This window comes from Amia ocellicauda, chromosome 4, assembly GCF_036373705.1.
Source record: "Amia ocellicauda isolate fAmiCal2 chromosome 4, fAmiCal2.hap1, whole genome shotgun sequence".
Lineage (NCBI taxonomy): Eukaryota > Metazoa > Chordata > Actinopteri > Amiiformes > Amiidae > Amia > Amia ocellicauda.
The window spans coordinates 17,482,699-17,554,787 of record NC_089853.1 but is presented as its reverse complement, the minus strand read 5'-3'; the positions used below and the strand labels follow the sequence as shown (position 1 = coordinate 17,554,787).

General features: G+C 39.6%; 1 protein-coding gene across 2 annotated transcripts; it reads left to right on the top strand.

Moving 5' to 3' along the window:
• The first annotated feature begins 13,526 nt into the window (after nt 1–13,526).
• On the top strand, nt 13,527–68,174 carry tspan18b (tetraspanin 18b). 2 transcript variants are annotated; one of them, XM_066701142.1, is made up of 9 exons: nt 13,527–13,796; nt 42,717–42,800; nt 58,523–58,620; nt 60,757–60,951; nt 61,885–61,959; nt 62,346–62,444; nt 62,972–63,148; nt 64,445–64,528; nt 67,500–68,174. In XM_066701142.1, exons 3-9 carry the CDS (start codon nt 58,558–58,560, stop codon nt 67,545–67,547), a joined length of 741 nt encoding a protein of 246 aa, XP_066557239.1. In that variant the 5' UTR covers nt 13,527–13,796; nt 42,717–42,800; nt 58,523–58,557; the 3' UTR covers nt 67,548–68,174. The 2 variants fall into 2 exon arrangements, with proteins under 2 accessions (XP_066557239.1, XP_066557240.1); XM_066701143.1 differs by having other exon boundaries at nt 13,527–13,800.
• The last annotated feature ends 3,915 nt before the right edge of the window (nt 68,175–72,089 follow it).

The following is a 72,089-nucleotide window of genomic DNA, read 5'->3' as shown; positions in this document are numbered from 1 at the left end:
TAAAGATGTTTATCTGCAAAAACGTGTCACATTTACTCAGCAGTCACTTGTAATGTAGATTGAATTGCTGGCAGTGATGCTACTACGTAAAAACGTAATTAACGAAGTGCTTGTTGATTTTTATTTTCATATAGTTACGCTGTAAAAAATAAATAAATATTGAATTACGTTTTTTTAAGTAGACCGTGGGTATGTGTCTTATAAAACCCAGTTGGCTGTACATTGGTAGTCAGAGTACAAGCAGCTGCAATCAGAACTGCTCGTTAGACCTGCTGTCACTGAAGCTGCTGCACGTCCTCACTTATCACAGCTGCGTCACTGACCGCAAAGAATAATAGATACATATTTAATAAATCTAAGATATTTTCAATAGGATAGCCTATTATTCCTGACTTCTAGAACATGGAGCTATAGTATGGCAACATATTCTACTTTGCTATATCCTAATATATCTGAATACCTTGTTAATACCTAGTATGTCATCATGATGGCGCTGTGTGTGCTGGCGTTATTATCTCGGTATGTTTTTGTTGACATACATGTGGGCCCGAACTTCCATTGCCAGTTTAGGGGCCCAGTCTGCTCCTGCATTCAAGCATCCAAATTAGTGACTCCAAGGTGGGTATTTCTGTACTCTGGAGTAGTTATGCGAGTGACATCAGCATGACGGGCTCCTAAATATTATGAAACAGAGAGTGACAGAAATACAATTTTATTGTTTAATAATTTAACAATGATGTAGTAACAGCAGCAGGGAATCCTACCCACCCCCCCATCAATTAGCTGTGAATTGCACAGTGTCAGTACATGGCTTCCTTTGTTTCTGGAAGGGGTGTTAAACAATAACATAGATTTAAGGGGCAAGAAATGGTATGATCAAACAAGGGCTTACAAAATGGTTTCAGTAGCTTCCTGCTTTCCTTTGCCATTATTCTACCAGGAAACCTGGAGATATGGAAAGAATGGTAGGAAACAGGGGTCTCTATCATATTAAAGAAAGGGAGAATGAAAGGAAGTCAACCTCCAGTATACAGACTGGAGAGCTATTTCTGTAGCTGCATATGCTCTTGTAGCAGACACTTGAGTTATCCCATGCCCTGCCACGGCCCTGACATCTCAGGAGATTCTTAACTAAATTCCTGGCTCTGTGCTGAATTTATGTCAATGATTGTAAACATGAAGCGACTGAGTGACCAAGGTTAGTCAACCCCCATAGTTCCCGCTGATGACTAGCATTTAGAAATGCCATGCTATTCAGAAACAGTGGCCTTCGCCTTTCTTCAGGAGGCCATTGTGGAAGAAGTTGATGAAACATCCACTCTTGTTTGTTGTACACATGGTGAAAAGATAACAGACACATCATCCATTACCTGACAGAATCAGTGTCTTTCTTAGAACATCAGACAGTTAGACATTTTGGGTTGAGCTCCTGAGAAAAAGGGATTATAACTTTGTAAAAATTTAACTTTACATGCATAGGTAACTTTTCTGCTGCAAGCAGCAACCCCCCCACCATCCACCTCCCCAGCCCCTGTAAGGAATGATGACAATTTGAAACTCTTATCTTTCCTTAAGTTCGTATCAGACTGTAAGTTGAAACTAACTTTTCAAACCACTTGCAGACAGAGATGTTCCCCAGCTGATTTCTTTGTAGCTGGAAAGCAATGTTAAATATTACCATGTTTGCGGTCCCAAAATAAAGACGTTTTCAGTTTGTCAAAAAGGAAAACTTTTGAAATAGGAAAAAAAGAATAGGAAGCAGCAGAGTGTTTTGAGAAGGAGACAGGTCTTCAAGGTAGGATTTAACAGCATATCACTACTACTAACACAAACACTGGCAGTAATATGCACAATTTAATTTATGGAAAAAATTTTAGAATGTGACTCACATACGCTGTGTATGGAAAAGAAACAAGAAAATGTATTCCCTCTTAGATTGGAAACTGAATAATTAAAAATGTATATGTATATAAAGACTTTCAGAACTGAAAAGAGTGTTTTTTCTAACATGCAGATTGCCCAATCCAAAATAAATGTATGTGTATATATATATATATAAACTAAGAAGGTGGAAAAGCCTGTACAATCTTTATACATACAGCCTATTTCTTAATACGGAGGGGAAGTAAATTGCAAACTGGCTGGTGTAAAAGAGATGAAGAAAGCATGAAATATCTAATAGGGAATGAGCATTTTCTCTCTTTGAACGCAGTTAAACAACCCCAGCATTAGAATAGGGTATTATCTCGGCTTGCAGTGCTCACAGTCAGCTGGTTGTGAGGTTATCCAAACAGCTCCAGAGCAGAGGCAGCAGTCATCTATATCTCACACTGATAAGGGAGTCGGGAAGGCCAGAGCTACAGCTGTTTTGAAGGCTCTAATGAATGTTTATATGATGGGTTCTTAGCTGTTGTGGTCGGCGCTGGGAGAACCAGGCTTCAACCTCTACCAGAAAATGATGACTACAGGAAAAGCTACTAGAGGTAGTGGCCATGATAGATGACTGTTTGGAAGTGATTTGAAGAAGGGAAAATGTGTCCCTTTCAAGATTTGATTTTAACACCTCATCCTTCACACAGTATAGAAGTCAACATATATGTTGAATGCTGCAAAATACAGTTGGATGCAACAGGATTTTGTGTCATCATCCCCCACCAGTAAATCATTTCCAGTAATTACTCGTAGTTTTGCATTCAGACCTTTGGCACAATTACACCATTTCGTGTGTAAAGAGCAAAGCAACTTTTTCTAAATTCTGTTGACTTTCAATGTGCTATTCTAGAGCTGTCTTGGGCTGTTTACAAACATCAGTGGAAATGCCAAAGCTGATAACATGGCCTTTTGAACATGGTCTTTAACATGGCAGCAACGTTTTAATCCTTGTGCTGATTTGCATAGCAGGGTCTGTGGGTATTATCCTGCCATTGTCTCTCTTATTGACAGACAATGGTAGCAGATTAGTAAACATAGAATTAAAAGCTTTTCATGTTGCTTGTTCATATTCAGTTTGTGTTTGGTTAACAACACACACGACTACACCAAGAAATCTGCGTCAATCGCCTTAGTCTGTACTACTTGGATACATACTTTCCATTTCTCAAGCACAGTGCTAAGTATTTTTATGACTCCATAGTTCTTGTATATTAAACTCCCTTATGTCAGGATTGTGTGTTGTAAAGATGTATTTTATTTGAACAGTATGTTAGCCTTTGGTATTTATACAATACAAATTAAATTAAAGGTTCTTTATTAATCTTAATTGCATTTTAGGATCGGAGGGAGAAATACAGAAACTGATCAAAGATATGCTCACGTTAATTAAATTGCAGGATGGTTATACCATTCAGATTGAAGCCGGATATGTGTATAGCCCTGTTTCTTCCATACATGCCGTATTCAAAAACCCTAATTGTACTGATCCTTCCCAGCTCACATTCGCAATCAATTTATGTAATCAGTATCACTGTAAGGCAAGATTAGGGCAGTGACTGTGTTCATTTATCCCGTACATCTTTGAAGAAAAAAAGTAATGAAAGTACACCAGAAGCAATGTTTGTCAGAGAAGATCTGTTGCAGCTTTTAATTGAGTTGTTGCACGTAATTTAATGCCTGTCAGTTCATGTCTTACTGATAATTTGTTTTCCACCATCCGCGCTGTCACTTATATTGAAAGAAGCCACGGTTAATCTTGACCTTCTGTTTACAGCACTTTTCAGCATTATTACCTGTCCCGATCCAAATGTGGTAGTGTCCAAACCCCTGAAAATCTGTCATTCTAGGAACTGTACATTGTGGTTGTGTTGGATATCAAATGCAACCCCACGTCCTGGAAAGATATGCACTATATGGCACCTCAGTTGAATACAAAAACAAGGCCTGTTGAGAACAATTACAACCTTCAAAGCTTTGTGTGCCCAAAGTTGTGTCAACGTTGCGTCCCATTCCGGCGTGGGGCGTTTCCCTTACTGTGAGATGTCAGTTTGACAGGAATTGACAGTCGCGTGTGAGCTACAGGGGTCTTGGGTTCACACGCCACATTTTGTCCGGCATTAAAGTGTTTTAGCTGTAACAAAAAGGGTTAGCATTGGAGCACAAGATGACAGAGACCAGGAAGCTACCAGGCTGGGTTTACAGGGGAGAGTAATTGTACTCCAACTCACTTTTCGTGTCTTCAGTGGTAGAGCTCTGTCCTCAGTTGAATGTCATTTTAATGAAGTGGAACGAAGCTTCCTGTTCTGTATTCCACTACAATTGAATAATTACAGTAACACATTTTACAATCTCTCTCTGCACCTTGTTAATGGAGAGCAATATGGTCCATTCTGGCATCCCTAGAGCACTGATAATGGGCTAACTACTCTCTCCTGTGATGCAATCTACCTGCACCTTACTGAGAATAGGAAAAGCATTTTGTTTCAACTCTCCAGGTCAGTTTGAGATAATGAGGTATAAACCAGGATGATAAGATTAATTTGGTAAATCATGCTGTCTGTCTCTCATTGTCTGTCAGTAACTGATGATCCTTGGAGGACTAGATATTTTTGTCAGGTTGAAGGCACGTGCTTTTACGGTGCCACCGAACAGACACGATTAATAATTTAACATCTTTTGTGGATTGTTGCTCTTAATTCGGAACCCAGACCCACATACTTGGAGTATGCTTCTTTTGCTGGCACAGACATTTAAAGAAAACAAAAAACAATGACATCTGAGCTGTGTTTGGAAGATCAGCCCCTGTGCCAGCTACCAGATGTTGCTTCTGTTAACCCCTGCTAGCACTGGTTGCTAAGGAAGTATTGGTATCCAGGCTACAGGTTGAGAGAAAAATGCTAACTTTGAGTGGAACGAGAAAATCTTGTTGGCTGTGTATTTATTTTCCAAAATGACAGTCTACAGTACAGGAGATTAGGCATTTGAAAGCCTTCCAGCGTACACTCTGTGAGTGCCATTATGCAAAGTCAACACAAAACAGACCCAAATCTGATGTGTGAAGACGGTGTAATGCAGGCTTGATGAGATCTGAGTATCACAGCATTGACAGTTTTTGAATTAAGTTCAGTATCACGCTGTCAGAGATTTGGCTGCAGCCTGCAATAATGTGGGAACAATACCCTCTGTGTGCAGTACTTTACTGGCATGCATGCACCGCCGCATTCCCCATCCATAACCACAAGCCTAAGAGAAGGGCTCCCTGAGCTTAACAACTTCGGCATGCTTTTAAGGTTTCTGAAGCTGGGCACAGTAACTGTGGGAGTGCAAGTCACTGTTTTATTTGTGTATCTCAAGGACTGTGTGAATAGCATGGTTGACCCTGCTCTATGGAACGATACTAGCGCCCTTAATAAAAGCTTTATAATTAAGCTTTTTAATTGTGAAAACCTGAACAGTACGGGTCATTTGAGATGACTGCATTATGGAAAATATAAATGCTATTTATTATTTTTATCTTGCATGCAGAAATACCATCAAACGCCATGTTCGACAGTATTAGAAAGAAGTTCTTGTTCTCAAATCCTTGTCAAAGTCAACTAATAACAGCTCAGATTCAAACCAGTGGACTAGAGGAATCAACTAGTACTCCTGACAGAAGCTTTTATTGGTTGAGCCTCTCTGCAATTCATTTTTATAGTTTCCAACTTCCAACTGGAATTTAAAGGTGGAAGTAAAAATATTTAGGAAGCTTGGTGAGTTTGCCATCAAATAATTACATTTTGAGACACTAGTTTTGTTTTACTTATATTTACAATCATTACACCAAAACATGCACCCTGTGATTCTCTTGAGTGAGTATATTAATGAGTGAGCATGTTGTAAGAAGAGCTGGCAATTTATTTAAAGAGGTTATTTCATTCATTTAAGTCATAAACAGAAAGGAAACCTGGACTCCTTTCTACACTAAATAGATCAATTTTTAGACATGATGTCAATGGAGATGTGCACCCAAAAGCTAAATGGATTCAAGGCCAAAGAAGTTTCCTGCCCTACTTACATCCCTTTACCCAGCTCACTCTCCTGGGAGATTGCTGCATGTTTGTAGGTACATAGTGAGTTCCTTACACGCTTGACTTATCAAAGTGAAAGTAAGCACAAGCCAGTCCCTAGGGATGGGGGTGGAGGAGTGGGGTGTAGCTAATTGATTCTCTGTGCACCGTGGACTCAGTGGCATGCTAATGCAAAGCCGGACTGCTGAGTGGTTTTGCTGAATGTTAATCCTCAAGCCCCCTGTCTCCTGACTGTGACAGCCCTCCTGTCAAACTAGGACACTGCTGGGATAGGGAGAGGGGGGCAGGGGCTTTATTACAATGCCTTGGTTTACATTGAGGTGATTTCATCTGGAGTGTATCTTCTTTCCCATGATACTGATGGCATCTGTGGGGAACCAGATTCTGTGCTCATACACATATACACACTAAAAGTAGTGATGTGAGTGTTTTCCATTTGGCATGTGTAATTTACTGTGCTTAAAATTGATATGATTAAAGTGGATGCCATTATGATATAAGACTTCTGAAAGTCTCTCTCTTGACCATCTTAGAATATTTGTCCATATATTTTGTCAACACTATGTGGCTTGCTTATATTACATGATAACTCCACTAGTTACCATTGAGAATACAAAAGCTATCCAGTGCCAGCAAATTATAACAATCCACACATAAACCTTGTCTGCCACATTGCAGTCAAAATATTGAATGAAACCTGGTAGTAAACATTTTAATAATTGGCAAATGAAAAAGATCATACTGTTTATATCCAATACAGTTCTCCAGGCCCTAATGTTCTTATTTGAAAGCGTTTTTGGTGTTTTTGCTCTACAGCTACTCTTTCCAAAAATGCTTTGAAAATCTTTATGCCACGTGTGACAATTAAAAAAAAAAAAAAAAGAATTTACAGCTGTGTATGATACAGTTCCAATTCCAAATTTCTCTTGTAAAAATGTTTTTGCAAGTTGTCAAAGGGGAGACTTTTTAAGCCAGATGAGCTCTGTGAACGTACACCTGTAAGAACTATAAATATCCGCCAAACAGAGCATGTGATAGAGTAGGGTAGGGTCACCTTGCCTGCAAACAGCATTGAAGTTCCTCCCGAAGGGCTTCAAAGAAACCCAGATCAGTCAATTAACTGGTGTGCCTGTGTGGTCGGGCTCACTGATTGTCATAGCAGATGTGTTTGCAGGGCTGTTTCATCTGGACGGGGCCGGATAGTGCAACGAGCGCAGTGCCCTAGAGTATTAAACACTGGCATCAATCATGAACATATTAGCATATCTTTTGGTCTTTGGGTCATCTTTCTAACTTTCCAAATAAACAGATTGCTATGGAATTAATATAGTGGACTGAGGTGTCACTAACACAGAGATTGGTTGTTTTATCCTTTTTTGGCTCTTTTCCCCATGGACATGAGGTACAATGGTGTATTACCTGTACAGTGAGATGAAATCATGTTTATTAAATAAATCTTCTGAGACAAAACTAGACATAAAAGTTTGTGTTTTAGCTGGTACACGACAGGTCAGGTAGATTGACCAAAGTGGATGAGCTTATCTGTTGCACGAAATTATCCTTGTTGTGTGGAACTGAATCGGTTGTAGCATTTGAAAGTATACCAGGAGTTTACAGTCAGAATCATATTGATGACACAATACATTATTTCTAACAGCCTCTTTTATCATAAGCTTCCACTATATACCCACCTTCTTCTCTCCAAAAACATAATTGTAGCAAAGAAATCAGGAAGTTATCAAAAGGGCTCTAATTATTTTCAGGCTCATTATTCCCTGATGAACCTTCACTATTTAAAACATCCTAAAAGCCAATTAACTAATTGAACAAATTAAAATGCTTAGAAAAACAGTTTCCTAATCCAGGAGAAATTCATTCACATATTCCAAATCTTTATTTCTGTACATACAAACTACTAAAATATGTTTACTGCTGGACATATATGTATGCTGAAATTATATATGTATATGGCTGAGTTTTTGCCAGGACCCTTCCTCCTCTGTTCTGCATGTCTTCTCCTTCAGTCCAGATCAGACAATAATGAGAGGCCTTGGTAGTTGCTAGGTTACAGCTAAACAAAAAGTGTATGTGTCTGAGAGCTCAGCCATCTGAGGAAAAGGAGATACAATATATGCTAAAAAAAGAATTTTAATTCAATGTGAAGGGACACTTGTGATATGAAAGGGGTATTTAATCCCAGGTAATTATTTTGGAAATGTATCCAATTGATTTTCTCACTGCCTGTCTGCCATACTCCATGTTTTTCACAGTGTGACACCTCTTATGAAATAAACATTCTTTGAATTCACCTAGGGATTCATATACTAGAGTTGACAACTGGCCCCATAATAACTGCAGACTTGGAGATAAATGCTGAATCTAATTTTGAAATAAAAGCAAGAATGGTGCATCATAAAACAATGTAGTTTGTTCACTTTTTGCTCACATCTGTAAAGGTTTCTGCCATAAAGTACACCATGTGACCATCTGATTCATGTTATTTTTGGGATGGAATTTAGGCAAATTAGGGTGATATATAAAATTAACAGTAAGGTATAGCAAATTAAATAACAAAAACCAAGATAAACTGCAAGAAGAATAAAACCATACATTTTTTTTAATAATACAAAATGAACAAGAATGTATATGTTCTCTTTTCTGTAAAAATACTCTAGCTTCCTTGGGAAAAATCTGCAACAATATTCATTCAATAATGTATTTATAATAAATATGCATGAATTTCTTAATATTTATATATGAATGGGCTATCTGGAAAAAAAGAGTCCTCAATCATTTAGGGGACCCCTATCCTATATTTACAGTACCCATTGCTCTTTGCATTCAAGAATAACTGCATTCTGAGCAATCAGAAAACTGGAAGTGAACAAATGAAAACCGCCTGTTTGCAATCTGTTGCAAGCAAAGCAGCTAACTAGGGCTTTGATCAAGGCATTGTTTAAGGACCACAGAGAACCAGTCTTCATAAAACAGTTTGTGAGTCTTGTTTGTACAAAATCCACACCACACTCTTGAGAGTTGTCAGTAGGATATGCGTACATTGTGAATCATAACATCTATCTAAATACAAACATGCCTATTAATAATATGCAGGGAACTCTTACTTGAAGTCCCATTATTCAAAATGAGTTTCTACTACATCTACTGGCAGAAAACAGTGGAAAAGGGAAGTGAATATTGTAGAATACGTGCACTTTCTCACCTGAAGCAATGATGTAGGCGTGTTTCATCAGCAGTTTGGATTAAATTATGCATTTCATAAACTGCCAGGTATGTGATTTGTCTGTTGTTTCTGCATTTTGAGGAGATGCTAAAGATGAATATGTAAAATAAACCATATCATCATCAGCTTTTATCAATACACTACTTGATGATTTGTTCCTGGTCATGTGAGCAAAGCTTATTTTTTCAACTTCCCATCTTTTATGCACTCTTCTTCTTTTTTTCATCTCTTGAGATCCATTCTGTATATCATTTTGTCCACCTTTGGTTTGCTTGTATTGCAAATCTGCCATTTTAAGATTTTCATGCTTTAATTGATGTCACATACTTTCCAAGTAGACATCTTTAAATTCTTCTTTATGTTGTTTGCAGTTTCCGTGTAATTTTTGTGATTAGTGACCAGGTTTCAGAGCCATAAGTAAGCACTGGTACTATCAAATATTTTCATATATATATATTTATATGAAGGATGTGAGACAATAACTTGAATAACTATACCCAAATTTAATATTCCTGTAATGACGTGTTTCTGGTTACCATTGCAACAGAACTCATAATTACCTATTGACTTTGTTATTTTATTTTCTTAATAAGATCTATTTTGTGCCCACAGTCAGTGGTTTTTTTCCAAGACATTCAGCAAACAGAGCTTTGTCCCCTCTTTCTTCTTTAAATAAATGTGTTGCTCCCCTGCAGCTGTCCAAGTAACTTTTTTAAAAGGTTACCAATTAAAGATGCACAGATACAGCTGGGTACAGCACTCTATCACGCTCTCCATTAATAAGTGTGCTTCCTTCTACATGGCCATAATTGTTAAAATTCCAGATTCCTGGTCTGAAACCAAATGTTTATGTACAACATATGTGGTCATTTCTATCCCTCAAAGAAGAAACATCTAAACAAGAAAACTGTTAGTTAAATAGGTTCAATTTGTGTAAGTTGTGAGGAGCTCTGTGGGAACAATGGGAACAGAAAATCCATTGGATCATTGGGATTGTGAAAGTCATCACTTCAGTTGGAAGGGTTCTTTAAGAAACTGGTCAAACAGATTGCATCACACACAATCTGAAGAAATACACCAACAGACAGTCAGGCAGAAAATTAGTCAGAAATTAAACTGAAAAAGGCAAATTGTCTGCTCCCATAATTATGTACTGTAGGCCTTAACCTCTTGATCTTATTAAACTAAGGCATGAGTGGAAATAACCAACCATGCTCTACAAACTTGTTCAGGAGACCCACCCAGCTTGATCTACAAGGGGGTATATTAAGCTGTACTGAGGGCCCTGGCTGGCAGATCCACTCAATAGTACCTGATTTCCTTTGACAGATTGAGGCTGATGGAGAACCCAGCAGAAATGGTCGATTGCAAACTGTGCTGTGGTGTGACAAATTGTCTTGCACACACACAGGGGGCAGTCCTGCTGACACACTGGGCTACACAGTGCCTACATCTGCCCTCACAGAGACACAGTTTGGCTTCACGTCAGGGCTTCCAGTGAAGTTGCAGACTTGGGGAAAAGGGGGTATTTATATTCTGACACTGATTTAATTGACCTTTAACATTAAAGCTTCCTGGAAAGGTCAAAAATAATAATTATCATCAACATCATCATTATGTACAATAAGAGGATTGGATACTTAATAACACCTTTAAAATAATATTTTTTCAATGTTTGTGAGCAGGAACGTATATGTCTTTTCCTTGCTAATGTAAGCTACTGTACCTTACAGTGGTATAATAACTAGTGGGTTCATAAGCTTAAACACACAAATTGCCTAAATAATGTTTCCAAAATGTTAATTTCCTTAATAGAAGACAGCGGTTACAAATGAAATACTTCCATTTGGAAATATTTTGGCATGAGACAGATTAAATATTAAATATTAAAATAATAACTATATAAAATGTAGGCTGTGTTACATTTTGGTCTTTGTTTTGTTTTTTGTTTCATCACGTGATTGTGTTTCTACATTTTAGTTTGGTGCTGGTCGTGTCTGTTGGAGAAGACCGATAGAGAATAAATTGTGGCGGAAGGGGCCTCCTGAAACATTAATGCACACAAAGCCAGTCTCTCATTACCAGATTTTCCATATCGCCTGTACTTAAGCCCATACGCTAACCATACCATGAATGTGTATTTTGGAAGCTTTCTTTCAAATCCATTTATTTGATTTTGTTTTTTATCCCTTTCTGGTTGCCATATTCTGATTAGCTTTTTTCTTTTGGTTTTAGCAATCAAAACGAACCACCAAGTATCATAACCATTAATTAGAAGAAGCAGGCAAGTACCCTTTGTCATTGTAGAAGAAAACTGACACGTGGAGTTCAAGTGTTCAAACCCAATCTGTTACTTTTATAAAGGATCTGTATATCATGAATACAATATTGCAAAACAGTTGGACCATTTACAGTTACCTGTAAACATTGGACTGGAGTTTTGAAAATCTTCCTGCAGACATTGGGTTAGTTTATATATTGATAGTAACTTGATGTGAACTAAAGATAAAATGTAAAGTCATAGAAAAAAAAAAGATTATAGTCCTTTGAATGATTGTGCGTTATCTGTGTGCCTTCTCTGCAAAAAGGTTCTTGTGCAACAAGGTACTGAGGACCTTTATTCCCATGATGTGCTAGTTTTGAGAAATAGCCATCTCTTTCTGAGGTTGATCGGAGAGCTGTCCAGATAACACTCCACAGTGTCTTAAATTCTACAGGTCAGTGTGTCCTTGCTGAAATGTGCTTGGGAACTTTTACACCTTTTGGTGAGTCTGGAGTCAATAGAGCCGACATCACAAATTAAGCGATCTGGCTTTCAGATAAGACTGCGTTAACACCTCCTGTCTTAAGAACTGTCTTAATGTGATGATCCTGGAGGAGAGCCAGCCTCCAATGTCTTCTCTGGAGTTGAAACAAAGGCCCTTGCTTCCCCACCCATTCCTGACACTGAGGCGTGCACTACACTACTATTAAATACACTGCAGGAGTTAGGGACGGAATACATAGCTTTACACAATCCAGTAGACAGCCTTAACTGAGGCCTGAGGGGGAGAGGCAGGGGGGAAGCTGTAAATGTCTGGATTGAAGTAAGAGATAAAGAGAGGACGCTTTTAAGATGCCTGCTGGTATTCTGCCGAACTGTAGCCATTGCTGTGGTCCTGAAGGCTTCAATGAACACTAACAGCAACAAAAGACAAAACAACAACAACAAAACACGTATCCATTGTTTTAGGAATGTTCTGGTGTGTAGCATCTGATTACATTCTGGTCTAATTACACAGCGGTATCATTATATACAAATTTGAAATTTTAGAAGACAGGATAACAAACAGCAGTGTTTAGTTTAATTTCTTTCATAATACTTCAAATGAAGGCTTAGCGCCTGACTGGGCTCAGCCCTGAGGGACAGACTTTGTGCTCCAGGGGCTGTCTGAGTGTCTTTTATTCAGACTGGCTACAGAGCCAATACTGAGTTAGATCATCTCATTTACAAAACTTTCCTTTGGGAGATTATCGTCGGCAACCGTGTCAGACAGGCAGAACACAAACAAGGAATGCACTAGACAAGAGAGGGAGAGCCAGCCACACACAACAATGGGAACTGATTTAGGATTAAGAGATATGGTCTACTGTGAAGTCTGACAGATTCATGATATATGTTTTTTCTTTCTGTGTAAGAACTGGAGAAACAGTATATGGATAATATTTCCTTTGAATTAAAACAAAATATATAGAGAGTAGTATTCCTTGCAATAATCACAGTATTATTGTTGTTGTTCATAATAATCATCATCATAATGTGAGTTTGCATATTGAATATGTTCATGAGGTGAAGCAGTCCCTACTGTAGTAACACAATTACACCACCTGGTTATCTATTTTTAACTTTCCCACTGTTTTTAATTATCGGGCCAAAAGATAAAGGTTGTGGTTCTGAGGTGGAGGTGTAGATGTTGCGTTGGGAACTTGCTTTCCTTATGAGACTCTCCCTCTGCAGCAGCAAAGCTGATTTCGTGACACAGGAGAGACGGTGAAAAACACAAAAGCCCTTTGGGGGGCGAGTTATGGGCGGAGTAAAGATTTATGAACGACTAGGGGGGCTGTCTTGCTGGTCCATCACGATCACATCCACCGTGCTGGTGTCGTGCCTCTCTCCGCCTAGCATCGCCCAGTACAGTATACAGAGTTTGTGTTGGGCAAGGGGAAAAGGGGTTAACAGTAGGCGGGGATGCAAGTGGTGTCCACGCCTCCGGGGGCTGAACCGCCTGGATGCTCGGTTCAAGCATGCAGTGAGTGCCTCCCCAAAGAAAGCTGTTTGCATACCAATCTCCCTCAGAGCAGGCATGACCAAATTGGGGGCTGTGGTGTTAGGGGCTCTGGAATGTATTAGCTGAAGGCAGACGCTTGTTTTGCCCTCCGGACATTACTCTCACTTTTATTGGGCTGGTTCGCTTGTTTGACTCCTGTACGCAGGGAAGAGTGTGTGACCATTGGCTGTGTGGAGTATAGCCTAGGACAGCAGCTGTTTCTGGACCAAGAGGAGCACGCTTGAGGTAGGTAGGACAGTCATCCTCATTATTCTTACTTAAAAATGAGTTTTATTCCAAATTGTATTATTGGCATGTGTTAGAAATGACGTGCCTACTTCGAGGCATTTGCGCAACGTTGTGAAGACGTTTAACACCACGGGAATAGATTTTATATATAGAAACTTGTTAGTTTTTTTTTTTTGATTCCACATGAACTGCAGATTTAATTATTTATTTACCTGGTGCTGCTTTAACATTTTGATGAGCTAAACTTCCTATTGTTTTTCTTCTTTTTAACTTTTGTTTTACTCGTTATGTAGTTACATGTAATCCATAATATAGACTTGTTCTCTTAAAGGATACATTTTACACAAATACTGTTATGTTGTTGTTGTTTTTTTTTTTTTTACTGAACGTATTTAACTTCACAGGTGTTTTGTACACGCATGCAAAGCTTACTGTTTACTACCAAACATCATTTGTCAATAGATGGATGTGTATTTTGATTGTCTCATTGTCTGAATGTAGTTATTTTCTATACAGCCAATGTAAATAGCTCACGATTGTCGAGGCAAACGGACTAATAGTAAATTGCAGTACTAACTATTGACCCAGAAATCAGTTTTCCCTATAGACTGACATTGGTTTGTAAAATCAAACAAGCCAGCCAGCCAGCGTGCCTTTTAATCCAACTGCATCCTCTCTGTGCATCTCATAATTTTCTGTGCAATTAACTGGAAAATAAGACTGTATACTAGGATTAATTCAGTAGGATTACAATGTAAAACTGTCCAACCCTTAAGAACACCTGATTTTAAAATGCTAAAATACTTTTTACAGTGGCTAATTCTAATTGAAGTTTTTTTATACACCTGTCATACCACAAAAATGCAAAGTGTGCTCTATAATATAATACTTTTTCTATTGAAAATACTTTATACACAATGAGTCTGCAAGTTTCAAAGCAACAATAACAAGATTTTTAGATTTCAAAAAGCATATGACCTGACATAATTTAAACTCCTGTCAGGATTGTATAATTCACATTCTGTGGAAATTAAGGGTTGGGACACTTGTCCTTTACTCTGTTCTGTAAATTAAGTAATGCTTTTGCTATAGAGGATTTGTACGTTTTAAATGTTGGATTTGTATTTATATATATATACAAATATCCGAGACGGCCTCTATATTGGAAAACTGGATAATTTCCTTTGAATAGCTGACAGATCTTGATGTCTGAGGGTACAGAGGAGGTCCTGTCATTGCCAGTTTAGTTCCTTCCCCCTCTACAGGGTCACCAGATGGCTCTCTCTGTTGGCAGCACCTTTGCCGTTAGCATAGAAATTCAACGCCACTTTGCATCCGTCAAAGCAGTGTCATCTGGTGCGTTTACTGCCATGTTAGGACTCCACACTCAATGCAGTACTACATTTGGTTTTCCTGAAAGTGAAAAATGCAGAGTCATTTATTTATTAATTTTTGTGAAAACATCCTTACTACCACATGAGCATTTAACTTCTCTTATGACTTAACTTCCCTTCTCTTCTCTTCTATATGTCGATTGGGAAGATGTAAAATTGCTGTAGGAACCCATTTATTATCAAATGGAAATATGGACCAATATGAGTGCACATTTTGGATATACATATGCTGTGCTAGCGAAAGCCATGCACTTTACTACATGGACTTGTAAATTGCATGCTCTGGTAGGAATGCTTTTCACCGGGACGAAGTTTTCTGCACCTGTTTCACAGAGTTTAATCAGTAAGCAAAGCAGGTTTCAATTACCACTTGGAAGTAAAGTCACTGGTACTGTGGGAGCTATTAAAAACGTTTGTGATCTGAATTTTGGTGCTCAGGACCTAATATTAATGTGTCAGGAGGTCTCTTTCTTGCTCTCTGTGGATTTATAATTGTAGTCGGTACTGAGAAGTACGGATTCAGAGCCGAGGGAAAACTGCAGTTGAAGAGCTTGTTTGAGTGACTGTGTGTTCTTCTTCTGTCAGCATGTACTTCATAATTACAATAACCTTGTAGGCACCAGGTTGGTAGATTGAAATTGACGTAGCTGTCATAGTAATCGAGGGAGTTTAAACATTCAGCTCAGCAAGCAAGTGCAACACAAAGAACCAAATCCTGTGGAGACCTTGGTGGGTTAAATGTGTTTGCAAATTTGCAATGTGCTGAGGAAAGAAGAACATTTCTCTTTCCTGGATTTAGCGTCTATGCAGTTAGCATCCAATGGTAAACTATTATTGTGCCGACCACTGACAACAAAAGTCACATAAGTCAAGCTTTAGTAGGCAAAGTTAATGGTTACTGAGCTACAAATGAACACTGCACCTGATTTATTGTTTTTTCTCCAGTACTTTTTCTTTGTCATGAAGAGGGGCTGCACTAGTTCAAAGCCTACCTTCCAGGATTTATTCAATAAACAATAAACAATAAATGTGTAGTTTCTCACAATTAGACCATATTTGGAACCCTGTCTTCCATAAATATACATATGTAGAATAGACTTTTGACATGAAGAATTCGGGTCAGTGTACAGATGAGCCACTTTATAGTTCTCTGCATATGGTACTGTTCTACCTGTGTTTTTCAGCAATTGGAAAGTCTCTATTTTTACCCTTCCTGAGCGTCAAGGTGTGCTTATTGTGCTGAAATGTGGGCATGTTTTATAACAAAGACAAGTGCTGCACTGTTACCTAAACTCACGTTGATTGGCTAAAAACATAACTCTTTACTCCCTGCAATTTTTGTTTTGTGGTCCATGGCCGTGTAACAGTTGATGTTCATCACTACTTTAAAGGAAAGAGTTGGCTAAATGGATCTTTATAGTACAACTCTTAGCCTAAATGTCTTGTTTTCATTTTACTTTTAATTAGAAATGTCTCTCTTATTGGTATAAATGCCCGACTTCAATTAAATGGTGAGGCTGTTTGAGTAAGCCCCTGTAGAGATTAATGAAAGGTTTTAGAAGTGTCAATCAGCATGCACCATTGGTCAGGTTTAATGGAGTTTCAGAAAAGGGCTTTTAAAAAGCTGTTACTGGGGAGTTAAGTATTATGTGCCAGTGGTCTAGAACATTTTCTCTGAGGAAATATTAGTGATGGAAGGGAATATGTGCCAAAGTTTAAAACTGAAGCTGAAATCCTGCCTTCACAAAGCAGACCATCAATTTAAAGGCTGTTAAGCGCACATTAGAAATGTCTGTAAGTGGCACAATACCCTTATTGATTAAAAACCTGCATAGGAACTCTGGCTCTTTCTCTTTGTGTGAATACAGCTCCCTGCCAGGCATTTAGCAAAGTTTAGTGGCTCTGCTTGTTTTAGTGGAGGAGCAGAAAGCACCCTGGGGTGGTCTACTCAATCCTCCAGTGTCCAGCAATGATCTGTTGTAGCTAAGACATTATGTTTACCAGTTTTAAAAGAGGTTAGAATATGAGAAAACGGGCATTTCACTTATTTTCAGGCCACAAACTGCATTAAATCATGTTCATATTTGTCCTTGTATGTGAAATGCTGAAGAGAAGAATGCCTTTGCTAGTGTATAAATCAGCTTTTTAAATACTATGCCCTGCAGTGTGGTTCACTTTGGCTCTTTAGCCAGTGCTACTAAGTAATCTTGGCCTTGCACTGTGGTAACGTCCTCACAGAGAATGAGCCTAAAGCATTAAACAGCTCGGGATTTGGCACTATATAGTCTTGGATGAAAAGGCATATATATATATTTTTTGTGTTTGTTAGACCATTCCCCTTGCAGGCTATCACCTAAAGCTGGAAATGTCCTTAGTTTCATGAAGGTGAATTGCAACGGAGTAGAAAGACAACAAAGAATAGAGAATATACCCTTCCACACTGCTGGGAATACACTGGTCCATAGAACTGGTAATAACATTTTGTTCTGCAAAGACACAAATATACACTCAGTGGCCATTTTATTAGGTAAACCTAGTAGCGAGTTGCTCCCCCTTTTGCACCCAGAACAGCCTGAATGTGTCGGGACATTGACTCGACAAGGTGTCGAAAGCCACAGGGAAGCTGGCCCATGTCGACTTCATTACTTCCTATAGTTGTTGCAAATTGGCTGGTAGTGGATCTCTACATTGAATAGCTCATTCCATCTCACGCTACAGATGGTCTATTGAATTGAGTTCTGGTGATTGGGCAGGCCACTGCAGAAAGCTGAATTCACTGTCCAGGAATGGTTCTGGGAACTGAACAATCCTGGCTTTGTGGCATGGAGCATTATCCTGCTGAAAGAACCCATTCCCAGATGGATACACTGCTGCCATGAAGGGATGCACCTGATTGGCAACGATGTTCAGATATTCTGTGGCATTCAAACGTTGCTCCACTTGTATTACGGGACCCAATAATGTGTGCCACGAAAACAGACCCCACACAATCATGCCGCCAACACCAGCCTGCAGTGTAGACACCTGACAGGATGGATCCATGAACTCCTGCTTTTTTTGCCATATTCTGATTAATCACACCAGGTGATGTTTTTCCAAATTTCCATTGTCCAGTGTTTGTGTTTCTTAGCTCCCTGCAACTGCAGTTTTTGCTGACGGGAGTGAAACTCAGTTAGGTCGTCAGCTGCCATACCCCATCCCTGACAAGGTACGAAAAGTTGTGCGTTTTGATATGCCTCTTTCGGCACCACTGTTTTACTCAGCTGTTATTTTATTATTATTATTATTATTATTATTATTTTTTTTTTTTTTTTTTGGCAGACGCCCTTATCCAGGGCGACTTACAACATAAGTGCAAAACAAAGTGTAAAAATACAGTTCAATAAAGGCATCAATCATTACAAATTCAATTTACATAAAACATAGCAATTCAAAATATAATACATTTTACAACTTCTAATCTACAATTTACACAGGCAAGTACAGTAAGTGAGGTCCTACATCCTGGACGGTAAAAGCTAAGTGCTGTCAAGATGTAGGGTCACAGTCAGGGGCTATGGGAAAGGGAGCAAGGAGGAAACAAATGAAAAACGCAAGAAGCATAATAACAATCTGTGAAGTGCTATCTGACGGGGGTTAAAAGGACTAATATTATAGGTACTGTCTGAAAAGATGTGTCTTGAGTAAGTGCCGGAATGAGGTCAAGGACTCTGCTGTTTTGACTTTGGTGGGAAGGTCGTTCCACCATTTGGGGGCCATGGATGAGAAGGAGCGGCTCTGGAGGAAGGGGAGTGGAGAGGAGGTAGAGTGAGTCTTCTGGCACTGGAAGAGCACAGTGGTCTGGAGGGGATGTATGGAGAGACGAGTGTCTGAAGGTAACTTGGTGCAGTGTGGTTGGTACAGCGGTAGGTGAGGGTCAATGTCTTGAACTGGATGCATGCCGGTATCGGGAGCCAGTGGAGGGAATGGAGCAGTGGAGTAGCGTGTGCGAATCGGCGCAGAGAGAATACCAGACGAGCCGCAGAGTTTTGGATGAGCTGGAGCAGGCGGGTAGTATTTGCAGGCAGGCCAGCCAGGAGGAAGTTGCAGTAGTCCAGACGGGAGAGGACCAGGGACTGGACAAGTAGCTGAGTCGAGTAGTCAGTGAGGAAGGGACGGATCTGGGGTATGTTGCTCAGGAAGAATCTGCAGGTGCGTGTCAGCGTGGTGATGTGCTGGGTGTAGGAGAGCGCAGGATCGAGGGTGACTCCGAGATTTTTAGCGGAAGAAGAAGGAGAGAGTGTGGTGGATTCCAAGGGGATGAGATGGGGAGGTCAGCAGAAGGTGAGGAAGAGTGGGGGAAAAACAGGAGATCCGATTTGGAGAGTTTGAGCTTGAGGTGGTGTGTGTGCATCCAGGCGGAGATAGCAGACAAGCAGGAAGAGATGCAAGAGGGGATGAGAGGGTCAGAAGAGGGAAAAGACAGGAAGATCTGGGCATCATCAGCATAGAAGTGGTAGGAGAAACCATGGGATGCAATGAGGGGGCCCAGGGAGCGAGTGTAGAGAGAGAACAGGAGCGGGCCCAGGACGGAGCCTTGGGGAACGCCTGTGAGGAGAGGTTGGGGGGTGGATGAGGAACCTCGCCATGTCACTTGGTAGGACCGGTCTCTGAGGTAGGAGGAGAACCAGGTGAGAGCAGTCCCAGAGATTCCAACTGACTGATTGTAGACTGTCTGTTACTCTGCATAAGTTGTATCAACCTCCGTTGGTGTTGGTCTCTTTATCAACAAGCTGTTTCCGACCACAGGACTGCCGTAATATGTTTGTTTTAAATTTGCAGTGGTGAATATATATTCAGGTAACTGAATACCGATGGGACATGCCTTTTTTAATGTGGTGCATCTCAGTAGTGATCATACTAAAAAGCAGCTGCATTTCCATACATCTCACATGCTCGCCTATACCACTGTTACCTCCAATAATCATGAGGGAAGAGGTGGCAGGGTCGGTAGCTGGAGCAATCATTAAGATATTGATCAACATCAAATTAATTGGTTACAGTATTGTGACACAGGCGCACATCTTTGCAGTACCCATAATATCAACGGATATTCAATGATGTTCAATGAGCCAGTCATCAGGGGAGGAAGGGGTGGGGGTCGATCCCTGTTCCAGTTTTCATACTCCTAATTGGCTCAGGTAATTCATTCCACCTCCCCTTCAATCATTTCAGCTCTCTGCGCTCTTCTTTATCGATGACTTGCCCAAGACGGGAGAAAATGAGACTAAGCCATTACTCAGCTCCCAGACGCATGTATTAAATCTGTGCGTGTTTGCTTGAATGCTCCATAAAGATTGAGAAACTTAATAGGATATCTATCGATCTTATAAGAGACCTGGTCCTTTTGATTGTTTCAAGATTTATTTGCTTTAAATCTAAAGTGATTTAGGAATATATCGTACACAGGGGTCACGTTCTTGGATTTTCTTTTGTCAATCAGATATTTAGTTTTGTGGAGGCTCTGTACAATTTACACACACTTTGTAAATCCCTTGTAAGTCTTCCTTCATTGGTAAGATCTATTGGTACTGGATGCAAGTTGATCTGTGGTATTTTTTGTCTACTTACTATCCCTTGCAATTTTTTTTTTTTTTATCTTACTGCAACAAGGAGTCCCATTGTGTCTCCATACTGTAGTTTTTCAAACTGCTGAAGACAGTGTCATCTTAAGAATAGCCGATCAATCATACGAATTAGCGCATACTCCACTTTCCCAAGTCCAGCAGTCCTGATGAGCCCTGAATGAATAGAGCTCACAGTTGTGTCATGGATTAAGAAAAGGCCTGGGAGCCTGCTTTTCAAATGCAGGGTTCTTCCACTCACTTGTCATGACCCCCAGGATCATTCCCTGAAGCACAAGTCAGTTCTTCTCCCCGTACACTGCCTTGGCCAGCTGTGTTGAACTGAAAGCAAGAAGGAGCTACAGTCAGATGTTTTGCAGCAGTCACAACCTGAGACATAAGTGGTGTATATAGTATTTAATGATAGGAAGTAGCCTATAGCGAATACAGTTATGTAAGTTTTATGCTCTTTGATTGACATGCTCTATGCTACTCTTCTCCAGTAAATGACAACCTAAAAAAATTAAATAAGAAAAACAGGATATGTATTCAGTGAACAGATGCTATTTGCCCTGGCATGATAAGTATAACTTTTCAAGGTGTCCTAATGGAAGCAGGCTGTATCTAAAGCTTCAGGTTTTTGGCCTATTAGAATGTACTCCTCAACCCAAAAGCTAAACCTCAATCCTGTTCTTAATCCTACTGGCAAGATATTCGTTAGAAGCACTAGTGTTCAATTAAAAAAACAAAGGTAAATCCCATCGGTGTCAGTGGAAAGCTCATCGCTGATCTATTACTATTCATCCTGGTGTCTTACAGTAAGACTCCGAAAGCTACTTTAAAGAGATGGCTAGAATGATTCTGTGCTGACTGATGGGTGAACAGATAGAGCTCGGTGCCATTGGATTACCTTATTATCTGTCAGAAAGAAGAAGGAGAAGAAGAGAGCGGCACTGAGCCTAATCCCCCCCTCCATGATTAACTAGATTAGCTGCATTTACTCTGTAAGGAAGGGTGAAGGAAGGTCTGTGCGCCCGAGTACAAAGCAGATCATGCTGACTTAGAACAACTCTTGGATTCCACTGCATCCTGGGAACGAGGGCAAGCATCTGGGCTTATCCACATGACCAGAACAAAAGCTGTTTTTTAAGTTCCCAGGCAATTAAATGATTTAAAGGCAATTAGACAGCGTGTCAGGGTATACCAAACATGGTCTAAAGGGGTGTAAACATAGAGTAGTAGGGAGTAGTAGGGGCACATGCTATTTAGTTGTTGTTGTTGTTTTCATATTTTTTTTCAGGCAGGGTTTGTTGGTTCTGACTGTCTGGTTGAACTTTCAGATGTGAGCTTTTTCAGTACTGTGGCCAGTGCTGTCAGTAAGGACAACACAACATTAATAACATTGTGAAACTGCAAGCAAACAAACATTTGGTAGAGATTTATCAAGGTATCATTTTATACCATACACCCCCCTCCCCCCATTGTTGAAGATAATGATTGTTTCCAGTTGTTGCCCACTTCCACCTTCAGGATAATCTCTTCACTAAAACACTATCAATGTATCATTGTTTAATCTGAAGAGCAGACTGTCTTAAGCAATGCTGATCGCATGGCTGGAAATCAGCCTTGCCTCAGTTTGATCACAGCTGCCAGCAGTACAGCACCACAGAGCTTTGTGCTTCTAAAGGTCAGTTTCTTTAACTTCCCTCCTCGATCGCTCATTGTGGGGGATTTATTCAATGCCCCAAGAGGATGCTAGAGCCTATGGATTAACCCTTGTTACTCAGCTCTCTTTGTCCCAGCGCTCTGCTGTGGTCAGTGTCTTTCCGCTTCATGTTTTCCTTTGCTCCGGAGTGGGGACCGTAGCAAAGTCTGCTGTTCTTTGTTTTCTTACTGGCAGCCTTGCAGCGAAGACAGACAAAGTTTAACATACTTGCATTGTTGCTCCTAGACTCAAGTTCAGCACACAGACACAGGCCCTCCTCTCATAGACACGGGCCAAATTCTGAAAAATAAATCTGAATTCTGCCAGCTGTTGGCCTGTTTCTTTCCTGTTGCTCCATAATTTTGTCCCAAGTCTCTCTCTCTCTTTATTTCCTTGTGTGTTAAACTTTTTTCTTTCCTCTCTGTGTACTTAGTTATTTTTAGTGTTGTCACCCCTTTTTGCTTTTCATCGCGTTTGTCCACCTCTGACTACTTTTCTCCCCATTTCTAGTGTCTCTTCCACAAAAATCATCACCTCATCAGTCTATTTCACTTCCAAACAAATACTCGCATGCATCCAGTGTCCTTTACAGTTACTACCTGCAACTGAGCCATGGAGAGTGATATATTTGAATCTGCTCCAAACGCCGACTCTTCACCATCCAGCAAGCCGTTAGGCAGTCAGCTAGAACTTTTGTCCCATACCTTTGCAATAGTACATCCATTTGTAAGAGAGAACTGGTAGTACTCATTTATATGCATTTGTATTGTGTTCTGTTTCAGCGTGTGTGCGCCAGTGCCACTCCCCCACCTCATAGTATTATCCTGGGTTTTGTAGCATCCACGCCTTGGGAATCGAGTTTAGTACATTACTTACTTGATTTACTTTAACCATACGCCCTGAAACAAGCCAACCTCCTGAAATTGAATTAACACAAGCACAAGTTTGTACTGTGTGAGCAGCAAATAAAATACAATCTGTGACTGGGTCCTGTTTGGATAAAAAGCATGGGCCGGAAGGGAGGTCCTCAAGATATGCTGAAGGGACATTGGGGTGCACCAGCGAGAGCTGCAGCAGACGTGCCTATGCCTTCTCCCCATAGGGATGATGTTGACCTGTTATGGCGTGTCATCACAATGACAGCCCCTTCCCCCATTGTCCCGATGCCAAGGAGGGAAGCGCAGGCCAATCTGCTGATGCGGCCGCCTGTCCTGTCCCATGTCCTGTTCTGCGCTGAGGCCAGTTTGTGTGGGGCTGTCCATATGACCTGAGAGGGCCACCCGAATGTGCTGACCTGTCTGCCTTTTCCTAATCCTCTCATTTTTATGGGATTACACAGAGCCCCTATTCCAAACAAACATTGCTATGCCCACCGGGGGCAAGCAGAGCGGCATTGAATGCCTGTGTGCCGGGTTAGAGTGTAAACAAAGAAGTGTGGAAAGACTGAGAATTGAGGCGTCCTCGCTGAAGCTTATGACAACCAAACGATGAGAACAACGTAGATGGAAATGGATAGTTGAAATTGTGATACTGTTAGAATAAAAGGAAAAAGACTGAAGATGTGTTGTTGTTGTTGTTGTTGTTGTTGTTGTAATAATAATAATTATTATCCTGAACTGTTTCCATTCTTGAATGGTCTCCAAAAAATAAAGAACAGAATCAGTATTAGTTTTCACCAGCTAAGCCAAGGTCATTTTCCCATAAACTCAAAGAAAATTTTGATCCCGACTTTATCCATCAGAAATGACTGGCTCAAGTCCATTCCATTAGAATTAGGTCTGGTTCTGCTAATCCAGCATTTTAGCATTTCCTTTGATGTGACTTTTTGCCTTTTTCCCATCATCTCGTCTTTCTCTATCCCAGGATGGCCCAGGGATAATGAGTTGAATGTCACAGTCGAGGGGCTTCTGCTTCTACAAAGCTGCATTGTGTGTCTCCTCTTTTTTTCGGAGATGTACATCGCAATCTAAATCACCTGATCAAGACAATCTGCCAGAACTGGAGGCAGTAGAAGGAGAGAATTATTTTCAGAGTTTAACCAGACAGAGTGAGAATTCCTCTCAGTCAAATTGAACGTCATTCTCTGGTGTTCAGTCTTATGTTTTGGGAAAACTAAAACACAAGCTTTTGAGTTGTCCAGGTAGACTTCTTGAAATCCTTGTGTGTGTGTGTGTGTGTGTGTGTGTGTGTGTGTGTGTGTGTAAAATGTTAGCTGGGATGGTGGTGAAATGTGGAAAAGTGAGTTTTGCCGAGAAAGAGGGTAGGGGGGTAATGAATTGATATTGAGAGGAAACCCCCCCCCCAACTGTAGTCTATTTTTGAATTCAATTTTAATTACAGAGCTCTCCTCTGAGCTTACACACAACAAAGTATAATTTCTCTCTTCTCATATTACTCCACTGCTCTGCCACATTATAGACCTTTGAAAACAGTAAAACACAAAGTCATTTTGTTCCACACAAAAGCCTTGGAAACTGTAATAATTTGTGGATAATTTGGTTGTTTTTATTCATTTAATTTTGGATTTGGTTTGTGAAACGAAACCCTGTTTTTACATTAAAACTGCTGAGATAAGCAGACATTTTAAGCTGTTTAAAATAATATGTATGTGTTAAACGTCCCAAGATGGTTGTAAGCATGCCTCATATAGTTCGCAGATGTCTATTACATTTCTGTGAAATTAGATTAAAAATATTTACATAATTGTTACAAATATATGTGGACTATTTTGCCACATGTTTTGAAATGGCCTTAATATACTAAAAACATTAATAGCGGTAATATTCTTTCAAAATATTTTTGTGCTGGGTATTAATTCTCTGGTTTGTTCCTGTTCCACATCTTAATGAATATTTTTCCTTAAAAGTAAATTCAATTCTGTACAATGTATGGGATTAAGTCTCGGGGATCTAGAGTATTATTTTACAGAGAGAAACCCCTCCACACTATTCATTCTTTCATTTCTCTTCTCTGATGCCGAACTTCAGTGGTTCATGCTGCTAGGGAAAACCTGAATGGTGCTTTTCAATCGGGCGATTGCAGTCAAGATGGCACACAGCCGATAATCTGATGTTATGTTGTATAGTTCTTGTAGCATTCTCAATGGTGGCCCGTTGATACACCTGGCTGTTTTGTAACGAACAGTATTCCATCCTTGTGCTGGTCACTGATAGGAATTTAATTAGCTCCATTCTCTGCCCAAGCACTTTTTACTTCCTTTTTTCTTAATACTCCCTCATTGAAGAAAGCAATGACCCTTCAGACAGCAGCTGAGGCATTAACCAGTATTTCCTAATGACAGCAGTAGCCCAGTGTACTGTACCCCTGCCTTGTCACATATGAGCTAAACCTTACAGGTATTGGAAGTGTTCCCCAGATTTCTCCTTTGACACCACCAACAAAATAATATGGTTTACAGCCTCTCTTTCTTTTCAGCTCCAGTGCCCTTATAATAGTAATTAAGCACGGCCTCTGCCTTTCATCAGCAGCCTATTAGAGATACTGGCTTCCTGCCTGCCTCTCTAACATCAAATGGCAGCCTAGGGACTGTTCAGGGCCTTATTAAAAAAAAAAAAACATTGTATACATGCTACCTGGGGGCTCCATTAATGATTTCTCCCCAGCTAGGATCAATGCCATCCCTCCGAGCACACCAGACTTGTAAAAGGAAGAGTGTGCCCATTCAGGAAAAGCAGGGTGCCATGTGGAAATGTGCGAAGCCAGTATGTAGAAACTGTAAAAACTGTAAAACTTGTAAAACTGCACAATTTAAAAGTTTTGTTTACTTTCTGATGTTTCCAGTGTCAAAAGAGTGGATTACAAATGGGAATGAGAACTGGGGGTGGTTATTAAAAAACTGTGTGTGGGGGGGAATGACACAGAGGTGAAACAGAACAAACTGGCAATCAATCTGAACAGTCTCTGTCCTGTCCCCATCACACCTCAAGGGAAAGAGTCCATGAAAATGTCAGAATAGTCCCAGTACCACTGCAAACAAGCATGTATTTTTCCAGGTTACTCCAGTCACTGGAAAATATTACAAGATTACAAGCTCTGGTGATTATCTGAACAACATTAGGTGAATGCTGGGACATTTGCCTTAAAGTTCTGGTTTGCCGGGATGAGTGTTACATGTACAAGATTTTGTTCTTGTGTATGTAAAGAGCTTCTACTGTTTCCAGTCTCCCACGATGTTGATGTTAGCCCACATTTTACACCCAAGAGTAATGAGATGCTGTACTGTATCTGAAAATGCTGTACAGTTTTGTTGATTTGATTCCCCCTTCTTCTAGAGGGGTACAGTCAGAGGTCATACTGATTGAGTGGTGCTTTATTTTTCATTCAGCTTCATAAAACATTTAAGCAGCCATTACTGAACTGCTTTTTCAAGATTTCTGGGTCAGTGCATTCACTTCGTCTTAGGTTGTACAAACTTCCAATGGCATGGTTCTGTTTCAGGATGTGCTTTATTTCTGCATGGTTGGCTCGAAAGCGGCAGACTAACTGTTCTTGTCTGCCAGTTGATGTGAGGAGAAAGGAGAATCCAGATGACAACGTTGCCTGATATATAATCACTTCTATGGCTGTTTCTTTTACTACTCACTGCACTCACTCTCTTCTTTGAAGCTGCTCGGACCACTACTGGCATGACTTCACAATGTTCTAGTAAAAGTCGTAATAAAAAAACAAGAAACTGTTGTTTCATTAAACCAGAGTTAACATGTCATTTAGTTAACGTATGATCATTTTACCCTGTATCCTTACTTCCAACACTTGCAACCTAATACCAAATACATTCCAAACAACCTAATACCAAACACACTGGAAATCTTGATTGAGGGGGTTCTGCTTCTCTTAAGTGCAAATAAGCTACATTGCTGACATGCACTTTACCTAACATGTACACCACAATCTAAATCACCTGGTAAAGACAATCCACCAGAATGGAGGATTTCACCACAGTTTCAACAAATGGAGTGGAGTTAATTAAATTCCTATCGGTGAAATCAAATGGCATTCTGTTTTCAGCAAAAATAAAAAAATCTATCAGAGTAGAAGCAAGGCAATTGAATGCTAGCTTTAGATTCATGAGTTTGTTGAATTGTGAAAACCTTGTGTGTGTGTGTGTGTGTGTGTGTGTGTGCATGTCTGTGAATATTTGTTGCCAAGGCTCCCAAAATGTTTGGTTTGATATAAAAATCCTGTATAAGGAATATACCTGAATGTGACATTTTCAAAGGCAATTATTTAAATGACTTTTCATCTAACACCTGTGTGTATAGAAAGTTGTTCACAAGATTTCTCTGCACTTTTTCCTCTATGAAGCCAGTGACCTGGTTTTTATACGTGCCCAGATTGTCACAGTGATGCGGGTTAGTTCTGTATGGGGATCTGTTGCCTTTTAAAGGTGTAAAAAGATTGTTTTATGAACAGCTGAAGTTTCAAGAGTGAAAATCACCAGGTGGGAACAATATAGTGTGTGATCTAGCTAGCAGGACTTAAATTACCTGATAAAGTAGACAAGAAAAAATCCTGAGAGGGGAACGCTGGTGTTCAGAAATCAACGGAAGTGACCCAGAGTGTCTCCCAAAGATGACAAATGGCTTTCCTTTCTTCTGGAAGAACTGATGTGCCAAGGTCTTGTGAACAAGGTCCCGTAGCCCCCACACTCATTCACTTCAAAAGAACTAAGTGGGAGGAACTGTGAGTCCCCATTCATTTGAGAAATCTTCATCGTTAGCAATGTGTGCAACTCTGCAACCAGTTCCAATTATTCCCCACTACCTGCTGCTTCCTACCCGGCTGCCTTCCCAGTGCGCTCAAGGTTACCTTTCTGTGAGAGTGATGTAGTCATGCACCCTTCGGTTTGCATAATCCCTTCCATCGCTATAAATATAAACTCTTGACACATGGTCTGCCACAATATGAGTTTTTGTCATGTAAATCACGCTGTACTTCCTTTCTGTAGCACCGTAAATTAAAGAAAAGCTGAGCAAACTCTAAGTCATGGTCATTCTTGTTAAAGTCGGGGAGGCCATTTAGGACTGATCCTTTCCTGTAATTATTAACCAACATTTTATGCTGGTTCTTCCTTTGTTGGCCTCAAAGGATATATAGTGTGTCCCAATATGGAGCGTCACATTTTGTTAATGCCTTTCAAAATGCTGACAAATCTGAGACTGTGGAAATAGTTTGTTTTGTGTATTTTTTTGTTTTTGTTAGTCTCTTTGTGGAATCAGTGTTTGTAATGTTGGTGTTGAATCTGAAAGGGAAATGATGAAACTGAACAACATTTTGGAATGATATATTTAAAAAAACTGAAAAACATGCTGGTTTCTTTTTATTTCTCACAAACTGATAGTGTTGGAAGCCTTCCCAGTGATTAGTCAGTCAGAACTGCCAACTAACAGCAAAACTGCTTAAGTCTAATTGTAAACACCTGTTTTAGAAATTAATCATTAGAAACTGAGACAGCAAAGTGAGCCAATTTCAGCACTATCCCAGCTGTGTGCAGTTTAGAAAAGATGGGGCTATTGGGTTTATTGCTGTTGCCTGAGAAGTCAAAGGTCTCTCGGTAACTTTGAGCCATCACTTAGACACACCAGACACATGAAAAGTGTCCTTGAGGTCTCGCACTTTTCACTTGACTTTTATAATCTCTTCTGGCCCATTCTGTAAAGTTGTGTGCTTTCCATTACCTATACATAAGAATATATACAAGAACTATAGAAGCCAAGGAAAACGAAAGCTCCATGTTGTCACTGGTACACAAATCACATCTCAGCCATCTACCTTAACGTTCTGGAAATACATTTTGATTACGTATCACACTGTATATTGACACTCACTTGGTGAAATAATGCTGTGGGTGTTGAAAAGGAGCAACTGGGGGAAACACCTCCTTGGCATTTTGAGTAAAATGCCTTGAACTGTGAAAGCTGTCATTTGAACTGATAAGCCCCCATTTTGTATTGTTTAATTGAAATCAAGACAAACTTTTATTTGTTATTATTAAAATAATTGTTTAATTTTATTATTTGCAGTTTAAATGGCAGGGCAACAAAATCATTTCCCCCATGATATGATATAGTCTAGATTACTTTAAAAAATCTATCATTTTCTTTATATATGAGACCTTTCATGTCAGTCATCTCAATGACCCTGTACCACAAGACTGTAAACTATACAATGAGGGCATAAGGCACACCAGTCTCTTTAGATAGAGGTTTCAATAAAATATGATTTAAAGCAGATTACATGACTGTCTTGGTAGCCTGCTAGATGCACAAATGTCAATTAAATGAAAACCAGATGGCCCAGCTCAGCAGCAGTCCCCCTCCCCAGCAAAGCTGTCTTCACCTCTGCTCCCAACACCAGTTGGCTGCTTTGTCACTTGAAGCCCCTGCCGAACAGGCCCCATGTTATGACAGCACTTCGCACAAGGGATGTGGTTTCTATGGCAGCCACAAGCCTGACCCTTATTTTTAAAGAGCTTTTGAGGAATGCGAGAGAATTAAAGTGGAAGATGAGCTTTATAAGGGACAGAATCGAGCGCTCCTTTATTTTCCAGTCCCTTTTTCAGAGTTCGTGTCTCGTATTCTCTTCCACGCGGTTTCTTAATTTGAAAACAACAAAGGATTTTTTCTCTGCTCGGTCTCTCAAGGGGAATTTAATATTTTGTGGGAACAAATACACATACTAACACTATCAATTTTTTTTTTTGTAGGTATCCTTTAACACACAAGTGCAAATCTTTAGAGGAGATAATCTATTCTGCTAATGTATTCAGTAAAAAAAAAAAAGGTATTTTCAACCTATATTAAATGTGGTTCATTTTGTACCTGCACCCCAAACTCCATAATGTGTGACTAATTAGAGTAGAGATGTGAGGAAATATGTGTGCTTCGCAGGAGGGCTGACACTGGAGTTCTATAGGCTTGTAGACCCATGTGGTCTGGAGCACTGAAGTAGCTTATAAAACACAGAAAAGCCAGGATCATAGTTTTCATTCATGGCTCTGTGTGGTCCTGTTCGGACATATGGTGGACCATTAGGCTCATGATCACAATAATTATTATTCCATAATTCTCTACCACGCACAGTGCACTGGCTGATAACGTCCAGATGCTATTCACAATACACCATATTTCATCATTACATCTACTTAATGGCTTGTACCAAGTCAGCTGTATCTTTAGCCATAGACCGTGTTTTTGTTTATTGCGTTAACGATTTTATCTACAGAGAAATTATTTACCTTCATCAGTTCATAATCAAATGCACATACCCTAAAATAAAGACGAATGTTAAGATGCAGTTGTTTTTTTTAGGATATGCTTCACAATTTTTTATTTTTTTAGTCATTTTCTGTACCAAAAGTTTGTCTTTTAACATTGTGAATCGGTGTTATTGATTTGGACAAAGAAAACGTACAAAGATTATCATCCCATACAAAGGGAAAGCTGTGGCAATTTTGATGAGGTACTTTGTTAGATTGTATCGTGGACTGCCATTATTAATGCATCACTATGCTGTATTTGCCTTCTGTATTTTATTGATTTTGATCAATCTAGGCTGGATGTATGCAGCCCCATGCTGTGTATATCTGTATGGGATTCAAGAGTTTTTTAATTGTGTCATTCTCGATTAGTTTTGGTTGAGTCTCTCAAAAGGCCGTATTTAATTTAATTGAGACAGATTTATTCTTTTTTTTTATATCTGTAACATCTAGATTGTTTAAAGCGTGGGATAATTGATGGTTTAAAGAACTAATCTATATGATTTTGACATATCTGCCTCACAAGAAAAAAACATCACCAGAAGAAATGTCAGATTTATGCATGGATGAATGTTTGAAATTTCTTAATTACCCTTTTGAAAAACCTTTAAACAGAGCTGTCTTAGAATTATGAAGCAAGAAAACATTCAAATGGGAGATCATTATTAATTAGAGAGGCTAGTGGCATTTAGTCCAATGTGTAATTGAGTACTAACCCACTTTGCAACTTATAAGAAGGTGGACTTCCATTGCAATCCTCCTGGCAGGTACAGGAAATAAAGCAGATTCTGACAAATAACTATTTAATGAACAGTTTTAATGAACAGAAACTAAGGGGTAATTTAACCTGCAAAAACCCATATCCAAAAGCTTGCTCATCCTTTGAAGTTCTTACTTTTAGCATCACCAGAATCTCAACCCACAACGGAACACTGAAATGTATTTTAAACTAAGATATTTCTCTATTTGTGTATTGTAGAAGAGAAATTGCATTTGAATTATGGGTTATTTTTAAGCTCCACCGCACTGGCTTGACTAGAGGGGTTTTAGGCTATCAATGTATTTTTACTTAAATTTTTATTTATTTTTAAAGCAGAACTCATTTTTGTGTCCATTATCAAATTGCTAGCATACATTTCTTTTGACATGTCTGGAAACCATCCAAAAAACTTAGCCTTCCCAGTCCTCTGTTGTTCCTCTATAAATTACTGTGAATAACATAAACTTTCTTTCCCACAATTTGCTACTTGTATGAAGTCTAGCGCTGAAAGGTTTTCAGACAGGAAAGCTGACCTTTACCCATTGTGTGCAGAAAATAGTCCCCCTGCTTGAATGTTTGTCAGACTACTGCAAAGACGCCAAGGTTGTTCAAACGGCCTTTAAGCCAAAAGAATACTAATTTGGCTAATATTTAACGGTCCATGGTCCCTTTTCCCCTTCCTATGTTTTTCAGTGTTTCAAACTTAATTTGCTTTACTGTGCAAGTGCATTTGTTTTGCGTCTTGTAGTTCAAAAATGACCACACTTTCTTCTCCTCTGCAAAACAAAGACAGTTTTACTCTCACAATCTGACAGTTCAACACATCAGAAAGATGTAGTTCAGTTTTCTGACTTTTTCACATATTCAAGGGAAGAAAAAAAAAAATCTTTGACGTGTGTCTTTCGTTCCATTTTGAACCAAGAACCCTTCTTGTCCAGGTTGATGTTTTCTAGAAAGGCCTGGCTAAGGCTTCCAGTGGAACGCTCCTAAAACACTTTTCCAAGAGCATTGTAGGGCATAAGGCCTGAACTCCTCTTCCCGAACCCTTTGCTGTCTTCATGGACTCGAAATAAACAGATGCTGTCTCCTCAAGGAGCTGTCTCTTGCTAAAATATTCAGCTTTATGGGAACCAAGATGAGAAACAGGGGAGGAGGGGTAATAAATAAATAGATGGGAGGAGATTTATGCTGTTTCCTCAATTAAAGATTCAATGAGCCTATAGACAGTATTTTTATTTTGAGTCTGTTTTACTAGTGCTGTATTTATAGGCAGAGTGAAAGTCTTAGGTTTTATTCTGCACTTCCTGTCACCTTTTTTTCAACGTGATTCTCTTTGTGCGTTGGAGCAGAATATTGGTGGTTTAATAGCCTCTATAGGAAAAACTCCTCATGTCTGACAGTTACTAAACCTAAATGTGAGTGTTGCACAATGCCAAGAAGTCCAGTCGAGATTTAGCCTGTGTGAAGCTAATATACCTCTGCATCCGACTTTTTACTCAGCTTTTCAAAAAATATTGATTGAATTGGAACAGACAGATAGCGTGTCCATAGCAGCAATTGTGTTAAAGGGATTTGATATGAAATACCAGATCTTTTAGTTTCCTTTCACATGTTTGGAATTTACAGTAAATGAAGCCTCACGAATGTACCATGAACTTACACAGCAGCCCTGTTAATTCTGACACGCGGTGCTGCTACAGACACAAAGCTTGTTGTGGCTTCACACTGAAACGATTAATGTGGCCCTCAAACCCTTTCGATTGCCATGAAGCCTGGAAGCCAGACTGGCATGAGGTGGGTACATATGTGGTGCCACTGACATGCTTCCAGGCTGTAGTTAAATTAACAGGCTGCAAGTCAGCATGGCCTGGTGATTCTAACTCTGTGTATGTCTTACCCTTGACACACCGGGATACATCAGACGCACAACAAGGACTCAGCACAACCCTCCTGTACCACCTGATCGCACAGCTGGGTTTTTCATTTTATGGGACTTATGTGACATATTACAAGTATACTATGTAATTTTAGGTTTTTAATGGGTTGAAAAATTAACCAAACTGATACTTTCTTTTTATGCTACCAATGCTGATTGATTTAACAAATCTATTTCTTGATGCAGGATCATTACTGTGCATTCACACACTGTGCATGTCCACACAAGTGACCTAGGACAAATAAGTTTGACCCACCAGCTGGTCCACCATGAAAATCACACAATTTGAAAATGAAAAATATCTATATATTCTTGGTTGCCATATTGGAAAGTATTTATTGAAATTTTTGGGACAGAAAATCCCAAATAATCTCTACATTTTCTTTTTCATACTCATGGTACAACCTAATTCAGACCTCTCAATTACTCAGCTTTCGGTTGTAGTTTCTAGCATTATCCACTTTACAGGTTTGTTTCTCTCCATTTGTTTGTTTCTCTAAGTTTTAAAACAGACATCAATCAACTGGTTTCAATCTAGAGTTTCTGAACCAGCGGAGAGCAATCTGTCTCCCTTTAGGATTAATTTATCTTAATACTAGAACCTACGGGTGGTGGTGATGTTGTAATTGAATGGACCACAAGGGAATCGTTAAAAAAAAACAAAAAACGAATGTGTTTTTATAGTTAAAAAGATGGCATGTATGGTAATGATTAGAAGCTTGCATGCTCATTTCCAAACTGCTTCATCCATGCTCTGCAGTGGCCTAGTAATTTTAATTCTGCCATGTTGATCTAAACATCTAGAGCATTTTGGTACAATTGTGCTTCTAAAAGGTAGATGTTGGACCTTTGACCCCAATGGATTATGGTCCAAATGGCGCTTTTGTGACAGCTTTGATTATGTGGTATGAGTCAGTGGGCCTTACTGATCTTGTTGATTCTCTGTGAAATCATCCAGACCTCTCTGAAGCCTTCTGGCTGTATTCTTTAGAAAGTCCATAAAAAACAATTCCCATATCCCTCAGAGGCAACGAGGATGAATCCAGAGCCGAGCGCTCTAAAAACATTCCGTGTTCTGAAGTGCTGTTATTAAAAGCTAGAAAGTGGCTGCGGTCAGGGGAACAGTGTGTAATTGCCCAGACTTAAAACAATTATAAAGGAGGGCTGCTGTGCCTTAATCAACTGTATATATCCGCCCCCCTTCCCCCCAAGACGTGCATTTTGACAAGTCTCTTTGTTCAGGCATGTAAATAGCGACACTACTGGTTTTAATTTAGGAACCCAAACACAGATGGCTGTAAAGAGTTTGGAATGTGTTTTGTGTTTGGTTTGCCTGAAAACATTAACAGTGGTGTTTGTCAGCTTCAGACCAATAAATATTACAGGCAGCTGAGGTAAGACGCCTCTGAGCAGGACAGCCTGTAAGACTAAACTTCAGGTGGCATGTTACAATGGGTGAAGAATGTGAAACTAACCTCAGTTTAGAACATGTTTTACTGCATTGCGAAAAGCATCTTATTACCTCAACCTTGTTTTATTGTTCTTCTCCAATGTAGTTACTACTTAACCGCACGCTCAGTGACAAGACTGATAGGGATTGTGTTCTGCCCACCAAAATGTTCCATTACCTTTCCTAAATGACTGAAAAACACTGTCAATAAACTGCCTTTTTTAATACGTTTGTTTTTCCCCCCACTCAATCCTCATACCTGCTTTGGCAGATGCTGCACTTTTGAAAAATCCTTTTGCTCATTTTCTGCTGTTGTTTTTAAGGTAGGGATCTGAAGAAATTACAGGTCCCTTTGACTAAGTAAAAAGTACCATTACGGGATGTGGACAGGGTGTGTCGTTGTTGTGTATGGCCATTTTGTAGTGTATGCCATATACAGTGAGTGAACCTTCAAGAGAAAAGGAATTTTCCCAGGATATAAGTAGCCAGTCCTGAACTTGAGGGATTGCTTTTCGCATGGAAGTGGGAAAGTATGCTATTCCTTCGCAAGTGACCCGGTGCAGTAATAAATCACAGACATGACGCCCACAGGGAGTTTTCACATCCTTTGCTCACTAATAGATACAAAAAATCTTGTTTCTAAATAGATCCCTGCAGTGTAGACTATCTGTAATGTGTGTCTTTATAGAAGAGTCTGACCTCCACCCTAAAGATTGTAGCTAATGGTGTAAAAGACGTTAAAACAAAAATATCACTGCTCTATTTTTCTCCAAAATCCTTGAAACAATTAGTTTAATTTCTGCCATGTTTTTGAGGGTTGTTTGGAACAAAAAGCATATCACAACCTTGAGAGAATAGCTTTAAATCAGTATCACACATAATGGCTGTCAGAAAGTGCATGACAGATGCACAGCAGCTGTATATTAGAAGAATATAAATGAAAAGGTTGATCAATGGCTTCCCTTCAGAAAAAAGGCAACTTTTGTAATATTACAAACTGGTGCAGAGCATTGATTTAAATTTAGAACAAAAGACATCAAATTCTTGAAATGCCTACAGGAGGGTGATTTATCCTAATGCCAAACAACTAATATGCATTTCCTTTTGCTTTTGAAAATAATTGGATGTCCGGATATCATTTTGGCAGCTGATATTGTAAAACTGACATTACGGCCTGCCATGCTGTCTAGATCTCTCCTTCAGCATGATCTTTGCAAAACAAGATGTCAAACTGTGATTCCTGAGAACAAAATGCATACAATATGTAAATTGGAATTGTAACTAGAGTGGGGTGAATAAAATGCTGGTAAAAGCAAATTGAAGACAAACTTTTAGAGAAACTTTTTTGGGGGGGAGAAAAATACTGGGACATTGAGGAAAATAAAAAGTCACCTTTCTTGTCAGATGTTTGTGGTGAATCTTTTCTTTTGGAGTTAATGTGGAGTTTTGATCTGCCTTGTTGGAGTTGGCTTAGCTACCAATGCCATGGCCAGATGTGTAATTCTGCAAGCTTGCGCAATTTTCATCTGAGGCTGAGTGTGTCATGTTTCTGCCTAACATGTAGCAGTTACTGCTTGCTCTGCTTGCTGAGCTGCACCTACAGTGTAATGCCTGAAGCATATGAGGTAGTGCCCACTCCCCAGTAGGCATTATTAAAGGGACTATGGGAAGGTGCTCATGAATCACAGCACAGGATGTGGTTAAAGATAAATGCACAGGAGTTTTCAGACATTCCAGTGAGGCTAGGGGGGAGGGGAGCATGCATATGGCACCTGGGTCTATTGTCTTGCAGTGATGCCTCTGTTTAATAGCCCATGACCCACATATCTCAACACATAAACATACCACAATTCTCTGTTTCCCTGTTTACAGCTAAAAAAAAACGAAAAGTTAATTCATCCTCAATAAGACACTATTGACTCCCACTCAGTGTCCTCACACCTGTGAAAGACACACATTCTCAGGGGGTCTTCTTTGTCACACTCTTCCAGTCTTCCTCTTCTTTGGTACAGGTGTTCCCAGACAGTGCTTACCAGCTTAGTGTCAGTATGTTATTGATGTTCTCCTTGGAGGACAGAAGGTTCATGATCACTTCGATCACTACTCATCCAAGGACATGTTTGTCATTTGTCTCCAGTGGTGCAATTCCCAGCGTTACTACTTCTGACCAATTATCTCTTCTTAACAGTCTTAGAACTCACACTAAGCGTGTGTGTTGGAGTCATGCACAGTGAGTCACACTTCGCTTCAGATCACAGTACATATGGGCAACCAGGACACTTACGGAATGGCAAAAGCTCATTTACTGGTGAAGGCCATTGCCTCGCCTCCAAAGTGAGGGGGTGAGGTTAAAGTTTGAGTAGCTCTGGTGTTGAGATAATGGAGCCTTCAGCTCTCTGAGAGAAGCCAGGACCCCTAGTCATGTTTTTGTAACCCTCTTTGAAAATACTCTTGTTTAATTGCCTCCCAGAGGGCCACTGTTCACTGGCTTTCCTGTCCCAGAGAGCTCCCCCCCTCACTCAAAACTCATAGGTTCCTTCTCTGGTTTTCTCCCCTTTTATCGCACCACTTCAAAGCAATGGCTTATTCCTCCGGTGGGGAACTGTTAGGCCTTGGGGCCCTGGGAACCGAGAAAGAGAAAGAGAAAGAGAGGCCTTGGTTAGGAAATACAAATAAGTAGATCTACTCATTTTCAATAAAGAAACAGTCTCACACTGCCAAGGTGCACATCATTGTGCTTCCCAGGAGAATGGATAATGTTTTAGGAGCTTGCGGTGAATTGAAACAGTTTCCACCCACGTTTAATTATCGTGGTCCGGTTCTCGGTGGCACTTGCTGAACTAAGTCCCTTATACTACCAATATACTCTCGGGACTGATCGTCAAGGCTAAGATTTTTACAGCTGCAGTGAAACTTTACATCGGAATATGTGGCTTTCTGTACCTCAATGCCCTTCAGCCACATAGTATTTTTATTATTATTTTTATAGTGGTAGTTGGGGTAGAAACCCAAATGTAAGTAATGCATTGCTGTGGTTTTATTTGAACACGTTTGCAAGAGTGCTGTCCATTACTTGGATTTTGCATTTCACGATCACGGGCAATTCTAAAACCGATTAAGGTATATTTCTTTATTCCTTTCTTTTCTTTCTTTCATACCCATGTGGAAAATCCTTCTCTGTACATAGTATTTCCTACAGCTCGGCTGCTGTTAAAGGCATTTTGAAGTCTGAATTAGCCTGACTGTCATCGTTCTCTATGATCAATTGAGTAATGCGCTTAGAATTGAATATTGCTTGCATCTCCCCAGCTGGCAAGCAAAGATGAAAAGGGCAGTCCTAATCTGTAACCTCTTAATTTTCCCTTGCTGTCATCACGTCCCTTGGATTACAAGGTGTCAACAATCTCTTCTGTTGTACAATAGGGCACTTTAGACCCTAAGCGGTATTCAAAGAGGAACATTGCTTGCTGGCACTCGGTTACGAGAGAGCTTACACAGAGTTGGCGGTAGAATACATTTGAATCGTTTCCCTTATGGTTGATTGGGGCTTTCTCTGCATGGTTGCCAAATGTAATTGAAAGCTGTAGAACTGTCTTTGAACCTGCTGGAATAACAAAGTGAAATCTCTGCATGTGTTATTTTAAGGAAATTACTTGATAAGCTATGGGTGCAAAGTCAGCATTTGGTGTGGCTGCGCACTCATCAAGGGAAACATTATCCGAGTCCACTGCCATTGTCCTGTGCAATGGCTTTACCGCACCATTTAAAATTGAATTACTGCACTCCTCATCTGCACCGTCACTCAGACTGTTTGGACAGTTCAGATAGTGTGCTACATGGTTCAAGGTGTCTTTGATTTTTGTTGCCTCTTTTTAAAGAGACTTCTCTGCATTGAATTCATGTGTGGATCATGGATTCTGTCTCAAAACTGTTTTTTACAGCAGTTTCGGTTCAGGGTCGTGCAAGGAAAACACAAGTTCATTCTGCAGCTGGAACATTCAATATCGATGACTCTGACTTTAGCATCACCGTAAAGGGTGGAGAACACGAACTGTCAATCTTGTAAGTGCCTCTTCTCAAGAATGTGCATCACTGATTCCTTATCACAGTGCCAAAAATTGATTTGAGAATACAGATGATTTTTGTCTTTCTTAAATAAGCAGTACATATTGTATAAAGTATGTTTATTTATTTTCAGCAATCCCTTCATATAACATTTTAAGACTGTCCAGTCAAAGAATGACTTAATACCACAATGTCACAGAGAAGTTTAGCTGGGAAAAAGGCCAATTCTCTGTACTTCATTCCTGTGTAATTCATTGTAATTCATGCAGGGAGATCCAGGTGTTTGTCTTGTATCATAATTTACAAATGGTCTTGAACTCTTTTTTTCGTAACCTCTGGGATGTCTGCTGATACACAGCTATGAATTAAATAGTGTAGTCGCTAAGCAACATGGTACACAAAAGCAATGCTTTAAAACTCCTGCAGTCGGGCCAAAGAGGATGTGGCTCCCCGGTCAGGGCTGCAACTTCCTCTCCTGTTCCTGGACACTGTGCCATTAATCCTTAAATCAGTGTTTCCTTGCAGAGGATATATCAATCTTCGGTATCACAGCTGGGGGCAATAGTTACTGCCACTGCTGAATCGGTCTTTTACAGGGAGTTTTTGAGTTTTTATGTTAACAGCAAAGCAAAACTTTGTGTAAAGGGAGACCTATGAATGACCACAACCATGTTGTTGTTTCATTCCCACATTCTGTAGTGTGTAACCAATTATGCTTTTTTTTTTACTTTACTATTCCAAAAAAAGTTGCATAACCCATTCCCTAGTCAGCTTGTGAGTAAGGTATTTCAAAGATTAACACGCTACTTCAGATGTAAGGCCCAATAGTATGTAAGGGAATGAAATCCTGGGGTGAGGTGGGGTGGGGGGGATATGACCTTTTACGCTGCAGGTGGCGTAAAAGTTTAAGTTTAAAACAACACCCAGAGGCCATTATTCGGTGGCTCACGTGCAGAGACGGAAGTGGGTAGACATTTGGCCTCCCCACGAGAAAACGAGATGCTGTGTCTTTTGGTAGATTTGTTATGTTAGACCTACAGGTTTTGTGACCTTTTGTAGTCTCATGTCCAGGCCTTGTGGCATATTGGGTATTTTTCCTCTTTAATCTGCAGTGAGGGGCTGACGGCGCCCTTTGCCACTTCACTATATTTTATTGGTGCTTCATTTTGCTCAATGTTGGTTGCTATGGAAACCTCACAGTGTTGCCCCCTCACCAGGATGCCTTAGATTTAGCACCAATTTTTTTTGTCATACCGACCTGTTTCATTTGACTGAGGCTTCTATACCAAATGCAGAGACATTAGTTCAGAATGGACTGTGGTAGCGTACTGTACTGGGCAATTGAACAATACACCTTCGTGCACCATCCGGGGCTCATTAACGAACACTCCAGTTTTCACTGACAGAAACCTCCATCTGAAATATTGGACAGGCCCTGGAACAGAGCAGGATTCTGTGCAGTGAGAAGGTGTCAGACTAATTATATTAAACATATTGTTTCTAAGGTGGAAGGGGATAACTATGTTGTACTTTTTTTCAAAATAAAACATCCCCTCATAATGCAAATATTATTATTATTATTATTATTATTATTATTATTATTATTATTATTATTATTATTATTATCCAATTTCTTAGTAGACACCCTTATTCAGGGTGACTTACAACTGTTACAACATATCACATTATTTTTACATTTGTACCCATTTATACAGCTGGGGATTTACTGGAGCAAATATAATTGTTGGGGGGGGTTATTTTGCCTCTACAGTTCTTTAAATCTTATATAGTTTAAAACACGCACACACATATATATATATATATATAGCTGGTGGTTATAGTGCTATAGTTGGTTACGGTTCTAATCTATGGATTCTAATTCGGCTGTGCTTGTTCTCTGGAGGAATCTGCCTCCTACATGAATTGCCACCACTGCATTGCTCTCCTTCCTCACAATTTGGCAGCACAGAAGGAATGGGGGATAAAATCACGTTTTCTCCAGAAAGCGCATTCACATTGGGCCCCTGACTGTGCTGCAATCTCTAATTACAGCAAGAGTCATTACAGTCCTGGGCATATCGGCAGTCAACAAATTATCCAACAATGCCATGATTGCATGTTTCGGATAAACAGAACAATGCGTTGTCACGTGGGGAACACAAAAGCGCCATGCTTAATGTTTCTCTTTGCAAGCCGGCACTAATGATGGTGTGCTGTGCTCTTGTTTTAGGAATGACTCTGCTGCCTCTTCAAGGAGGTTTAGATGTTCACAGCTACAGGCTCTCCTGGTTTGTGTTCCAACTCTGGCTTTTCCCTTATACAAGTTTAGCCAGGTTAACTTTTTCACCTCTAACATGGTTTTACAGTGGTTGACGATGGGTGCATCATGCCGTTCTGTGCTGTAATTCATAGGACCATGGAAATGCTATGGTGTACCATGAACATTTTTTCTAAGGCATGTTTACTATGGTGGATAATGGTGTACTCATGGTAGAGTGTAGTAAAGCATAGTTAAAACCAAAGAAAACCACTGTAAAACTGTGGCACAACCATAGTAAAATGATGTGAAAACTGGTAAACTTGCATAAGGGTTAATTAAGTTTGTCAAATCAAGCAAATTTAAAACTTTGCCACCTGTTTAATGGTGCCTCTTACTATTGAAAGTGGTTTAGTTCTCATGAGATTTGGTTAAAATACCCTGGCCCGGGTTATTTCGGTTTATTGCAACAATTCTGAAGGCTTCATTTTGATGCTTACAGTAGAGTCTGTGTTTTTTTTGTTTAAGGTTCGGAGGTACATGCTTAACACACAACCCTGTTAACTGATCCCTTGATTGTCACTCAGCAGAATTAGGCTTCAGAAACACAAAATGTCTCTAGACTTCAGTTGCTGATATTCTCAGGGGAATAAAAGTGTCAAACGAACAGTTTAATAATTTCCCCAGCATAACTAGATCCCCCTCATCTCCTTAGTTGTGGAGATGCAGGTAGGGTTAATTATGAGATGAATGTAATGACAATAAATGGCATATTTTCAGCTAGACAATGCTAGGTTTCCATTTGTTGCATGGAATTCCTGTCATTTTTCAGTAGATGGAAAGTGTTAAAATGGAAACCTGAATAGCGGCTAAAATCATTAAGATTTGATCACTGCCTCAGGTAACGGAACAATCTGTTCATGACTGCTACAGGTAATGAGCAGAAAAACACCTTGTATGTTAAATAATTCATGAAATCTGATGCTAATAAAGGTTAACTATTGAGAGAAGAACAGAGAGAGTATAGTAAATGTCACATAAAGGAGAATTACTCAGGCGGGAGGAATAACAGATATCTTAATATCCAATGGCAGGCATAAATATTTTACTGCCATCTACCCTAGCTCTGGTTTGGTTCAACTGAAGTCATCCAGTGATTGCTTTTTCACTGTTAATTTTGCCCTGTAGCTGTAATTTAAAATATTCAAAGGGGCAAAATGCTGGGATAATTTCACTTCAGCTTTAGGAAAGGGAAAGACTAATACATAATTGATTGCAAAACGTGTCATTTTAATTCTTAAAATGTATTCCATGAAGATTCCATTGTTGAGCACTGAAGGTTTTTCGTGGTGTGTGTGTGTGTATGTGTGTGTGTATGTGTGTGCGTGCATGTGTGCGTTTGTGTGTGCGTGTATTACAAAAGTTTATTTTCAATTTTGTAAGCTTTGTATTTTTGGATTATTTTATAGCTCATGAATAGGGGAGAGGCATCTATACTGAAAAGGGACTGACTTCAGATCAGCTTGCCTTGGACTGAACACAACCATTTCCAGGTAAGTGTGGTGTTTTTGTTAGACACATTCCTGCTGATGGACGGTATTGCTTCTAAAAAGTTTCTCTGTCATGTTTTATGATACAGCCAGATGGTGTTCAGCTCGGTGGAACTCTGTGTAGAGACTACTATTAGGGGAGAGGGCTTGAAGACATATTCACAGCCCATATCAAACATATATATATAAAAAAAGGGTATTTGGCAGATGCTGTTCCAAATATTGATTAAATATAGGTTTCTCTCACATTTATTTCCTTCTTTCCTATCTCAAGATTTCAAAGTAATTATCAGTTTCTATATCCTATACATGTATAAGTACTATATTTGCACTAGGAAGCCAAGAAGAAAATCGTGCTGCTATTCTCACGTTCACACCGGGAGTATCTGCGAGGCCCTGCCACCAGTCCAATTCCCTGTGCTGCTTTGTTTCCTTCTGTCACTGTGATGAAGACTTTGATGCCAGCTTGATTTGCTCTGAAGAAGAGCCTGAGGATTCTGAGCAGATCCACGAATAAATATATGCGCCGAAGGTAGCGGAGGGGGAGCGCTACAGCCACATCAATACCTGATACAATGCAATCTCAATATGTACGGCATAAACTGAGTGTCATGGGGAACGAATACACGCATTTCAAAAAGTACCTTTATCTTTTTCAGTGCTGCAAATGTATCCAGCCAGTTTAATGGCCTCAGTTAGGTTTTGGCATATGGGTGGTGTGAATTGACACCAGCGGTAAGATTTCTAGACCCTGAAGAGTGAAGGGGAGGCAGAGGCATTTTCAACAGTGCTGCCAGGCTTCTTTTTCTGTCATCTTTTGCCTACACATTGTCTGAAATAGTTGCATCTTTTTAATCTTTTTTGTTTTTTGTATTTAAATTTGCAAGCACCCATTTCATGTCCCTTATTTAAAAATTGGTTATTATTAATCCACTTCAACCCTCACAACAGTATGAGCGAGATGGACTCCACTTGTTCCACGATTCCATCTGCTTCTTTTTAACACTGCAAAGCTGCCATGGGGCAAATGGCAGATTAAGGACTAGTTAAGCTCAGCGATTGCATTTAAAAGTACCCACCTGGTCATAGGAGTCTCTGTTGTTTGGTAAATCCAGGAACTCCTGACCAGCTTTGAACCCATCTGTCCCAAATGCTACTCGGTCAATTGTGTGTTGAGCCTTTGGATATCCCAGTCAGAGCTGGCTGTTGCTTTAACCCAGATTCAAACAAGTGATCTCGGACCAGGATTCTCCAACTGTGGTCCTGTAGAGAGCCAATCCAGCAGATTGTATGCGTCACCCTAAAACTCGACATTTATTAAGACCTTTAAATCCGATCACTTAAGCAGATGTTTTGGGAATTTCAGTGATTTGCAGGTCATTTGGCACAAACACCAAAATGCTCCTTCGGCCCTCAAGGTCCTGTATTCACTTAATTGAACAAGGGACTTGCTTAATTGTTCAATAACTCATATTTTTTTCATTGGCTTTACAAACTGGTGATTTCATGGGACATTTTTTTTTTCCTATAAAAATAATATTTGAATTGAGGCTCTCCAGGACCAGGCTTGGAGACAACCACGCTAAACCATCATGCTTAGATTGTTACACAGTCCTGTCCTATACTGTAGCAGCTCTCACTCAACTAATGTTAGACACTAACTCAGTACAACATCCAGATTTTCAGCTCTACTACACACTTTACTACACACTAGCTCATGTTATTTTTTTTTTGGTTTGTTTCTCCTCCAATTTTAAACACAAAGCATATGTTACAATTTTTGAATTGGGAATTGGGTTATATATTTTTCTGTCAACGCAATCATTTCTGTTTGGATCCAAATCTTAGCCTCGATATTTCTCAGCATTTTGCGGTCAGTCCATAAGCATGCGTAATCTTTTACAGATTTTCAAAAAGCACACTTTGATAGTTGGTGATAGAGCAGTGCAATTGGAGAAATGTTCCTCTTCCAAATGTTGTTTGGAAGATTTAAAAACTGAATTATTTTTACAGGTTGCATTTTAGCAACAAAGCAGATGCCTTATGCAAGTTCATAAATGTATCCACATTAATTTTTGTATTGCCTCTTCTAAGCTTCTTTCCCCCCATTCTATCAAGCACTAAATTATTCTGGTATATTCTAAAATATAGTAGTGTGTGTGTGTGTTTCAAAAAAAGATTAACCATGAAGTTAAATGCCGAAAGCTTGCCATCTCTTTGGGCTTATGAAATAATTACTGCTTGGAAAAGGAATTATATGATATGGAATGAGGAGATGTATTTTTATGCTTTCTCTTGTGGTTATAGAAAACTCCTCAGAGGGAACAGCAGACAAAATTACATGCTACCTTAAAAAACATCACCCTGTAAGACTGTCTGTAATCGGATTCATAAATTATTTGACATCACTTTCTACAGTTTTCACCACTTCCGGTATACATCCTTTGTGTCTTCCCATTGATTTCATGTCAAAAGTATACGAAAGCCACAATCCTTGACACATTGAGTACGTATTTGCATTTAAAACCCGGAGTTGAAGAGGGGGAAGAAAAAGCTTTCATCATACACAGGCCTCTGCCTTGTACTGCTACTTCTGCTGAGATAAACGCAACCAGCTCTGAGCAGACCTAGCAGGTGCCTTGCTTCTGTTTTGGACTGTGTTTGTTCAGACAAAAAGCCTTCTTTAGAGACCCAGTCCTCTTTGCTGGTTTCTAGGCCTATAGAAGAAGACACTGAAGCAACAGGTCTTCCTGATTGCCTCACTGTCAGCTTGATTCCCTTCAACAACTCAAGCCCCTCCCTGGGGGGGAATAAAATTCCAAACACCTTGGATCAGGAATTAATATAACAACAGTTGATTAACAACTCTGATGATGACCTTTAACCTTGGTCCCAGAGTTATGTGCCCACACACTCTGTCTCAGCTGCTTCCGCCAAGGAATTTGATCCCATCTTGCGAAGCGGCTCTTTCGCTGTGCCTGCTGCCAGCTTCAGCTCTGTCATACATCCCCACTAATTTGAAGTGATGTGTTTGTTGACTGGCAGATGGCAAACGTATTGCATGCTCTCTAAAAGAATGTAGGTGCCACAGCCACCACCTCCCCTCTCCCAGCTCGGGTCTTGGTTTGTCTTTGAACGATGTATCAACCATAACAGACATTAGTAAGTGTGTTCAACTTTCTATTTAATGATGAAAAGCAAAACTAACGAGCAAACAAAAATTGAATTTTCTGGGAATGCAACATTATTAAAATGTGTTTATGACACAGTGTAAGAAAAATGTACCAACAACATGTTACATATGCATCTTGACTTTGAATGGAAATCCAAAAAGTCACACATCTGGGCAACAACAAAGCGATTGTGGTATTATGGCTTGCGAAAAGAGTGTGCAAAATGTAACACAAGTTTGCATTCAGGAACCTTTGTTTGTTCCCACAATTGTGTAGACTTTCTTTGTGTATTTACTCACAAAATGTTTTCCTCCTACTGTGAGAGTGATTAAAAATGCATGACAGTGAGATATTATTAAGAATATGAAATTCTGTTCTAATGCATATTTGATATAAATATGGTGACAGAGCATTGCTGGGATATGGTATATAGTTGTGTTGTAAAAACTTTTTTATTAGTACTCTGTAGGCATAGAATAATATTGTCTTTTCTAGAGTAATTGTGAAAAACCTTCATGTAAAGTCCTGCCAGACAGCGTAAACTGAAATTCTTATTCTACACTGTTGTTTACTGAATACAATCTCAGCGTCTGGTTGCCTGGTATAGCAGTGAGTTTGTCTGAATTTGTATTTAAAAAGTGACGTTTAAGGTGCTTCTGTTGTTTCTACAAAATTTCAGAAGAAATGTAATGTAAAATGATGTTTGAAGCCTGTTTCATGATACACAGTAAGAAGGTGAAACACTATGCTATGATATGCAAGCAACTCTTGAAAATGCTAGCACAAATTACTTTTCTATGCAATAAGAAAAATAGGAGCCAGCCATTCATGAAGAGTGGAGATTTAATTATAGTGCACGGGTAAGGAAATTGCCTTTAGTGATTGTCAGTTGTCATGAAAATGCAGAAGCATTGGTAATAGCAGAGAAAGTGTACTGAGTCTGCACAGAATTCACATTTTCACATTAAACATGGACTGTTCTTATGGCAGGATTTTTATGGTTTTCAAAGAACGGTCCAAGGATGTGGTCCAAAAACGGGTGTTTAATGATCAAACATCACAGTTGTCATATAGTTTTAGCTTGCAAGCTTAGTCCAAATAAGATTCCCACAGGCAAAATGTGGAAGCCATAAATATGCAATAAGACATGAAAAAGTGTTAAAGTAGGTAAAGCAATCAATTAGTACCCGACTACAGCTTCAATCAGGTTTTAAATTAAGCATTCATATAGAAAAATAATAAATGTAAGGGAACCCAATTTGCAAGGGGAAAAAGCAGTTAAATCAGATTATTTGAAAATGAAAAGAATATGAAAATAGCACCAGCATTATCAAAATTCAACGACATACTTTCATTTCGTAATTATGACTATTTAATTCAAAATTAGAAATGACTTTAAAGAGAGCGAGACAGACCTAGTTCCTCTTAAATTCCCTTGGGAATATTAATAATTCACAGAGAAGCTGCTGCTGCTTTACTTGGTGTATGTGGTGTTTGTCTCATTTACGTTAGCAATGCATGAAAGCACTAATTTGGGAGTTTGTCCATGTCTCCTGTGTGTGTGTGTGTGTGTGTGTGTGTGTTGGTGGGGGGGGGGGTGCTAAAGTATTTGTAAGTCCAGATTTTTATGTCCAGTCTTATTATGGAACATAAGTCACAATAGATTTAAAGACATGGACAAAAAGCAAACTCAATTCTGTCACTGCAACTGCTTCAGGTTTTAGTGCCAACACGACTGGCCCTTTCGTAAACAGAAGTTCTTCAAAAATTAAGAACATAAGAACATACAGTAAAAAGTGTACAAATGAAAGGAGGCCATTCGACCCATCATGCACGTTTGGTGTCCATTAGTAACTAAGTGATCCAAGGATCCTATCCAGTCTGTTTTCAAATGTTCCTAAATTGTCAGCTTCAAGCATATCACTGGGGAGTTTGTTCCAGATTGTAACAACTCTCTGTGTGAAGAAGTGTCTCCTGTTTTCTGTCTTTAATGCCTTGAAGCCCAATTTCCATTTGTGTCCCCGGGTGCGTGTGTCCCTGCTGATCTGGAAAAGCTCCTCTGGCTTGATGTGGTCGATGCCTTTCATGATTTTGAAGACTTGGATCAAGTCCCCATGTAGTCTCCTCTGTTCCAGGGTGAAAAGGTTCAGTTCCCCAGTCTCTCAGTAGGACATTCCCTTCAGACCTGGAATAAGTCTGGTTGCTCTCCTCTGAACTGCCTCTAGTTCTATTCCTCCCATAGTGTAATTATAGTGGACATTTTTGTTACCTGCATGTAATACCTTGTACTTGTCCACATTGAATTTCATCTGCCAAATGTCAGCCCTCAACTGAGTACTATCTAAGTCCTTTTGAATAACCTGTGGTGCCGAGATTGTATTTTCTGAGCCACCTATTTTAGTATCATCTGCAAATTTGACAAGTTTGCTAACTATCCCAGAGACCAAATCATTAATATAGATTAGAAAAAGCAAAGGCCCTTGTACTGATCCCTGTGGAACTCCACTAACAACCTCACTCCAGTTAGAAGCGACTCCTCTAATCGACACCCTCTGTTTCCTATACATCAACCAGTTCATAATCCATCTACTTACATTACCCTGAATGCCTGCAGCTTCCAATTTGAGGATCAGTCTTTGGTGTGGAACCTTATCAAAAGCTTTTTGAAAATCTAAGTATATCATATCATGTGCTTTCACGTGATCTACAGCTGCAGTTGCATGTTCAAAAAATTGAATAAATTAGTAAGACATGCTCTGCTTTGTCTAACCCATGTTGACTATCTCCAAGAATATGGTTTTCATGAAGATGCTACTCTATTTTCTGTCTAATATTTTTTTCCAACATTTTGCAAGTAATGCAGGTGAGTCTGATTGGTTTGTAATTTCCTGGATCAGTTTTGTCCCCTTTCTTGTGGATTGGTATATTTGCCATCTTCCAGTCAGTTGGTTCATCCCCTGTTGTGTCATTTGGAATATTTTAGTTAGCGGCCTATAGATAATTTTCCTAATTTCTTTAAGTACTGTTGGAAATATCCCATCTGGCCCAGGTGATTTGTTTATATTCTGCTAGTCCCTTTAGTACCTCCTCCTAATTTATCCTGATCTCTCTTAGGGTTTGACTGGACTGATTGTTAACCTGTGGCATGTTATCATTTTTTTCTTTTGTAATACCCTCTGTGAAATACTTGTTTAGAAAATTTACCACATATTTTTCATTTTCCAAGATACTTCAATTTTTGCCCTTTATTTGTTTCACTTCCTCCTTTATTGACCTCTTGCTGTTGTAGTATTGAAAAAAGCTATTTGCATTAGTTTTAGCTCTAAGACTGTTTCTTTCTATTTTCCTCTTTGCTTTCCTGATCCCTTTCTTAAGATCTCTTTACAGTTCAACATATTCTTTGTATTGTGTTTCACCCTTTTGTATGCTCTATACAACATTTTCTTTCCTCTTTATATTTTTTTGTATACTTCTATTAAACCATTTTGGCCAATGTTTTTGGTCCTCAGTTTGCTAAGTTTTGGTACAAATTTCTCCTGAGCCTCAAGTACTATATTCTTAAAATATAACCATCCATTTTCAACTGAATGTGTCCAGTGTGCTTCAGTCTACTTCTTCTAAGTGCCGCCTCATACCTTCAAGGTTTGCTTTTCTAAAATTGTAGACAATTGTTTTAGTCTTGGGCCTTGTTTTTTGAAAGAATGCCTCAAAGCTAACCATATTGTGATCACAGTTTGCCACTGGTTCTCTAACTAGTGTCCCTCTGACTCTATCTTGGTCATTTGAAAAGATCAAGTCAATTGACAGAGAATCATCGAAAACCAGACTTGCAAATCCTCAAGCAGATGGTGACATGACTGGATAAGAGTAATTAGACATAACAAATGCCTTGCCAAACTTTACTCCATCTGTACACACTTGCTGGCTAATACACTCAAGCTGTCTGCTGTTGCCATCCTGGCCTTGACAAGTTGCAGGGATAGGTGTTAAGCAGGGCAGCAAACAACAACATGGATAACAAAGGCCCATCTGAATGAGTTGCCAAGGAGACTGAAAGCTTTGGCTGGCAGAGCGTCTTTTAGAGTAGTTCCTTTAACTCATCAGCCCAAGAATGAAAGCGTCATCTGAATATCACCATGTGGTTGTGATGCAACATACTTTACATTTTCTATTGTGTATTTTTTTTTTTTAATTGAAAAAGCAAGTTAGTTTGAAGAAAAAACAAATCTTATTTGAGAGCTGAAGATAGGCTGGTTCGGAATACAGCGATGACTCATTTTAGAACTGCATGATTGCGTTAACGTTTTCATTTTGCCATGCATGAAAGAGGATGCATTGTTAACAGATGTAGGGTGCATTAAGCTGTGCTGTAGTTAATGCCTTCTCCAAATCTCATGAAGAGCATTCCTCAAACCTACCCTAAAGGGCCTTTCACTTATAGAGCCTCTTTGTCAAACTACATGCAGAGGACCGAAAACTATTGCCCTTAATTTGGAAAATCTGGCTGTTCTCGGTTGCTTTCACAAGGTTATATCTGATGCAGGCACTTCTATTTAGAGCACTGATAATGGACGAGGCCTGCATTAAACCCTGTTCCTACCCCCCCCTCGACATTTTGGACAGTTCTGGCCGTGGATTTATTTTTATCCTTTTTGTTTGGCCCTTCCTGATTCAAAGAATAAAAAAATAAGTTCTCGAAGATCAATATCGCTTTTATTCCAACTTTTGAAAATCATAATAGATTATAATAACAGCAGAGAGCACTCTGGAGTGTTCATGGTCATAAGAAGGAGGACAATTGTTTCTTTTTGGCCTAGTTGGAGATCCAGCTAAGTGAGTGGTCATAACATCCAAGTGGGAAGGCTCCATGTGTTCACTTGTTTACTAAAAGAAAACTAGACATTTGTTGGTTAGTTGGTTGGTTAGTTGGTTAAGACAAAGAGGAGGGGGGAGTAAACAATCAGTCCATCTCTGCTCAGCACTGTATCATTGACTATGCCTGCTTAGTGTGTGTGATTGTTAGCATAATTGTGCGATTTAATGGGACCCATAGAGGTGATTGTGATCTGGCTGAGCAGATAGATGTGATTGCGGTCTGGTTAAACAGAAAGCTGTAATGAAGCATGAAAATACATCGGCAGGGTGGCATTTGAAGATATAAAGGCGTCTTGGAGACCCTGCCCAGACTCCCTTCTTAATATGTCATCACTTGAGGGAGCGTGCGGTTGCTATGCAATGGCCTGTACGCTGTCTGTCACCCACTTCTCACCAGGGAGGACTTCTCGGCACATCTCAAGGGAGGGGGGTGGTGGGGGGTCAGGAAAAGTAAATGCATAAAAAGAAAATCGTTGGTTCGGTTTGCACTCTCAGCCCGAGATGTCTCAGGAGAGGAATTCGCTAACTTCTTGGAGAAAGGAAGCATCCCGGGGGGTGGGGGGGGGGTGTAGGGGGGCCAATCACTCACATTGATCGGGAGCAGGAGCTATCCATTGATCGCATTGAACAAGAGGCAATGATGTCTTCATCCTTCATAAGGTGCTGAAGCAATTAGGATCAGATAGCGTCCGCATCCACACTCCTGTCTCAGGTGTCAATGAGCACGGGGATGTAAATAACAGGATTAGGCCAATGTCTGCAGCTGAGGGGGTATTTGAGCGTGTACTACTGTGTTCGCACTCATCGTTGGCAGAATCAGAAAGGATAAGCCTCAACCGAGTACACACGATGTGGTGATAAGATAATAGCTTAGAAGGATCGGTTTATGATGTCTGATATGAGTCCCTGAATTTGAGAAGTAGTTGCTCATAGTGCAATAAATACTCACCGCAGATATACACATTATTGTGCAATTGTATTGCAAAAACAAATAAGGAATGAGAGAACATTTAAAAACTTTTTTTGGTCGAATATAACCGATAATGTTTGTCTGTCTTTTTTGTGCATTTTTTGTTGTTAAATGCTTGGCTTTCTCAGTAGTAACTTTGGACATTGTACAGGGTACCACAATACTGTGCTTTTGCAGGCAGATCTGACCACAGCTACAATCAGCATTGTGGCTATTTAACAAACTTAAGTAAGTAATAAACAAGGGTTTATTCTGGACCATACAAAACTTGCTTTTTCCAGCTATGTCAGTCCTATGTAATCCAAAGCGGTGCCATAACTGATTATATCTAACCCCCAAGGCCTACATAACTGTAGGAGAAAACTCAAGGCACCCAGCCATAACCACTACGCAATTGTATCAGACTGCAGTATCGTGGTTGTTTTCTTATTCAGATGGGAAAGGCTCTCCTCTGAATTGAGTCTTTGTTTATCTAGGATCAGCTGCCTTCTCAGAAGCCTCAGGTTGTGAGATCCACAGATTCTCGTCACTGTCTCCTTGTCCAGTGTTTTCAGCCTTATAATGAACCAAGTTTTACACAGTCTTTAAATATAACCAAATTTCTACATTCACGTTAAGTTTCAGTTTTTTTTTTTTTAAATAACCACATATAAAGGGCTACAAAATAATAGGAGTAAATTAACAGTCTGTTGTGTTAGAGTCTGAAAACTCCAACACGAGGCAGTCAGTGCATGACTGGCACAACACAGAACCTGCAAAGGCTGGTTTGGTCCCAGAGGGCTGTGAAGCTGTCTATGAAGAGAAGTCTTCTTGAAGAACACGCTGTAACTGCTTAGAATTCAGCCCACTTCAAAGCACGCTCCATTTCTGGAAGAAAATGCCAGGCTCGTTCTTCTTAATTGGGGGTTCATTAATGGACAATCTGAGACTTACGGGAGGCTTCCTCTTGTCTAATTGTTTTTTTTTTTTTTTTTTTTTCGGTTTTTGTAACTGTGGAACGGTTCAAGAGATTCAGACTCGTTAAATAACTAGAAAAACCTCTGGTAATGTAATATTCATGGCCCCTGCTGTATATGGTTTTCTGTGCATTAGCTCGAGTCTCTTATAATCAAAAGAGGCCGTGTCACTGCATACAGAAAGGGTGACGAGCACAGGTACTTTCACAGAGCCAACCGGGCCTAGAATTAACGCGACCCCCTGAGGGTACAATTAAGGCTGATCATTTAAGGGTCAGCAACACTTAAGGGGTTACGCTTTACTCCTCGTGACACTGCCCCCAGCATCCATCCTTTTTATTCTGTGCCTCTCTGTGATTCACGGTCGTAAGGCAACTTGGCCTTCACTGGTGAGGACACACAATGGCTAGTGTGGAAGGTCACTGGCAGCCATAGTAATTCAATCAATTAAACCTAATGTGTTAACATCAAGGAGAGGTCTTGGTACATATTTCAACTAGGGAAGTCTTTTCCTTTTTTATTCTCTTGCCATGTTCTTGCCTGCTCTGTTTTTCCCTCCATTACCAAGATATTAAAATAGATACATGATTTTTCTCAATTAGACCCATTACAGCCAGACACGATAGTTTATTTTTTAATTAAACTCCTTTCCTTCTATTCTCTGAAGGTAAATGGAACAGCCTTTTTATTATTTCTTTAAACAAAAAGAATAGAATAACATTTGTCAAAGGTGAACAAATAAGGAAATCTTCAGCTCTGCAAAATCACGCAATGGAATTTCTATGTTCTGCAGCCAACCGGGGGGGTGAGGTTCAATTAATTCATGTCATCTTGTTTCCCCATTGTGTTTTAAAGGTAATCACTGGTACTTTTGACTTGGTAACAGCTGCTTTCATATGTTTCAAATTTGAAGTTCTCCCGAAGCCTGCTTAAAATGTTGTTTTCATAATGTCAGCTTGTAAAATGCCATGTTTTCAGACTGTAACGAAAGTTTCACTGGGAATGTACACTATTGTAGGACGATGTTAACAGTACCACGATACTGCAGCACAGTGTGTACACGAGAGATTTTGTTTATGTCCATTATCAACAAGTAGCCAATGCATAATGGAAGTGCTGTTATGTTTTTAGCCCCTGAATCACTGAGGATACAGTAGCACAGAAGGCAGCTTGTTTTAAGTTAAATAATGCCTGCTTTTATGGCTTTCATCCATTTATTTGAGGGTGAGGTTTTATTTTTAAAGGTGCAGTAAAATAAATTATTAAACTAAATGTGATATTACCGTGTGTAAATATAAATACACTAATAAACATTACTTGAAACCCTGGCAGGACCTGATCTTCCAGCCCCTGAATTGTGTAATCCACTACAGATGGTGTTTGGTTTCTCCCCTCAGACCCGGTGTGGAATGGATACATTCAACAACACCACCACTGAGAAAAAAGAAAATGTGTCAGTGCTCAAGCAATATAAAGATTTGTGGTTCATAATTGCCAACAATGAAGTATTGTACAGATGGCTTGAGTACAATATTTTGTAAAGGAGGGAAAGATTAACCATAAATTGAGGAATTTATATAAATGTTTTGTGTCTTACTTAGGTGTAAAATATCTAAACTAGGTGGAGTCTCTTAGTTCTTATTTTTCTTTGTATTTTTTGCTTGGGTGATTATCCAAGACAACAAGGTTTGCATACAAGGTTTGTAGTGAAACGATCCAATACATTATCCAAGATCATACATTCAGGGAAAGACATTTTTAAATCATCGCATAACAACTCACAACATTTGGTTTCACATTGTGTGTTACAGGGGTATACATAATGCAGACAAGACAATTAATGGAGTGTAACACGTACAGTAAAACACATGTACAGGGGGCGGAATGGCAGCTGGGCAGAGCAACAGTAGATCGATGCAAGGCAGGAATAAATTGTAGGATTTCACAAGTGCAGTCAGCTTCCATTAAAAAATAAATAACTAAATGGTATTGGCCAGAATGCATTCCTCATCCCTGCTGCCACGGCAATTATTTTTCACTCAAGTAAATGACAGAGCTTTGTGTAGTGATGTGACAGCAGTACATTTTAAACACTGCTTCTTCGAGAGTTTGGCAGATTTGTGCTCTGCATGGCACTGATAATCCAGCCAAGAAGGAGACCCGCAACATTGGACCAGTATCGCTCCGACAAAAACAGGTCATTGGGAAACAATGCAGTGAGGAAAAATATTCCACAAAGCCTCTCTCGAACGAATACCGAGTGGCGATGGTGACCAAATTCCCATGACTTCACACCCCACAGATGCTGTAATGATCACGGCCTCAGTCACATTTGACTGAAAACATTTTCTACACCAGCATTTGGATCGCTTCAGGGGCCATCTGTGGTAGGGATGGTCGGACTGGAAAATTGCAAGAACACAGTCCAATCCCTTTGGGGAAATAGCCAGCAGTACCACACACACACCACACATCCATAAAACTACTGTGAGCAAAGTCAACATTGGTGACCTGTTGCATTATTAACTAGAAATCATAATTGAAAGGACTCTGGAGATACTACAGTTTAGCTATAGTTCAGGGGAATTTTGCTTACTTTTTGTATAAATTATGTAGCAGGTAGCTTTTTAAAAATGATATATTTGTTTCCATAGAAAATGTATAAATATGTATTTGGAGGTAGGTGGAGCAGGCAGAAAAGGACTGGCAGGTCAGACACAAGCCCACAACAACCAAAATGCTCCCAATTGCCCTTCCAGCTGAAACTATGGAGACACAATAAAGGATGAGAGATAAAAGAAAGGCCCTTTGACTCTCTGTGTGATTTGTAATGTATGCTAATCTTCAATTAAAACCTCGTAAGAGCTCGTTAAGACTTTCTGTGCTGTAATTACATTTTAACACTGGATGCTTATGAGCAAGTAGAGAGAGTTAAACTGAGGTGATGGAGCTGCTCGGGACACGTGCCTCGGAGTGAGAGGAGCGTGACGGAGTATCTCCACAGTATCTTCAGGGACAGCTCCGATGAGGAATGCAGAATGGGTAGCTTTTCAGGATGGAAATGGCAGGAAAAGAAGCAAATGGAAGCAGCAAGCTACCACCTACTCTGTCACGGCAGGTCCTTCAACTAATTTCTTTCTGGTATTTTCAGTTTATTTTAAGGTGGAAGTGTTGCATTTCAGTAAAGCACAATTATCTGTTACCTTCCCTGTGTAATCAAATTATTCTGCATTTGGGTTAAAGTTCATGCGCTTCAACATCTAAAGATTTAAGGATCAGGTTGAACACACACAAACATTTAATAAAGGAGTCCTTTTTCATTTCTATTTCTATGTGAATTACTTTCACCGTCCGTCGATTCCCATTGGTTGGTCTTCACCAGCAGCATGTGCCTAGGATGAGCGAGTCTATCTGCCTGATAGATTGAACCCTGTGGTTGCAGTTTCTCTTCTAGCCTTATCAGGAATTCACTGGGACCTGCTTGCCGATGGATAAATTATTGTGAGGCCATGACCTACTGTACAGGAAGTCGTTGGCTCCCAGTGCTAATGAAAAGCCTCTCCTTCATTAAACTAAATGCCCCCTAATGGGTCGCAATTACACAGAGTGCATTGTCAGATAGAGATTGCCTTTTATTACACATGGGGCTTTTACTATTGACTTCATTAGACAGGATGCGGTTTCCCTGAATACTGGGCTGTGAGAATAGGCCCCCCCTGCTGGTGAAACCCTGGTTTTCTCCAGTCCAGCTGAAAAACAAAATCTATATATTTTTAAATGCATGGTAACCAGCTCTAAGTGCCTTTGCTCTATGAGAGAGGTGGAGGACTGCACAATACCCCCACCCCCCACCCTGGTAATTGTCGAACTCAAGATAAATGGAAGGAGCTTGCCCATAGCGTGCAACATAGCCTGGCTTTCTGTGCTTTTAATTTTAAGACGTCTTCCACCGCACCCCTATGGTGGGTTCTCATGCTGTAGAGTTTATGGTTTACATGGACTGTAACATTATTCAGGGCCACTGCACCTCTCGCCTGCTCACCCTGCAGGAGCGTAATGGAGTGTGTGTATAGCCCACAGGAGAGAGTGACTGAAAGGAATCTGTACTCTTATGATGTTTAATTCAGATGGCTGTAGTGTGTGCAATAGGTAAATTATGGTCCTTAAAATCCAGCCCTCCCACCTGTAAACATTCTTATAATTTCCTGCTAAAACTTGAATGCGAAATTAGAATGGAAAACAAATGATCGGCTGCTCCTTATTGCCCACAGTGAGTGTAGAGCCTCCATTTCGCCCTTCGTACATTGAGCATTTCAACACTACTCCTAGAAAGCATAGTTGAACAAAGGCATTGCAATAAAATGGCATGGATGATGGTTAAAACAGTGCAAAATGTTATACAATTGCCTTTGCCATTGTCATCATGAGTGTGTGGCTAGTCAGCGGCCCTGTTTAGTTTTGTTTTGTGTTGTTGTCATAAGTTCCAAGGTCAAATGACAAATGGAACAATTAAACGCCTGACCGTGGCATCTTCCTTTGGGAATTTGACAAGAATAGTCATCAATCCTTCCATTTAATATGATGGGAACAGTTTAATGGGAACTGGGGCTGTAGAGCACTGAAATACCCCAGTGTGTTGTGACACAGAGGTCTTTCTTTGGTAAGAGATTTACTGCAGTAAAGTAAGAAGAACAAATGTCCTTGGATCGGTGACCTTTTCCAACACCTCAAGACATGTGGGAAAAAGATTGCACCAGCAGATGACCAAATAGAGACCAAAATATGTTCTGTTTTGATTCTGACTCCCTGCTTGACCAAAGATTTGACTCAGTGCTTACCAGGTTGCTTTTATTTATTTTTGGTTTTCTTGTGTCATGCCATTGCCTAAAAATAACATGATGTATTAAAGCAGAAGTAAGTCCTGGGGTTTACCGAAATATATCTTTATTATATGCTGCTGTTTCCTGTTTTCAGTGCAATTTGCACATGTATTTCAGTCTTTGAGAACTTGTGACTTATGTTGCATTTTATTTGTATCTCCTGTTTTTCTCCTCTCAGACATCTTTAAGGATCCAGACAATTAAATAGAAACAGCCTTGAGGTTCCAACTTGCCAATTTTTGTGCCGTGTATTTAATACTTGGTAACTACCTACGGGGACACAGAGGAATTAGACTGGGCCTAAAGTCCTGTTAGACTTCCTTAATATATGCAGAGATGTTGATTAAGGTGAAGTAGGGCTGTCAAAATCCATTCCAAACTTTTTTGTGCTGCTGTTTAACTTGCATTAGACTAGAGTTAGCCATAACATATCGGATATTCTGTCTAATTGGGCTATATGAGGCCTCAACAATGTCCCCAAATGACCCCATGTTATAGTAACCAGTCCTTTTTCAAAGGTAAATGCCCCCAAACTAATGAACATTAATTTAAGTTAAATTCAGTTCAAGTTATATATTTTTTGTAGTCATTGTTGTTGGTTGCTAACACTATTCTTCAGTTGGAAGCCTAATAAACATCATTTTATTGATAATGTGCAAAAATAGGCTTTCGGTTTTGAGTTACTTAATTAAGACGATTGAAGGGAGGGGAGGGAGGGAGCTGAGTGCCCTCCCAAACTTGGTGAGTGTAGCTCGTGCTGAGTGATTGCATTGTGCTGTGACTCTTGTGATGGCAGCTGCTAATGAGCTGCAAATCTGGAGGGGTTTCTCATTCATCAGCCATTTTAAACCTGGATTGTGTGTTTCCTCAGGGGCTCGGGCGAGGCTGAGAGCAGAAGAAAGGACCATGGAGGGGGACTGTCTGAGCTGCGTCAAGTACCTCATGTTCGTCTTCAACTTCTTCATCTTCGTAAGTGTTTTCCCCACAGCACGGCTTTTGTTCTGTCGTCGCCGGGTCGAGGAGTGTCGGGCACCAGGCTTGACAAGTTCGATTCTCACAGTACTTTAAAAGCCCTTCTGAATGTGCCATTCCAGTAGCAGCACTGAAGTTTTAATTCACACTTCTTAGCGAGGCGTTACAGTGTTGTGCATCTTGAGGCCTTGCCTGTTTGTTTGTTTGTTTGTTTACTTTGTATCAGAAGCTCTCCTAAGACTTCGGCTGGTACTAGACTTCCTGTATTTGAACACCTCTGCGTTATATATACAACACCAGTAGGACATAAAATAACAGGGGAGAACAAACTTAAACCAGCTGCACAAGTATCCGTATGTACGTGTGGCTCGGGAGGCTCCACTGCTCTATCCTCTCAGGTGAAACACACCCTGAAGTTGAAGAGCCAGCCATATGGTGTGCAGGCGAAAGGCGGTTACCTGTACGCAGGTCCGAATTATCACTCTAATTAAAGCCTTTCAATTCCATAATAGCAAAAGGCTCAGGAAGGCGTGTGCAGCTGTTGTTAACTAGAGGCTCACTGTGTAATTCAAAATAACTATTTTCTCACACATCTTTCTCTCTCTCTCCTACCTCTGCCTTCACTCCTTTGCTTTGACATTCTCAACTCAATTAACTATTATGCATTTTCGAAGTTGCGTATTATAATTAGTAGTATTTTCATATATAAATATTCTGACAGAAGGTGACAGTTTTTCCTCTGGGGATAATAATTGTGTTGATGTATTTGCTGATCATGCGGCCTGTATTGACAGCAAGATCCACGGCAGAGGTATTATCTGCACAGACAAGCAGCTGCTTGATCAGATTACCATGGGGACAGGTTCAGTTTTTCAATTTACTATTACCCCAACCGGGGTGAGAGGCAGACTGTCTGAGAACTAGTTAATTAATCTTACACACTGAGATTTGTCTTCCTGCGGAACATGATCAGCTCTTATCAAATCTGTGCAAGTTATCTCCACAGATAATCCACTCAGTAGAGCAGTGCATTGTGATGTGACTGCTATTGAGAGATTTTGTTATTTATTAATAAATCCCACAGATTGACTCAATGCTTTCTATCAAAGAATGGTTTGCTCATATAATTAGTTGGATACATTGGTCTGGTAGTTAGTGGGAGGGGTAGTCCTACCCCTCTCCCACAATATCATCAGTCAAAGCCTTTAGTGTTGGCTATCTGTGTCCTGACTTTTTTATCAGGGACATTTTTTTTAATCTGTGGATTTGGTTTATTTTAATCATTGCCATGGAGTCTGTCACATTCCTCAGATATGGCCCCTGTCTGTTAGAAAACAGGCCTGGCCCTAAAAACTGCTGTTTCAGACTTATGGTTTGAGAATGTGACACCTAAAGAAAGTTTTTTACAGGACAGAGTGAAAGAGGGAGAGAAGCAGAGGAAGATAGATATTTATCAGAGCCTCCTGCAGTTAATCAGTCTTCTCCCTAGCTGCTGCCTGTTGCGCATCAAGACAGTTAGTGCGGGCATTTAATTCTGCTTTGATTTGAATCCTCTCTTCGGTGTGGCGGGCCAGAGGATGACAGCAATGCAGCCCCCCCCCCCCACTGTCAATAATCAGACAGCCTTAGGGTTTTGCTCCCTCCCTCCCTCTCTCCCTCATTTTCTTGACACCTTTTTTTAAAAGCCTTGTCAGCGTTGTTAAAAGTTTAATGTGGACAAACATGTTTTTAAAAGGAAATTAATAAGTATATGATATGTAATGTGTGGTTTATGTGTTAAGTGATCTGCTGTCAAATATGTGAATGGATGTCTGCCTTTAGACTCTGACATATTGATTAGATTTATTCTTTCATTTTTGTTTCTTCTCTTTCATGTATCCTTTGTTATGATACTGCAATTACCTAGGGAAATGCCTTCATTGTCAGAAGATGGAATGCATGTAATTGTGATTTCCAGTGTTTGCAGTTATGAAAACAGATGTCAGATCATTTCAGTTTTTTATTTATAAATATATTCATATTTGAATATGAATGTGGATCACAGAGACCAAGCTACACTGCAGAGGGATGAAAGTGAAGCAGACAGGAAGCGGTGTCAGTGGCAATGCTTAATCTCTGGCTGTTGTGTTGCAGCTGGGGGGCTCCTTCCTCCTGGGGGTGGGGATCTGGGTGCTGGTGGACCCCACGGGATTCCGGGAGATTGTGGCAGCCAATCCGCTGCTCTTCACCGGCGCTTACATCATCCTGGCCATGGGCGGCCTGCTGTTCCTGCTGGGCTTCCTGGGCTGCTGCGGGGCCATCCGCGAGAACAAGTGTCTGCTGTTGTTTGTGAGTACCACACCTGAGCCATCTCTTCAGACTGTCCACAGTGAGGAACCAGTAACTACAGGAACCAGCTCGCTCATGACCAACATTTGGACTACTGTCCTTGAGGTTTATACTTAAATATCCGCAGAACTTGCTAGACGTTTCCTCAGCTCCTTAAATCTCGGTTTCTGCACAGAAATTCAAAACCAGCTCTTGCCTAACTCAAGACCCTTTTCTACCCCAACCGACCACTTCATGTAAAACCATGTTGCTCACCATATCCCAGATCCATAAACCTACAACACAGTAGGAATTGTGCATACAGGGATACTACTAATTTGTTTAAATGTGGAACCTGCTTTACTATGAGCAATTCTTTTTTTTAATGTTTTTAATGCAGATACTTTTGTTTCCTTACGTTTTCAATTTTTTTTAGAAAATTGTGGAGGGGATTGTATGAATTGTGGAGGTTTGTGATTACACTTAACTGGATAAAATCCCACACAGGGGTTTATTATCTGAATCTTTGGTTAAACATATATTAAAAATAAGAAAATATTCAGTAGTTTAACTAATGCAGGATTTATGACATTTCCCAAATCTGTAAAAATCGTCTTCTTGACAAGATACTTGCTGTTCTCATTAAAAAACCCAAATAAACCTTTGTTACAAAAACTGAATTATTTCAGGGGGTGGCCCCAATAAAGTGCTCATATAAATTAAGCTTGGCAACTTAATCTAATGACCAAAAATATGTACTTCATGTATTACGTAGAAGACCTTGTTTCAGGTTATCAGGCAATATTTGATGTTGTCATAGTCCTTCAGATTATGAGTGTTAGTATCAGTGAACACAAGAATGAAGAGCAGAGCAGGTTCTCCTACCAGAGCCTTCATTTAGATTGAGGTCTGGTCTGTCATCTGATTGACTTGTTTTTCTCTCTCTCTCCCCAGTTCTTCATGCTAATTCTCATCATATTCCTGGCAGAGCTTGCAGCCGCCATCCTCGCCTTTATATTCCGAGAGCATGTGAGTCATTACATTCACACTTACTACAACACACCCTGGTCATAAGATTACAGTCCACATCAGTCATTCTGACCACTTCCAATGTTTTTGCACTTTTAGGTAATATTCCGATGTTCTACAGTTTAACACTTCAGGATTTAAGCATTGAGGGCATATCTTTATTGATCTCTGTGTGTTTTGCACATCTATATTATCTACATTACACTAGTCTTAATACCCCTCCCATCCTGGACATGTATCATCTCTTGTAAATGTGCTCTAGCAAACACTGTTCCACTACACACAAATGAAAAGACATTAAAAGTCTCTTGATGTTTCTCTGGGAGGGAGTCGTAGTGCTTCCCCTCAGACTCACTTACCAGCCTCTCCATCATATATTCTTCCAGCTGACCAGAGAATACTTCACAAAGGAGTTGAAGATGCACTATCAAGGATATAACAACACTGATGTCTTCACTGGCACGTGGAATGCCATTATGACCACAGTAAGGCTGCCGTTTCTAGTTGTTGTTCTGCTGCTCTGTTGTCTCATTATGAGAAGTAAGAATAGTACTGTGCCTGCAGTTGCAAGTAATTCAACGCTTTGTCTTGCTGTTGAATCTGATCTGTGGGGGTGCACACTACATCTCCTTTAGATTCATGTTGAGAATGGAAAAAAGAGAAACCTCTGTATAATGCTATTTAGCCATTTACAAAAAGGTTTAAAATAAATAACTTCCCACCCTTGAATTGGAGTTGTCAAGTTTCCTATTGTGCAATCCTTATCCTTTCTTTTGTGATATTTCAGAGTAAAAGGATTTGCAAAATGTGCCTGTTTGTGTTTGCCGTTTCTTTCGCCGCAGTGGAAGTAGCTTTTGTATTTCACGGTGCTGTCTGAGGTTTACACTCTTTAAAGTCGGACACAATCAATAATAATGTCTCCTTAGGACTCATTAACCAGCACCTTGCTTGACTAGATTAAGTATTGCAGGGAACAACATACAGTTAACTGTTCTCTGCCCTTTCCTTGCAGTTTGACTGCTGTGGGGTGAACAATCCCGATGACTTTGAGGAGAGCCTTTTCAAACTCCTCAATCCTGATGACATGGTCCCAGAAGTCTGTTGCAAGAGGAACAATCACCCTGGAGATGGGACCTACATTAGCAGAGAGGAGTGCCTCATGGGTAGCATGCTGTTCCGCAACAACAAGGTAACTTTACCTTCCTCTGTGCCCTGGCCTGGGGAACTGTCTTCCTACTGCTAACTATTTAGATCTTGTCCAGTGAAAATGCACAGGATAGTCCTCCAACCCGTGCACAAGGAAGGAAGTAGAACGTGTAACAGTGGGCTGTTCCATTCACAGTAAAGGTAGACTTGTACTCCCTGAAATGTATTCCTTTCAGACAATATACATGCGGGAAGAATGCATTTTAGGGCCATTCCTCATTTGACAGTTATGGATGCAACTCACCTTTTGATTCCTGCTACATGCCCAATTCTGTAACCCATTAACAAGGCAGTCAACAGCATGTCGACCCTCCTATACCGTGCGTGAGCAAGGGGAGATCCCTGTCCTAGCACTGAATCCGAGGCTGTTAACTTTTGTGAAATGTAGAGCAAGTTGTATTTCTTTGCACGTGCATTAAATAGCATTGACATAAAGAGCCACTGTCCTAATATTGCACATCAAAAGTAAAACGAAAAGAAAACTATGGAACAACTTGGTCTGCTCTGATATTGTAGCTAATTAATAACAGCTGAACAAGGAGGGCTGGTGTAATATCATGGGAGTCTCATCTCTTTGAAGTGCTTTTCCATGTTCTAAATGCGGCCAACCAAGGAACAGCTTGCTACGCCACCAGACCCTTAAAAAGAGCTGAACTTATAAGTCCACCTTGCACATTGTAATATTTTATGGCTAACATAAAGGTTGAATTGTTCTCAATGTTTAGAACAGGAATGGGTGGCCAGTATACTAAGGACACATTGGCTTTGATACCCCTTCTTAGCCTTTTGTTTACTATGATATAGAAGAAAGACAAAGGCTGTACCATCAAGTACCATCATGCACTCTTTCCTATTTTAAACTGCACCTCAAATACAAGTGACTTATCTCCCACGTATTATAGACTATCATCATGATTTATTGTCAGTTCAACAGATGGAAATATGTTTGAAGAATTTCTAGGCTTGTTTAATCTATACAACAACAGTACAGTGGATAGTTATTTGGTTATTTCTTAACTGAATTACTGTTGTGAAGGCAGGTAGAATGTCATGAATTAAAAGCCAGATGTGCACCTGTTACAATGATAATGGGGATACTTATCTTACTTTCCCAGATGTTTCTCTTGATAGACACACTGTTAATGGATGCAATCAGACTAAAACGGAAACCCTCTCTTAGCGATTCAGGAAGGCTATTGGAAAGTGTTGATTTCACCATTGTTCTTTGACTTAGGGATGTACTTGCGTGCTGCTAAATTTTCCTTTTTCATGTATCCAGGGATGTTACTCGGCTGTTGTGGACTACTTTGAGACATACATTTACCTTGCTGGAGCTCTGGCCATTGTGGTTCTGACAATTGAGGTAGGTTTTTGTGCTCACTGTTTGTGGACTCGCCACAGTTACCATTGTGCATCCGAGCAGTTCACATTCCAGGCTGCAACATCGCCGAATAGTGTAGTGAAGAGACCTCTGGTGGTGTAGTGAGGTAGTGTCATACACATGCACTTTTTAAATATATGTTTAATATTACTTTCCTGGTCATATGATTATAGATAGGATTACATACAACAGAAGAAACAAGCTCATTAAGACAGGGTGCCTTTTCAATGTCGAATTAATTAAAAAGGCAACTTTTTTAAAATTGACTTTGCTGCCTAATTACTACTAATGATTCATATACTGTGTATATATACACTCACCTAAAGGATTATTAGGAACACCTGTTCAATTTCTCATTAATGCAATTTTCTAATCAACCAATCACATGGCAGTTGCTTCAATGCATTTAGGGGTGTGGTCCTGGTCAAGACAATCTCCTGAACTCCAAACTGAATGTCTGAATGGGAAAGAAAGGTGATTTAAGCAATTTTGAGTATGGCATGGTTGTTGGTGCCAGACTGGCCGGTCTGAGTATTTCACAATCTGCTCAGTTACTGGGATTTTCACGCACAACCATTTCTAGGGTTTACAAAGAATGGTGTGAAAAGGGAAAAACATCCAGTATGCGGCAGTCCTGTGGGCGAAAATGCCTTGTTGATGCTAGAGGTCAGAGGAGAATGGGCCGACTGATTCAAGCTGATAGAAGGGCAACTTTGACTGAAATAACCACTCGTTACAACCGAGGTATGCAGCAAAGCATTTGTGAAACCACAACACCTACAACCTTGAGGCGGATGGGCTACAACAGCAGAAGACCCCACCGGGTACCACTCATCTCCACTACAAATAGGAAAAAGAGGCTACAATTTGCACAAGCTCACCAAAATTGGACAGTTGAAGACTGGAAAAATGTTGCCTGGTCTGATGAGTCTCGATTTCTGTTGAGACATTCAGATGGTAGAGTCAGAATTTGGCGTAAACAGAATGAGAACATGGATCCATCATGCCTTGTTACCACTGTGCAGGCTGCTGGTGGTGGTGTAATGGTGTGGGGGATGTTTTCTTGGCACACTTTAGGCCCCTTAGTGCCAATTGGGCATCGTTTAAATGCCACGGCCTACCTGAGCATTGTTTCTGACCATGTCCATCCCTTTATGACCACCATGTACCCATCCTCTGATGGCTACTTCCAGCAGGATAATGCACCATGTCACAAAGGTCCAATCATTTCAAATTGGTTTCTTGAACATGACAATGAGTTCACTGTACTAAACTGGCCCCCACAGTCACCAGATCTCAACCCAATAGAGCATCTTTGGGATGTGGTGGAACGGGAGCTTCGTGCCCTGGATGTGCATCCCACAAATCTCCATCAACTGCAAGATGCTATCCTATCAATATGGGCCAACATTTCTAAAGAATGCTTTCAGCACCTTGTTGAATCAATGCCACGTAAAATTAAGGCAGTTCTGAAGGCGAAAGGGGGTCAAACACAGTATTAGTATGGTGTTCCTAATAATCCTTTAGGTGAGTGTATATATATATATATATATATATATATATATATATATATATATATATATATAGCTTTTTCATTAACATCTTTTTTTTATCACATTCCTGTAGTTAATATAGGAGTCTAATTTGTTAGCTGGTTTTCGTGTTCTGAAGAAACCAAAGTACCTTTATTTGCAAAAGGAGCACAGATTTTACCATACTCAACTGACTATTTCATTGATTTTGAGTTTAGAAGCAAATTTGAAACCATTCTCTATCAGGTATTGAACAGTTATTATGGGGTCGGCTGTACTCCTTTCTGCCCCCAATGGGACATACAGCATTTTAACTGGTTTGGAAGCATTTTTTTTGTTTCTTTGTTTTCATTCAGATTATTAATATTTTTGCCCAGGCAATTAAGGTATATATACATGAATGATATATGTGTATCATAGTTATGTATATAATATTTATAGTATCACTGCACAAACACAAAAGTGTATTTACTGTAAGCAGGTTTGCCTTATTTCTTAAAGGGATACTTCAGTATTTTGGCATTTTAACCAGATGTCTTACTCACCCAGAATCATACGAATCCATGGAAGCCATTAAAATTTTTTGTGTCCAGTTTGAAGAAATATGAATTTATCGTTTTGTTAGCTGAGCACAATTGATGGAAGCAAATGGTCACAAATCGCTGACTCTCAAAAGCCGGCTAACAGATCTTTTAAATACTCAAAAGCTTGGCCGTTTGTCTTTATAGTCTTACAATACTATAAATAGTTAATACATAGTTACATTTAATTTACTGGTAATCGTAAGAAATGAGTTTCCACATACTTCCTTATTTACGGACTATGTTCGGTTCTGCCTGCGCTCTCTGTGTTTTCATTCGTGCACAGTGAGCATATTCTTGGGCCGCCTCATCATAGCTGATGAAATCCGTAGTCTGGTGAGATAGTTCCAAAAGAAAAATATATGTATAAAGATATTGATAAAAATACTTTTGATTTTGTACAGACTTGTAGAGAATATATAATGTACAAATGTGCTATCCACACAGCTTTTGAGTATTTAAAATATCTATTAGCTGGCTTTTGAGAGTCAGCAATTTGTGACCATTTGCTTCCAGCAATTGTGCTCAGCTAACAAAATGAAAAATTCAAATTTCTTTACACTAGACACACATAATTTAAAAAGCTTTCCATGGATTCGACTCTGGGTGAGTAAGACATCTGGCTAAAATGCCAAAATACCAAAGTATCCCTTTAATATGTACTTCATGGTAAAGTGTAAATCTATTAGATGTGCACAACAGTTTTGTAATTTATAGTATAAGAAAACTTTGTTTGGCCGAGAATCTCACAAATCATTCTTCTCTGTTCCCTCACTAAGCAGAATTCATAGGGCCAATCTGCCAGTAAACTGATCTGTTCTTTTCCTTTTTTATCCACAGCTTTTCGCCATGGTGTTTGCTATGTGCTTGTTTCGGGGAATCCAGTAGAGGGCACTGTGACAAAGGACTTTTCAAAAGGGAAATTGGAGGAAGATTCCTTGTACATTTAAAATGAAGACTTTTTTTTTTTTAATCGATGATTTGGAGGCTTTAATGACCAAAAGGCTTGTACTTCACGGCTGGAACTCTGAGGTACCTGGCAATGTAATATAAAGACACAAAGTAAAGAAAAAAGAAGAAGAAAAAATTATGATGAAAATGGAAAAACGGAAATATAGACCAGTCGAAGCCAGCTGCTACTGGATTTCTTAAGCAGAGGAAGAAGACGGCACTGCACTGACTTATGGGATGAAGAATATTTATATTGAGGAAAGTTGGCTTCACTGTATGGATGTTTGTGTTAAAAATATACCCTTGCTGTATCCCGGCACCCCCTGACCCCCTCCCAGACAGAACCACTCACCACCGGTTTGCTATTTATAGTCCTATTCTGAAACAATTCCACAGATGGAAGTGTTTCTGCCAACTAGCAAGAAGGCCAACATCTGGTGCTTTTCTTTTGTATTGTGATGTTAATTGCAATAATTATATGTGATTTTAGCTGAACCTTATCTGTAAGCATTTGTATTAGAATATATAAGAGATATTAATAATAAAAAAAAAAAAAATCTGTAACTTGTCTGTACTTCCAGGTTTGCATTTTTTGTTCACATAGGACACTGGAAAAGCCAGATCATGCTTTTTTATTTAAATTAGGATATTTTTTATTTATTTATTTGTAAACATTCTCATCCAGGAAGACTGACAGTTGGCAGAAACTACACATTTAATTAAATAAAACATAGCAAGCTCAAGAAATTGCAATATACCATTTTGTTCCTAAACAGTGGAGTAAACTGATGAAGAGTAAGTGCTGCTGTTCTTTCATTGAACCCCTAATTGGTCTAATGATGGTCATATTCCAACCTTGTCAGTTAAACGAATGACAATAATTCAGGTAAGTAACTGACCCCTGTGCAAGAAAGAACACTAGCAGACCTAGGAGATCTCCAAGAACAGGGTTGGGAAGCACTGTCAGAGAACACATCCGGAATGAAGTGGATTGGAGAATGCAAAAGAGTGAAGAGACTGACCTACAGGCTCAGTATCATCTATAGAAAGAACTGTAGTAGACCAAAGGTGTGCATTTATAACATATGGCAAAAGAAGTGTGCATTTTGTGTGTGCAACTTCATCTTGTAAATTAATAGAGAACTTTTCATTATTAAGTGAGCATTTGACTTCAGAGAGCCAATGGAAAGATATTCTTTACTTACAAAGAAAGGGATTTCTTGTAATCTACCAAAATCATGTTGGTATGCTTTATATGAATGCATTTTTATACAATATTGCATTGTAAATGGGTTGTGAGTACAGTTTAATACTACCCTTATAAAGAATAAGTACAGTTAAGTACACATTAACTTACTTAAGTATATTGCTGTAGTGTGAACAATACTTACACTGTATTGTTTTTTATAAAGGTGGTAGGGTGTAATATCACCTAGTTATTTCTGATTCATCACTTCTGCTATGGAGACTGAAGACCTCAAAGCAATTTACAGTTCCACACATCAATCTTTCAGAAGGGAAATTGGTCTGCTTTTTTGCTCCCCCCACCATACTCCAGGGAGGACACGGAAACTACTTTAGCATTTTATTAACAAATAAAACATTCAAGGTATACATGCAACAAAATAACCTCCTTGGAAAGTGTTTATTTAAGTTGTAGGAAATGTATTGTGAATGACAGCTATTTAATGGTCTTCTGATTGGAAAGGGTAACAGGAAAAAAAGCTCAAGTTTTTAAACTTTGCAATTGTATCGCAGTTTTTGGCACTATGTAACCAAAATGTATTACTGATGTTTATCTTGTGCTTTTCTGTGAAAGTGCTTCAAAATCATTCATTTCTAGTATTTTATTCTCCCACGATAAGGGAGTTCACCAGGTGGAAACCCCACCCCTACCAGCCCCTCCAGTGTAGTCCCGCCCCTTAGACTCTGCCTACAGACAGGTGAGAGGAAGATGGCGGATGGGTTGAAGGAGCATGGTTTTGCAGCTTTTTATTTAATTTAGTTGTTATAGCTATTATATCTAGCAAGGCCAGAATAACTGAAAATTGTATTAATTCTTATCCATGTGGATTCATGTAAGTTATCTATCTGTTTATTGTTTTTAAATAAAGTAAACTCAATATTGTAGAATTCCCATTTTGGTTAGTATCTTGTCATCTTGTTTAGCACACCTCCCAAGTAATGGCTACAAGGCTATACCTAGGTCAAAATCATCTGACTACACTGAAATATAGAAGAAAATATGACAGAGGTCTTCCACAAAAATGTAAGTAGGCTAACATTTCTCATTAATCATGGAGCTAAAACTAAATATGCATGACATTACAAATTGTTTAAGATTATGTGGACAACAGTAACTGAAGTTTGTGACAAACATCTTTTTTTTCTTCTCAGTGAAACTGGACCTTTGCACCTGTCTTTAATCAAAGCAGGCAGCTGCATCCAGGGGTTTGTTTCATATATTAAATGTAGTTTTAAATGTAGTCTACAATGCATTAATTTAAGATCTAATTAAGTTGTAATTTAATTAAGATGTAATTAAGTACTACCAGTCTCTTTGTACACAAAGATCTTATTTTTAACCAAATGCTATGTGCACAGTCACACAGTTGTTTTATCTGCTTGTTTGATTGTGTATGCCACTGTAAAATAAAGCTTTGAAAATATATGAATTTATTTTTTTCCTTTCCAGTTTCCCTCTCGTGTTTGTGTTGTTTTTATTAATTGCACCAGTGTCCACAAGGGGGCACTATCTTTATTTCTGGGAAACTGTAGAGGCTACACCTTTTCAATTGGGGGTAGATTTTTCCTCTACAAAATAAGGCTGGGTGTGTCACAAGTTACTGTGGGAAAAAATCTAAGACAAAGTGACACATATCCCCTCTAGCTCCATCTCCCACGGCACTAAATCTCGGTGACCAACCAAACTTTCTTATACATTTTGGAAAGAGGCAGGCTGGGTACATATTTGGTCATCCTTTTAAAGCCTGTAGCCAACCTGCCTGTACTTTCTTGAGTAGAAAGTTGGTGCATGGTTGGCTATGGGTCACATGGGCTATGAACATATCACTGGTAATTATCTTTCAAGTCAGAAGCACTGCCCAAGGGGGAGGGGTATTCAGCATCCACTGGAACATATCGAAGACATTTGTCTATCAAAGTTGCCATTGGCACATGTGTCCGTCACCTAAACAGGACCCTTCCACTTCCTGTTTGTATAAAAGGTGACGTCTGCACAGAGACTTCCTATTCTTGCACTTCGCCTTGGTTCATCAAGACAGGTGAGAGCCTCTGTGTTTGTAAATAAAAAAAGAAATTGCGTTTTTCGGCTGGCTGGTTCGCTACATTTATGTGTAATCGCTATATTTTTATTTATTAAAATTAGCCACACTCTTTTGTACCGTCTGCGCCACGGAAGTCTGTCAGTGCCTCGGCTCAATTCAGCTTTCTACATACGACTACTAGTCGTTTAACACTAGAAGCGCCGAGCCGGCCAATTTGACCAATTTGGTTATTAAAATTTGAATGACTCTGTATTCCTATATATACAGTGCATACCCGTTTGTGACTTTTTCTAACTATATGTATTAAACATGCCTACAGCATTTTAGCTGCATAAATGCAAAAATAAATAAGTTATAAACACATTTACTTAGAATAGCCAAAATTGGGTTATTTTGACTGGTCATTTACATACATAATAAATCAAATATAACGCATAATCCTGCCTGCCCTTTACAATACAGTCAGTCTGGCGCTCCAGTGGTGATCTCTACCCGTCTACAGTCTTTCATGCGCTTGAAAAACACACGCATTGTACAGCATTGCAGGTGTTTTCTTACAGCTGTATTCAGATTGAGTGGATACAGTGATGACCCGCAAATAAACATGGATTGAAACAGAGACTGAAGAGAGCTCGTTTTGGACATGCCGTGTATGTGAACATGACTGATTCAGGGCATCAGTGACACTGGCAATGACAGATCAGTCGTGGGTTTGTGCCAGTGCTGTGAAAACACTGCTTTTACTTCACTGATCAATACACGATTGCTACTACAGTACAGAGAGCAATAGCGCAGCACATCCACCAAAATAATGATTCAGGACATTATCCGCAGCAGCATTTATTGCGATGCTATATATTCATGGAGTAAAAGTGTTCACCTGGAGAGGGCTGTCACAATGCAGTGTGAGGGACGAGCTCATGCAGGAAAAGTGGAGAAACGTGTTGTGTGTGACTGTACGAGCTGTCAGGTATGCACGCTAAATATATAGTAAATAGTTTATAGAAATACAAAGCTACAGTGAATACAAGCACTGTATGTTGAAAACAAAGTTTACACGGTGTTGAAAATGTTTACTTTAGTGTACAGTTATGTTTTGATGAATGCAGTAGTTATTTTTGAACTAGAAAATATTGCTTTTGAGCGTTATTCCAATACTTACGTTTACACTTGTTTCATTCCCTTATTGTAT

Coding starts and splice junctions, on each gene's coding strand:
- tspan18b (XM_066701142.1), top strand. CDS start 58,558: ATGGAGGGGGACTGTCTGAGCTGCGTCAAGTACCTCATGTTCGTCTTC. Junction 58,621..60,756: donor TCTTCAACTTCTTCATCTTC/GTAAGTGTTTTC, acceptor GTTGTGTTGCAG/CTGGGGGGCTCCTTCCTCCT. Junction 60,952..61,884: donor ACAAGTGTCTGCTGTTGTTT/GTGAGTACCACA, acceptor CTCTCTCCCCAG/TTCTTCATGCTAATTCTCAT.